Source organism: Macrobrachium nipponense, chromosome 39 (assembly GCF_015104395.2).
Source record: "Macrobrachium nipponense isolate FS-2020 chromosome 39, ASM1510439v2, whole genome shotgun sequence".
In the NCBI taxonomy this organism is placed as follows: Eukaryota; Metazoa; Arthropoda; class Malacostraca; order Decapoda; family Palaemonidae; genus Macrobrachium; species Macrobrachium nipponense.
The window spans coordinates 36143555-36208220 of record NC_061099.1 but is presented as its reverse complement, the minus strand read 5'-3'; the positions used below and the strand labels follow the sequence as shown (position 1 = coordinate 36208220).

The window sequence follows — 64666 nt, the reverse complement described above, 5'->3', positions numbered from 1 at the left end:
CCTAGGCCTATGTCTGACATCGGAACACCATGACTGACACTGACATAATCTCTTTGTCTTCAGCCCTCGAAATTTAAGCCGAGGCCACAATTTATATAATGTATATCATATGGTTTTGATACTAAAAGGCAAGATTCTTCTGACCTTCGTCTAGGCCTACATCTTGAGCAGGACATTCATCTTATGACTCATTAACTTAGTCTAGGGTTCTATGTCCGTTGATGATTTAATCTGAAGCCGCAATATATTTGATGTTTTAATAGAGACTAAACACTGTTCTGCATGATGAAGTCTCCAGGTTATATAGATAACTACTTACTGAAGAGCAAGCAGCATTGAAGTCTCCAGAAACTATGGTCAACTACTTAACCCTTATTAGGACAGGTAACTATCAATATTGCAGCTAATCAAGCTGGGTAAACTTTCAGGTGGGCCAGTTTACAAAACAATGCATCAATGGAAAGAGGAAGATATGCAGGAATATGGATACCTACTTACTGGGGAGTAGCATCTTAGTCTCCATAAATATAGATAACCATGTAGTATATGTATTCCTAATAATATCAATACTAGACTAGGTGTAATGTCCTAATATAGATATATACATATTGTTAAAATAGATACTTTCATCATGATTGCTCATGTAAGGAAAAGCTATAGTAGATTCACATCAACCGTGCATTTGATATCTAGGGCCGTCCCTTACGACACTCCTGATTGGCTGTTGATGAGCCAGTCACAGGGCTGAAAACTCACTCTCTCGAGAGTTCACATGGCAGGATGTATGTTCCATCTCTCCTGAGGCCCCCTCATTTTGGGACCACCTTGACGTGGTGAGGGGGCTCTCGAACCTCAGGAATCTCTTCCCAGGTTCGAACCCAAGAGTCCCATATGACATTATATATTTTCGAGTAAACTTATGTGGACCTTTCCATTTTTTGCCAAAATTTTTGAAAAGCAAATAAATGAGAAAACATATCATGGCTTAACGTGGAGTTAAATCCGAAGCTAAATAGTGAGAACTGTGGTAGATCCATCATCTACCCGACAATGTTCGGACCTGTTTTTCAGGCGGAACTATTCTGTGGAGCTGGACCACGGATTCCAGGGGGGGGGGCCTGGTTCTAGGAATAGAACTCTCGGCATTCTATCCAGTTTGCCCATAATGTGATTAGGATGGGGATAATTGTATTAACATAATACTCTTAGTCCTAGCAAGCTGGTTCTGCTTACACTTGGGCCATACTAATCATGTTATGCCATCCCTTTTGGGGTAGGGTAGGGATGCGGACATTTGGGAGTCCTTTCTCACTTGTGCCTTTGGCAGAAAATTTAACTTCGCGAAGGGCCAATGATATCTTTTCAAGAATTTTTTTTTTTTTTTTTTTTTTTGTGTGTGTATGTGTGTGTAAAAACTCAAAAATTTATGAACTGTGAAATAATGATTTGAGTACCCTGGGCCCCATGATGGAAAAAAACTACGGCACAGTTGATGACCATTGGCACGTCACTCCCGAATTTCCTAGGTACTGCACAAGTAGTGAAAGTACTATAAAAGATACAAAGGAAACACCCTGTTCCAAGTAAAGCAGCAGAGCCAGCCAGAAAACCAAATAGAGTGCATAAATACAAAAGAAACAAACAAAAATAAATTGGTAAACTCCAATATCGTAACAATGGAACCATATATGATGAACAATAATTCTGAATTAGAGACAAATAATCCTCTCAGCAATACAGAAAAATATAAAAAAATCATAATAGACAAGCAACATACATAAAACAAGGACCAAAAAGAAACAAAAATTACCGACTTAATCCCACATTGGTACATTTTGATGACTCTTTGGACCAGATAATTGGTCAAGATTTCTAGTCCTCCAAAGCTGACAACAAAATCTCAGCAGCGATGCTAGAAAACAAATTACTTAACATATATCCAACACAAGACATGGAATGCAGACACATCAAGGACAAATGAATGGCTTATCCAAGTAACCAATAAAAAGCAGTCCACTGCCTTTTTAAGTATAACAGAAATAAATAATATAAAGGTTAATAATTACAAGCCATGAAACATTGAATTATGTACAGGGTACAGTCATCCTACCCAATAGCGAGCAGGAGCTTCCTTCAAAACAACTATTGCTAGACTCCCTAAAATTGAGATATAACATATCCACGATTTAGAAATATACTCTATTTCAAGTAGGAAAGACAAAAAGTAAAAATAAAAAATCAACATTGCCAAAATAAAATTTACAGGCCAAGACTTACCATTTAAAATAAAAATTCTTGGACAAAATAGAGAAGTTCGTCCTTTGTTCCTAAACCATTACAATGTACAGTGCTCAAGGTATGGACACACATACAAAAGATGCCGTAATAAAGCTATATGTGCAGTCTGTGCATCAGATGACCATACCACTAATTGGAACTGTAAACAATTAAAATGTATTAATTGTGGACTAGCCCATCACGCAAAATCTAAGGAGTGTTCATTTTACCAATATAACACAGAACTTCAGTTGTTAATAAATAGGACAGGAATGTCAGTCCATGGAAGCCAGACTTGAGCTAAAAGTAAGAGGCGTTAACAATCCATCCAAAACCCCACCTTTTCAAATGTGACTAAAAATCAGACATCAAACAGCACAATGACAAACAAGATAGTATAAACATGGAAACTGGATTTCATACCAATAATACTGAAACCCAAAATAAAAGTGATATTACAACAAACCAATACCACCACCAACATAGATGATTCAGTTATCCATGGAAAAGAACTTCCAATAGAAGAAGAATTAAATAATGATGATAATCGAACTGGCATAAAGAAAAAGAATTCTAGAAAGAACCCCCCACCTAAGGGAAAAAAAAGTAAATATTGAAAATTACAATCAATCCAGAGAGACTCCAACTACACCAGGAAGAGAACATTTTTAAAAAAGATATTAAACTAACCTCATCACAAGTGGAAATACACAATTACCCTCAATCTCAATCAAACAGCCAACATCTGGACAGTAAAGATCACTCTTTAAACAATTTCCAATGCAAATAATACTAATGAAAATCATACCATTAAACCAAACCAAAATATAACTATCACCCCCCAACCATCCACAAGACCGAAATATCCCATTAACAACAACAAAACAAATAACCCCTCAAACCAACAGTCCTTATCACTACAGAAAAGGAACAATAGAATTACAAAACCAGACATTTCTAAAGCTAGACCAAAAAACTTCTGAACCCAATAATTAACATTACCAAACATGCCTCATCTTGTTGGTTGTAATGGAATGCTTTGTAAGTACATATAACCACTAACTAACTACCAAGACAGAGGACACAGTACGAAATTTGTATTGACAATTTTACCAAATTAAGGAGGTGCCCTTTAACACACCAACATGAGAACGAATTATGTTCTGAATCCTTAAAATACAAAAAGGAAATTATAAAATCAAAAATAGACTTATTAATATTCAACTATGAAAAACAAACAACTGCAGAATCTAATAACCAACATACAAATACAACGATTAAAAAACCACCACAAATAAATTCAAATGCATATAAACTACGAGATAAGTAAAATCAGCAATCAATTTACAGAATTTAACACCAATTCCTCCCAATAATGGAATATAAAATCATTCAATGGAATATAAATGGTCTCTTCCCACCCGACTACGTCTGGGTGAATTACAAAGAATCATACGAGACCACAACCCAATGTGCATAGTCTACAACATATAGGAAGTAACCCTACAAATATCCAACACTATAAATTGCCTGTTATTCACCAACTGACGGTGGAAAATTAGGCACAGCCACCATACGTTCAAATAATAGCATTACATATGAACCTGTTGACATACCATCTATGCCATATCAAATAACATCAATTAAACTGTATATGCCTGATAAAGTAAAATTACTATTTGTAATTTATATAACCAACCAAATTTCAATGCAAATTTCAGTGATTTTTCTCGAACTTATTAGCAAAAGTATACAGGAACCACTACTTATAGTAGGAGATTTTAATGCACATAATCCATTATGGGATATTAATAACCCCACTGACACATCCGGAATCAACATAGAGAATATATAAATGAAACACAATCTGTATTGTCTCAATGAAAGCGAAGTTCCAACAAAAAATATTTTTCAAATACACACCTAACCTTTTCTTCAATTGACATTTCATTATGTTCAAATGATGTAGCGGAGAAATTTTTGAATGGAACGTCCTAGACGATTCATACACAAGTGACCATTTTCCCAATCATTACTGAACCTACTTAAGTAATGTTCAGAAATATTGCCACCTACAAGATATAATATCCAAAAAGCTAACTGGGATAAATATTTCCTATACACACGAAACATACCACCATTCCCACATAATGAAGATCACAATACTACATGTGAATCCTTCTCAAACTTCATAATAAATGCTGCAGATAAAAGTATTCCAAAAACCAAAAACCAAACACATTCCACAAAATCCCCTGTCCCATGGTGGAATCCAACATTAACAACATTAAGTAAAATAAAACATATATTGAGTCGCAATCTAAACAGACTCAAACTCGCCTTTAAATCACTCAACAAAATGCCCTATAGTATAAACATAATTAAACAAAATAGTTATAACAAACATAACAATTAACCACATTAAACCACTATATAACAAATATACAGCCAAATTTAGAAAAACGGTAATAGCTGAAAAATCGCATCATGGAAGGAATATGTCTCAAACATATCTTCAAACACATCCACAAGGGATCGTCCCTGGCAAAAAGATAAGGAAAATCAAATGGAAAACATATAAGACCTCCAAGAAGTGCAATACATTTAAATGGAAAAATATACCATGATACTTATGAAATATCAAACATAATTGGGAAACATTTTGAAAACATCAGTGCTTACTCCAGCCTAGATACACATTTTCAAAGTATCAGAAAACAAAAAGAAAATATAATACTCAATTTTGAAACTCTTGAAGACCTGGAATATAACTATATTTTTAACATGGATGAACTAGATAATGCCATCAACTCTTGTCATCCCCCTCTGCACCAGGATATGATAAAATATCATTTGAAATGATAGAAAAATTAGCTCCTATAGCTAAATCATATTTATTAAATTTTACAAATAGTATCTGGCTAAAACGTGTCTTTCCTGATAAATGGAAACATGCCTATAATTATTCCAATAAACAAACCAGGAAAGGATGCAAGTATCCATCCATTATAGACCGATATCTCTAACAAGTTGCCTATGCAAAATCTTAGAAAAAATGGTTAATGCACGATTAACGTATGTAATAACCAAAGAATCCATTTTAACACCAACACAATCTGGTTCAATAGCTGGCAGATCAACCCTAGATCCCTTAACACATTTAGAAGATCATATCAAAAAAGGCTTTGAACAAAAGAAATTAACAGTAGCTATATTTTTTGATATAGAAAAAGCATACGATACAACATGGAAACATAACATCATGCAAAAACTCCACTCCAAGGGACTAAGAGGCCACTTACCAATATTTATTAAGAACTTCTTAACAAACAGAACTTTTCAAGTAAGAGTAGAAAATTCCTACTCAGTAACCTATAAACTGGAAGAAGGAATCCCTCAAGGTAGTGTCTTGAGCTGTACATGTTTGCTTTAGCAATCAATGACATTACTATAAAGTTTACCAAGTGGTGTAAAAAAAACAGTTTATATGTTGATGACTTTGTCATTTACTATACGAGTAGTAATCTGAGACATGCTCAGAGAGTTCTCAGTACTGCCATTTCAAATATATAGTTTGGGCAAATTCAGTTGGATTTAATTTTCAACTGATAAAACAAAAGCAATCGTCTTCTACAAAGACAAAAGGTGGGGATGAAGAACCAAACAATCAAACTGCATCTTTATAGCACTGAAATACAATTTTGTACAAAATCAAGTATCTAGGAGTAATATTTGATCAACATTTAAATGGGAAAGAGCACATCAAATACATTAAAGCCAAGGGCATCAAAGCCCTTGCCATATTAAAAAAGTTATCACACACTAATTGGGGGAGCAAAGCGAGACATTTTATTAATGATATATAAGGCAACAGTCTTATCCATAATAGATTACTGCTGTCCAATATATTCATCCGCCTCAGAATCTGCATTAAAATCTCTCGATGCAGTGCACCATGAGGCGTGCGATTGTGCACAGGAGCTTTCCGATCGTTCCCCCACAAACTCAAAAAAAAAAACTTTTGGTGGAGGCAGGTGTTTTGCCCTTAAAACATCACCGTAATTTAATAACATACAGAGGTCTTTCAATGCAAGCAGGATCGTCTCCTGCAACTTACTGCTTCCAAAAACTGTAATCAAGTAACAGCAGTTAATAGTACCTAGCTCTTTCCCAAAAAGAGCTAGATACATAATGAACAGACCTAAATATGTATGTTCATTATCATCAGTATTTACTGCTGAAGTCACAGCCATACAGATGGCTCTAGATATGATATCTGAGGCAAAAGCAAGTGTCTCTGTTATTTTCAGTGACTCACGTAGCGCTTATAGATGCAATAAGACAGTATAAACCAGGAAACCAAATAGTACAGGAAATTCAAATAAAAATTCATCAACTCCTCCAATCAGGAATATCAATGGAAATATGTTGGATCCAGCACACGTAGGAATAAAAGGAAATGAATATGCAGACTCTGCTGCCAAATTAGCCTGCACTATCCCTCCAACAATTTCATGTGCCCCAGTGTCAGATGGGTAAAATCAGTTAAAACATTAATTTTACCAGGATTGAAAGAAGAATGGGCCTCTGTGCCAACAACAAATAAACTTAAAATATAAAAAACTGAAGTCTATGCATGGAGGACATCCTCACAGGAGGAAAGAGCAAAAGAGTGTCCTAGCAAGGCTACGTATAGGACACACAAGATTCTCACATGGTCACTTGATGTCAACACCACATGCTGACCCAGTGAAATGTAAAAGATGTCAAACACCCATGACAGTACAGCATTTGCTTGTAGAGTGCCCAAATTGGACCAGCAAGATCTATTTATCTGCGGAGTTCGGAAATGAAAAATATTCTTGCGGAAAGCAGGGATTTTTCAATTAATAAAATCATAAATTTTTTAAATAAGACGTTTTCTCAAATAAAGTCTAATTTTTTTTTTTTTTTTTCTTCTCAGGAGTTGATCCCATGAGAAACCAGGCCCGAGAAGAGTCTACTTTGAGACTCAGAGGTCTGGAAAAAACTAACACTATTAATAATAATAATAATCTCTCCTGAGGGATATGTTTGAAATTAGTATCCCTCAGGAGAGGTGTTGGAAACATACATCCGGCCTGATGTGAACTCTCAAGAGAGGCTGAGAGTTTCTGCCCCATGACTGGCTATCAACAGCCAATCATGAGCGTTGTAAGGGACGGGCCTAGACATCAGATGCACGGTTGACGTGAATCTACTATAGTATGTTTTTAGTTTACAGTCTATATATTCATCTTTCTGTTGTTATTGCATAGTGGTTGAGGTGCTGGACCATTTGAGAACGTAATTATGATGGGAAAATAATCATTGCTGTAAAAATCATCCCTTGCATTTTATTCAGATCTATCTATCAGGTGGGTAGCTTTTGAATTCACAGCATTTATTTACTCTTTTAAACAAGTTACTAATACTCATTAACATATCAGTTATTCATAACCCAGCATCATCTATTGATAATGAAAATTACAAAAATGCTGTATGTACTTATATATTCTCCATCATTGACCCAACAGGAAAGGCAGGTCGGTGAAGGTTGAGATAACAGCAGTATAATAGATATTGCTTCTCATCAGACAGGATATTCATGAAAAGGAAACTTTCATAATTTTCTCACTGGTTGATGCAGCTATCAATGAGCAGTTAAGAGTCTTGGGGAAACTAACAAATCCCAGGTAAGAATGAAAAAAAAATGTTCTCATTTCTTTATTAAGGAAAGCTTAAGTGATGTACAATCCACATCCAATCAGTAACTAAATTAGCACGGAATTGAAATACGTATCTGAATTAAAAACCATATTACTTTTACCTGTATAAAAAGTTACTTACTATATATATAATTTTTTAGGGGCTTGTGGTTATAAAAATTGACATTGTCTTTATTACTATTAATAATATACTTCATAAAATACGGTCATGTTTATATTTCAATCGAGTAAAATTGAAAATATTAAGAAAACTGACACCACTCAATAGCAGTGTGAAATAAATTTTAAAAAAGTAAACAGGTTATGTAATTGCCAAAGGAATCCTAAAAATTATATGGAAAATAAAACAATTAACTTTCAAGAATAAACAGTGAATGCTAATTTATGATTCCTACAGTAATCCATATATCATCAAGGTTAAAATTCTATAAATAAATGTTAATATTCTTTATTCACAATACAGTACTGTATATGAATAAAAGTTAAAATGGGGAAATATATTGCCAGATCAGATTATACAGACTATCAAACAAAAATAAAAATCAAGAACATGTACACCACATGCATATGATTCACTTGTAAAAAACTACAAAATTACATGATATACACATTTCAAGTGGGAAGGAACTTTTGTCAAGTTTCATCTTTACAAAATCACTTGAATATATACTGTACTCAAGTTTGAAGCATTAACCTGGAGGCAAATTAAGAAATTTTTCCAACAATCACAACTGTTTCAAGTAAAAGAAACTATCCAAGCACATAAATGTAAAACATAACTTATATAAAAAAATATTCTTCTACAATCAACATATGCATCAAAGACCATACCACTAGAAGCATCCCAGCCAAAATTGGCATTGACTATTAAAAACTTCTACACGAATAAAAAAAAATTCGGTTGGCAGTTCATATGATCTGTCCATCATTAACCTTATATAGATTTATCTACAACACTGAAAGGAACGTGGTACAGCCAAAGCAGTCCATGTGGAGAAGGTAGGGTACATAAAATACTGCCACACAAGGTTATCTATGTTTCATACAAATCTGACATACACAATGGTTTCTCTACCACTTATTACCCCACCAGTCTTGAACTCAGTAACTAAAACAAAATATAATGTTCCCATCCCATCCCTTCTGCCTTAGCTCACTATATAAATCAAGGTAGTATTCAGCATTACTGGTAAAATTTTGTCAATGTAAAAGAAAAGAAATAATTTCAAAGTCAAACTTTAAACTGAAAGACACTAAAACTAGGTAATGAATCCATCCAAGATTTAAAAGAATATATTGAACACTACCAAATAATAAAAATGGTGTGTGCCTCATAATAAAAAGTTGTTATATCACGTCACATTCCTTAACATTATCATGTAAAAAGTAAAAATTTTTGAGTAAACCTAATGGAATTTAGCATTTAATGAAAAATATAAAACCCAGATTTATATTTATTACCCATGACACCAAGAGGAATGACAAATGTACAAAGGAATGACTTTAAGAATTTCAAAAATTATTATTGAGGTGCATTTTATGGTGTTATGGAACCGATTCATTTAAACAAATAATATATGAATATAAGTTTTTGATCATTTACAGGGTATATGAAAACATACAGAACTGGAACACTTCTGCGAAGGAATTTCTAGATTGCCAAAGTGGGATAAACATCTGTTAAATGCCCTTTTAAGTCTAAATCTCTTGAATCCCAAACTAATGTGAAAGTCCAGAAATTTTATTAAAGTTTAAAACTGGATAATGAATTTCAAAATGAATTTGTTGTTGTACTTGTATACGTAACTATTCATCCAAATTCTCATTTTTTAAGCCCTCATACAGTACAGTATAAAGTAGTGACATTTATACAACACAGTAAAACAAAATCTAAAAGTATCATACTGCAATGTTTATCACCCATACCCATTACAAAGTGTCTTGGCACTAAGTCTTTATCATAATGTTGTTAGGTATAGTGCAACAATAAGAAAGATTTTGCTATAGTATACTATAGTCACAGAAAATGCGTACCACTTAGATGTGTTTTTTGCTTAACTCACTTGAGAAGGTAATCAATGCTTCCTATAAAAGTAGGAAAGAGCCAACTCCCAAAGTGGGGAAAAATATAAAATAAGGCTGTTCATCTCAAGGCAATTCTATTATAAATACCATAACAATCGTTTACAAATTAGACATTTACACTTTTCAATTTCAATCCACAGCCAACCACAGCCTATATCCCTTTCACAAAATTAATGTTCTATAGTTGTCTGTGTTCCAGTTTAACAGAAATATAAACATTGACAATTTCCTTATGAAGAGTACAAAATTAAACTTAGGAAAATTCCTATTCACTGAATCACAACTGACATAGATTTCTGGAGGGATCAATTTGTGTTGACTAGCAAAACTCGAGTAATTCTAATATGAATTGCTTCAATAAAAAGTTTTCTTTTAAAATGCCCAGACTGATGGCTAATCATTAAAATAATAATAAAAAAAATGTTTCATGCATTTTCAAACTACATTCGTTGAGATAACAATTTAAAATGTCCCAATATAGTCTATATCAATGAATCACACAACAATTTTATATATCTCCATCTTCCAAAAAGATAAAATTTACAGTTAACCATTTTGGAAAATTTACAGTTAATTTTATTAATATGGGAATCTACTTATTTTCAACGTCGCCTATTGTTTGCCCGCTGGTATGGCTTACCACCATGACGTGACCATTCCTTCTCAAACTCTTGGTCAAGAATTTCAGCACCACGTTTCCTAGTAAGTCCAGTCTCTTCTAAACTAAGTTCACACATCTGCATGTCATCACGACCTGTTAAGAGTAATATACAGTGGTTAAAAACCTGTAAAGCATAATCTTAAAAACCATAAAAAATCCCTAAATTTGTATAAAATAATAAAACGCCATCAATTATGTATTTCCATTCCATGTAATATGTGGCTGCATGTGACAACTTAGCTGCCTGGATTTTGAAAATTCCACCTAAACAGGTGGCTTTACAGAAAATGGAAATAAAATTGGTTTTTGAGATTAGTTGCACACTTAACAGGTTAACAAACCTTAGTAAAATTCAAGGGTATCAGTAAGATGAATACCACCCATGTGTTTCTTACTTTTTAATGTTAAAATACAATGTAATGGTTTGTTCTCCAGGGAATTCAACTTAACATCTAATAACTATCCAGCTGGTTGATTTTTACAGGCTGGAAAGTCAGATGGAAGAAAGAAAATATGAATGGAGATACAGTAAAAGAAATGAGAGATTGCAGCTAGGGGCCAAAGGGATGCTGTAAAGATCCTTAAGTAATGCTCATGGGGAGCAAACTTGTGAGAGAGCTGCCTAATAACCCTTAATGAAGAACATTGCTATACCCTTGTCTCTAGAAAGGGGCACTTCTTGATGGGACCTCCAGATGTGTGGTTGCAAAAGAATAGTGGGCCAAACAGGGAGGACTCTTGGGATGTCTACTGCAAGGCAATAGTTCTGTGTACCACTCAGCATGTGGGCTGTGAGGAGCCACTAGTGCCACATGAAGGCCTGGGGTGATAAATACCCTGTTTATATCACCTGGGAGGGGAGACTGAACACAGGAAAGACTTTTAAATATTGTCCATGGATGTTGGAGTATGTCTTCCAGTGTCACCTACACGTCTGGCACCAGGGAGCTTTCAATTTAGCCTGGTGGCGAACAGATAGTCTCAGCTGGTTGAAAATGATGTTCTTGGTACCAGGAATGTACTGGGCTTCAGTTTGATCAAGTGCATGGAGGCTATATCAAGGATCTGGACAGCTGCCTGGTACAGTGAAGAAGCCATTTCCTTTTGTTTATTGATTGAGGGGAACCAGGTGGAGGTGTGGTTTGTTTAGGGTGGACCAATGACCTTTCAATTGCCACTGTAGGGATCTGAAGTGGCTTCTCCTGTTCAGTGCAAATTTCTCAAGGATGCTGAGAGACTCAGGATCACTTGCCATAATTGAACCAGTTGTTCTTCATCTTACAGTACTTGCCTTGCAACTTCCTTGAGGTTTCTATCTAGGAGGAAGTTGTTAGGAAGGCTTTAACTGCTACAGTGTTAGTGTTACCCTCAATTACTTGATCTGCTGCTTAAGAATCAGGTCAGACTTCCACAAATTCACCAACAACCCATCGACTCTGGCAGGGGGACAGGAGTTGTTGCTTGTCCTACGGTAGTTTTCCTTTGAGTAGGTGAGGATGAGTTATTTGTCCAGTCAACACATGACAAATTTTAAATCAATTTGTATTTTTCATAACTAACAAACCTGAGGTCTTAACATTAGGATAATCTTCTAATGCCAGCTGGAATTCCGGTAAAAAATAAAAAAAACATGTAATCCAGGAAACTATTGGCATCTGTACTTCCTTAGTGAACACCTGGGGGACTATTTCTAGCCAAAAGTGAGAGCACTAAACTGGAAGACGTCCCTTATGTGCATGAATTGTAGGAAATCAGAGTACTAAAGAAAAACTGGAATAATGAAAGTACAAGTCTTGAAGGTGATCAAGACCCAGGAAAGTTTCTTCTTTGACAAAATCTCAATACTTAATGCAGTCTCCATAGTGATTAGTGTTTGTCTGATGTATCTGTTCTGTGCTGAGAGCTCAATGACCAGTTTCTAGATTTCTAATGATTTCTCTACAAGGAAGAGATGACTGTAGAAACCCAGATACCAGTCCTGAACTATCTTGATCACCCCTCTACCTGTAAGCATCGTCTGAACTTCTCCCTATGTACAAAGCCCCAAGACTTGGCAGAGTAACAGAGATAAATTGGGAATGGAATCAGGTGTGGGGAGAGAGGGAAGTAATGGTCCCTGAAAGGGAGTTGTGCCTGTCATTCAGTGCTGAGATCGAGACAAGAGGTAGCCCCTCACTCCGAAAGTAGACCAGAGATGGTTCAGTAAAATGTATAGCTATTTACTGTACAATACATAAGTATGTACAGTATTTACTGGTGATCTTAATTCTATCTAGTGGATAGTACAAGCAAAATTGCAGGCCCACACACTAGGATGGACTACATATCATTAGTAATGTTATTATTCAGAACATGAACATAGAACGAGCCCACAGGGGTCACTGACTTGAAATTCGAACTTCCAAAGTGTTCAATGGAAACAGGTAACAGAAGGTAATGGGAAATAGGAAAGAAGAGAGCAAATAACATGAATTAACAAATCAATAACTAGATAGAATATCAATTATAAATGAAAAACGAGTCTAGTAATGGATTGCATCTTTGCTTGTGCTTTGCAAGTTCCAGTTGCATGGCATCTTCAGGGAGGCTGGAAGTCTGGAAGTCCAACAGTGTGAGGAATAAAGGACCTCTGGAACTAAGAAGTTTGACAGAGAGGCATATTAGTGATGCAGTTTAGCTAATTTTGTTGCTCTCCACCGGCATAGAGGATGGACACCAATTATGAATGTGAAAGACCTGTTTCCAAGTCATAACCGCTAATACTAGAAACTGAAACCTACCACCACAAACCGATCAACTTAAAAGATAAATTTCTGGTAGAAGTAAACATTCACACCACAGGACAGTATTCTAACAGAACATAAAATACAAATGACCTGAAATGGGGTATGTGAATTCATCAGTGGCAAATCACACAAAAATTTATTATTTTTCAAGGAAGAAAGCAGAGTTCAATGTCATATTAGTCATGCATAAAGTACGATTCAAAAATTAAAATAAGTCAAAATAACATTTCAAAGTTCACTAAACATTTTCAGTGGCATCATTCAACATCATTAGAATATCAGTGTTAATGAGAAAATGCAAGCAAGCCCACTGAATCAAACACACTGAACCATAAAAATGTCAATAGTGCTACTATTTATTGATGTCCATAACCTATAGACAACAATGGCACATAATTACATTAAAACAGATATAACTATCGCATCTCACCTGCAATAAGGAGTATTGGAGGCTTATCTGGATGGAGCTCCATCTGCCTGGCAATCCAATCCCCATCGAAATGAGCATACCACCTGACAAAATTAATGATTTTCCCACATATTACATTATTGAAGATCAAGACACATTAAAACAAGAAAATCAATTTTTTAAAAAAAAGCTTGCTACTGCTACAGAAAATTTGCAGCAAAACTATCACTTTCTTACAGATTACAGGAACACATTTAGGTCACATTTTGCATGAATCAAGAAAATATTAACATTATGCATTATAAAGCAACACATTATATTTGAAATTAATAATATAATACATAGTAGTTTTTGCTGCAGGTACAAATACTACCCTGGCAGTTTATTATTAACTTGGAAATCAAAATATTTCTGATATAGGTAGTCTATAGCCTAGAATATTTAAACTATTAAATACAGCATACGATTTAACTTTGTGAAACACTGACAACTGGAAACTTTTCACTGTACTAGATCCACAATGTTTAGTGTTCTGTATACTTAGCTTTAATGGGCTGCACACAGCTGCAAAGCATATGCTGAAGCAAATATCGTCTAATAGCATGGTGTGATTCTTTAAGGTATTTGTGAGAATTACACACCTTGCCTCTTTAGAGTTGGTCACTTCAGTACTGTATACATACTTGAAAACTCGACTTAAGAATTTTAATTTTGCTAATTTGTTTTTCAAGATGAAATATACTCCTCAAAATGATGGTAACTTGCATCATCTTTTACTCAGATGATAATTTCCATAATTTTTCAGCTGTGCAAATGTTTTTCTTTTGTTCATTAACTTTTTATATAAAAACTTCAAGAATTTAACAAATTGACATTTTGACATAGTAATTGGCTCTAAAATCTACAATTCCTCTTCAGTTACAATTCCTCTTCAGTTACATGCCAACTGCCCTTTTTTCCTTAAGAATATCATCCTGTCTTGGTCTAAAGAAGCTGGTTATTAGAACCTAAAACTTTAATCCATATCCAGACAAACAATCCTACCAGATTCATCGGCTAGGTGATATATATTATCAAAAGTTATATGTACCTAACTCACAGAGGAATGCTAAATCTTCATATGGAATGTAATAACCACAATACTTGCATTAGTATTGTTGTTATATATCAATAGGAGCACTTTCCTCTATTTCAGGTGCCTTCTTATCTACGTATGCCAATATTCAGATCTTGGTTAGGCAATAAGCTGTACTCTTAGAATATATAAGAATGGAAAAAAAAATGGTCCTATGCTTAACTTCCTCCTTCCCTTGCCTGTGGTTAGGTGCAGAGGCTTCAAATTATAGAAATGTTGGAGATATTAGATATAATTAAATATTTAAGGAGCATCTTTCAATCCATGTAAGAGCAAGTTTACAGCTTTGGTAAATTATTAGTTGGCTGGCTTTTTGTACCAAGTTTTTTCAAGTTAGGCAATGCTTACATCTTATGTTTACATTTTATCATTTTCCTTACTCTCTCTTAAAATTCCTCTTGACTGTGGAACCTAAATGTGCCATTTAAAAAAATTAAAAATCATACCTTATCAAATTATATCGCAAAACTGAATTTTAATCAGAAACCTTGTAACAGCTGAGAAATCACTCTAGTACAGTACAGTACTAGTACTGTATAATGATATTTACCACTGTAAAGACATTTTCAAATTAGCAGGCAAATCTATTGGTTATATTCTAACATTAAAAATTATTTACATCTATACTATATGTGTATGATACACAAATACCCAGAGCAGCAGGATTCATTAAAATTCTAGTGCCTCATTTGACTACTAATGGTGATCCTGAGACTTTTTGTAAATTCAAGATCTGAATGAGTATTTCCAGTTTTTCAAACTCCGATGAACCTTTAACCAGATCTTTGGTAGACATCATAAATAACATTAAGTGCTCTGTAACACCTATTTAAAAATGACAATTTGTCGAAAATTGCATTTTTCCTAACTATACAAACCTGAGGTCCTTTAACAATAGGAAGGTAACTAGCAGCAGCTGGGACGGTCGTAAGCTTCGAACAAGGGGAGGGGAGAACGGTAGTTAACTGCTTGTCCGATCGTGGCGCAAGCGCCGCCGCGCGACCCTGGGCGGTGAAGAATCACTTTTGCTTTAGGCCCATGCAAAAAGTTGCAGAGTGAGGGGTGGTATGAGGTGGGACTATATGTAAAGGACCTCAGGTTTGTATAGTTAGGAAAAATGCAATTTTCGACAAATTGTCATTTGTTCCGATACGTAATACAAAACCCTCGGTCCTTTAACAATAGGAAGACTCACTTCTTGGTGGGTGGAATCTGAGTCTTTTTGGTGAACAGACTGGTGTTCGTCCAACCTTGGAATGCCTCCCTGGTCGTAAGAGCAAGGGAGGGATCCAAACTCTGTCCGATTGATCGGGTGTGCACCAGCAGGATCAATGGTCAGACCTCTGAGCCAAGTACTAAGAGAGAGGCAAGGCGTATCTCTTCGTACCAGCATTGCAAGAACTTGTTCCTGTACAGGAGCCAACATAAAGTTATGGGTTTGTCTCAAGTAGGCATCCACTCCTTCCCCCTTGTGGAGGGAGTGGAGGATATTTGCTTCTATCCCTAACTAAAGGGATAGATTTGGGGCTCGGTCGAGTAGCTTCTTACCTGCATCGTATTCCTTTCCAGCATGGTGACGACCGTGACCCTCTATCCACAGGTAGAGAGAGAGAAAGATGGAGAAGAGAAGCCAGTCGCACTCTCATTCAACCATTCATTCCTACAGTCACACCAGGAATCGATGCTGTTCTGCCTGCTCGGGTGCTGGGTAAGCTTACACAACGTGTTGAGCAGCCACCACCGGTCCCAAGGAAAAAAGTATCCAAGGACTTGTGGGCAATATCCCGAAGGTAGAAGGACGTGAAGGTAGTCTGGTGCCCAGACACCTGCCTTCAGGACCTGCGCCACGGAGAAGTTCTTACGGAACGCCAAAGAGGGTCCAAATACCTCTGACTTCGTGGGCTCTCGGTCGGAGCGTACGGATGTCGTCACTACCATCAGCTCGTACGCTCTCCTGATCACCTCACGCAGCCAGAAAGAAAGCGTGTTCTTGGATACTTCTTTCTTGGTCACCCAGTGCTAACGAAGAGGCGTCGACATCAGGCCTGAGGTGTCGAGTTTTCTTCAGATAGCGCCGTAGCGCCCTCACAGGACAAGCAGCATCTCATCCGTATTGTTGTCGGTGAAATCCATTAGGGAGGGGATCGTGAAAGACTCGAACCCTGTCGTCAGGGATCGACGGATTCTGAGTCTTAGCTACGAAATTCGGGACGAAATCGAGCGTCACAGATCCCAGCCCCTGGAATGTTTAACATTGAAGGACAGACCATGAAGTTCCCCTACTCTCTTCGCCGATGCCAGGGCCAGCAAGAAGAGGGTCTTGAGGGTCAGATCCCTGTCTGACGACTCTCGGAGTGGCTCGAATGGTCTTCGAGTCAAACTCCTAAGGACGAGAGTCACATCCCACTCAGGGGGCCTGAGTTCCCTGGGTGGGCAAGACCTTTCGAAGCTCCTCATTAGCAAGGAGATCTCGAACGAGTTCGAGATGTCCAGTCCCCTCAGTTTTAGGACGAGCGCCAGGGCGGCTCTATATCCTTTAACTGTGGGTACTGAGAGGAGCTTCTCTCGGCGAAGAAAACACGAGGAAATCCGCTACCTGCTGAGAGTGGCTCTGAGGAGAACTAGAACCCCGTCTACGACACCAACACAGAAGACGGCCCACTTCCCCTGGTACACAGCTGCAGAGGACTGTCTGACGTGTCCAGCCATCTCTGTTGCTGCGCTGCGAGAAAAGCCTCTCGTTCGCAAGAGATGGTGGATAACAGCCAGCCGTGAAGTTGTAGGGACTGGACTGCTCGGTGGTACCGCTCTACGTGTGGCTGGGCTAGAAGGTTGTGCCAGTGGGGCATCTCTCTCGGTTCTTCCGCAAGAAGAGCCAGCAGGTCCGGATACCAAACGGCTTGAGGTCGTTTGGGAGCCACCAGGATCATCCTGAGATTGGGAGTGGACCAGCGCTCGGATGATCACTTTCCGAATCAGACAAAAGGAGGAAAGGCGTAGACGAAGAGGTTGTTCCAGGGGTGTTGAAGAGCGTCCTCTGCAGCTGCCCATGGGTCCGGCACGGCTGAGCAAAAAACTTGAAGTTTTTTTGTTGTGCCGGGTGGCGAACAGGTCTATGACCGGACGCCCCCACAGGTTGAAGAGCCTTTCCGCCACTTCTGGGTGTAGGGACCACTCGGTCCCTATTACCTGGATCCCGACGGCTGAGCTTGTCTGCTACTACATTCCTCTTGCCTGGAATGTAGCGTGCTGACAGATCTATTGAGTGGGAGCCGATGGCCCACATCGTGCACCTGCACAGTCAACTGGTGTAGCGGGAGAGACACTAGGACCCCCCTGCTTGTTGACGTATGCCACTACTGTGGTGTTGTCGCACATCAACACCACCGAGTGTCCCATCAAGCGTCTTGGAACTCTTGGAGAGCGTAAAACGCCGCCTTGAGTTCTAGGACATTGATGTGAAGGTGCTTGTTCGTGATGGGTCACCCACACACCTGCAGTCAGCAACTCCTCCAGGTGTGCGCCCCATCCCACCCGGACTCGATGGAGTCTAGAGAACAGCAGCATCTCCGGGGGGGGAGTGCGTAGAGGCACCCTCTTAAGAGGTTCCTGTCGTCGAGCCACCAGGTGGGCTAGGTCGCCTGCCTCACCTTCTCCGTGATGGACACGGGGTAAGTAAGGTGGATCCTTACCTGTGACCAACTCTCCCTTAGTCTCACTGGAGAGACCGCAGTGAAGACGTCCGTGAGGAACTAACTTCTCGAGTGACGACAGGTGGCCGATCACGACTTGCCATTGCTGAGCTGCCTGTCCTGCTGAGACAGGAACCGGCCGGCTGCCTCCCTGAATTTGCTGATCCTCAAGTCTGCGGGGCGGACTTGAGCTGCTACCGTATCGATCAGCATACCCAGGTACTTCATCTTCTGCTTGGGTTCGAGATCGGACTTCTCGTAGTTTATCACGATCCCCAGATCGCGACAAAACTTTAGAAGTCGATCCCTGTCCTGCAGCAACTGCGAGCGGGAGCTCGCCAGGACCAGCCAATCGTCGAGATACCTCAGAAGACGTATCCCGTGCGAATGGGCCCAAGCAGACACCAGCGTGAACACTCTCGTGAACACTGTGGGGCGGTTGAGAGACCGAAGCAAAGTGCCCTGAATTGGTACACCGTCCCGTCGAAGATGAAGCGGAGGTACTTTCTGGAGGACTGATGGATGGGTATTTGAAAATACGCATCCTTCAGGTCCACTGAAAGCATGAAGTCGTTCTCCCTGATGGAGTCCAGCACGGAACGTGCTGTCTCCATCTTGAACCGAGTCTGAGCGAACAAATCGGTTCAGGGAGAGAGATCTATCACCGGGCGCCAGCCCCCGATGCCTTTTCCACTAAGAAAAGGCGGCTGTAAAAGCCCGGTGACCGATCCACTACGACTTCTACAGCTCGTTTGGTCAGCATGGTCTTGATCTCCTGCCGAAGAGCGTCGTCCTTTGAGGATCCCAGAACATATGTCTGCAGATGGACCGGGTGGGTGGAGGTGAGGGGTGGCCGAGATTCGAAGGGTAGTAGATATCCCTCCCGAAGGACGTCTACTATTCCAGGTCTCGGCACCGTAGCGCTGCCAAGTTGCCCAATGGCTCGCCAGGCACCCCCACCCCCCCCACTTCCGGCAGCTGGTGAGGGGGAACGCGTCCCTAGGCGTTTCCCACCTCGCTTCGACTTCTTCCCCCCAGCACCTCCTCGGGGAAAGGAGGGCTGGGAGGAGGGCTGGTTACGGCCGCCTTTACCAGAAGTTGAAGCAGGAAGAGTCTTTCCTCGGGGCTTCGATTGGGAGCAGCCGCTTTTAGCAGCCGAGGAAGCGCTAGCTAAACTCTTAGGCTTAGCCGCAGTTGTACGAGGTTGCCCAGAAACCTTCGTAACTGCCTGGTGGACCAGACGGTCACTGTCATCAGTGCGCCGTCTTTCCACCGCAGCGTCCACCACTCTCCGGGAAAGAGAGCGGAGGAACCTCTTCATTGGTCCGTTACGGAGTCCATTTACCGCCTCACGCCGGGCCCCTTGGCTACTCGTGTAAGGACAGCGTCCCTACGACGGAGATAACCAAGTTGGCCCACAGGTTGCCGTCTGATGGCGAGGTAGGAGATGGCCCTACCTCCAGACTGGCACAGTCTCCTGGAAGTCGGGGTCGTCTTCGAGGGCAGCGCCCCCGGAGTCGGCCGCGACCTTGGATACTGTGAGGGACCACAGATCCAACCAAGAGACTGCCTGGAAAAGCCGCCATAGCGGTAGCTTCCAGGCCCAGTGCCTCCTGCTGCGAGAACCACAAGTTCTCCGACAGGAGCTGCTGCAGGGACACACCTGGAGTTAGCCTAGCTAGCTCCGGGTTAACCTGTTTGGGCGGTATTGGATCACTGATGGCACGTAGAACTTCCGCTGTCGCTGCAGAGGAGGAGGAAGTAGCTTGGAAGACCGTCCTGACTTTAAGTGAGTCTCTCGTCCTGAGACGAAATTCTCCACCTGGTCAAGGACTGAGTCTGCAAGCTCAGATCGCGGCAGTCCCACCGTCAGTTTGGGTTCCCTCTTCGGGCCCCAAAATGACCTCGAGCCGGGACGTGGGCTACCCAGATGGTGGTAGCGGCGATCCTTCCCCCAGGTCGTTGTGCTGACGAATCAGCGCAATAACCTGGGCAAAGTTCCTCTGGATCTCAGGAGTCACAGCGTCCTGAGGAGTAGGACCGTCCAGTCCCTCCAACAGGAGCAGCTCTCGAGACCCTCCTCCTTCAGAAGGAGGAACAGCAACAGACCCCTGACGGTCGCCTCCAAACCAACTTGCGCGTACGACCTGGCTGGTCCCTAAGACCATGCCTGGTGCGTGCGGCATCGTGACGGGATCGTGAGCGGCGCACCTCTCACGATCACTCCTAGGTACCTCGCTCTTCCGGTGTAGCCCGAGGAAGTGAAGTATAGGAGAGACAGACCTGACGCTCCCCCCCCGCTCGCTGGCAGGACCAGCGTACGTGGGGGACTGCAGCCGATCCACCAACCCGCGGTGGGGATCGATCTGCAGGCCTGGCCGTGCCGCTCACCTCCTGTGGCGAGCGGCTCGACTGAGCACGTCGACCCCGGTCCCGTGCGTCAGACGAGCTGCTGCTGGCCACCGTCTCCGTCCGGTCCCTGTGGGAGCGGCGGTCAGGTGATCTACAGAGCTCGCTTTCGCGGTGAGACCGGTGAGCGTCCTCACGGCACGTCAAACCGCTGGTACCAGCCGAAGCTGGTGCCGTTGGTCGAGGGGACCTCTTCCCAGCCTCAACCCAGTGGGGCCGTTCAGAGACCGTCACGTCAACCCGACCGTACCGGCTGGTCGCTACGAGAGCGGCCGCTGGCCTGGCGAGAGTCACTTGCGCGACTCTCGACAGTCTTCTGCTCCGTGCCTCTGTCATGACGGTGAGCAAGCTCAGGCGTCTTGACTTTAGCTGCACGGTCGCCCGAAGGAGACCGTACACTCGGACCTTCTCGCGAACGAGAAGTAGAGCCGGTACCTGGATTAGCAGCAGTGCTACCAAGACCAGCTCGGATGTACCAGCAGTAGCCAGCACATCCTTGGTCCCCGTCTTCTTCTTCTTCTCAGAAGAGGAGACGGGCCCTGTTCCCGAGGGAACAGGAGGACCAGCAGAAGCACCCCCCGTCACGCCAGAGCGAGACGGGCCCTTCGAAGGTCCCGCAGGAGCCTTCTTAGGGGGGGTGGGGGGGAGGAGGCAGCCTTCTTCTTCTTCGGCTTGGAAGCCTTAGAAGTCGAAGGGGGAGAGGCGGCAACAGACGACGAAGAAGACGATGAAGACGACGACGACACATTCCTCTTCTTCTTCCTCTTCTTCGTCAGCTCTCTCAGGACGGACGTCAGGTCTTCCATCCACGGAAAAGTCGGGCCAATTTGCCGAAGCAACACGCCCCGACTGATCCTGTCCGGAAAGACCTGAGACCCGGTTGCAGCACCTCCATGACGAGACGCGACGTGGGCAGGGGCAGGCACGGCAGGAGCGGCAGGGACATCAACAGCAGGACCAGCACCATCAGGACCAGCACCAGCAGGACCAGCACCAGCAGGACCAGCACCAGCAGGACCAGCACCAACAGGACCAGCACCAGCAGGACAGCACCAGCAGCAACACATTCGGCATGAGCGGTCCCGCACCGCGCGCTTCGTAGGAGGCCCAGCGGCTGCGAGCGGCTGGGCCAGCAACACTCGCTGCAGTACGGCAGGTACGGCAGCATAGTCCGGCGTCACAGACCTCTCCAATTCAGCCAAAACTCATCATTGGGGGGGACGGGACGGGCGGTAGATCCAGGGGCGAACTTTTGGACAGCGAAAGTCGGGAGTCGGCAGCACATAGAAACCAGGTGGCGGCGGCACGCACCTCTTAGGTACGGCAGCAAGCGGCTTTTTGGATTGATGCCGTTGGAGTCACCGACGCAATGTGTTGCGTGTAAACCACATGAGGAGGGGCGGCGTACGCTGGTGCGGACACAGTATTAGTCGTTGTTGTGACTACACCATGAGTTACAACTGCCGACCCCGCTAGCCGCTGAATCAAGCCCTGGATACTGGGGGCGCCCTGCATCCCAAACCCAAGCGACGCCCACACCTGTCCAAGGTCGTCACTCACAGAAGGGACACCTGAGGGAGGAACAGTCGGGTCAGTTAGAGGGGCACCCTCACGCTTGGGGGAGGACGAACCCCACCCAGAGCGGACGGAAGACCCCGAGTACAATTGAACATCCGGGTATCGGGCACCCTCCTCCACACTCGACGGATCGAGTGAGGAGAAGGACTCCGAAAACCCCCCCGCAGGGGAAGGCGCAAATCGTGGGGGCTGAGCTGGAGGCAGGAAGGATGACGAGGTATCCGTAACCAAAGGAGTCGCTGGAGAGCTTTCCGACGACTCCTTGGTCGACCTACCGCCTCTTCCTACCCTCGTACAGCACCCACTGCGCCTCGGACCAATTTACACACACATTACATGGTTCGGCTCGGGAGCATTCTTCGCCCCCCGACACCGATAACATAATTCATTGTGGATCAATGTCAGGATAAGAGCGGAATCCGCCGCATTTACGCCCCTCCAGCCCGGGACACACTCTACGGGCAGCTGGTGGGCGCGGCGAAAGCTCTTCTTGATCCATAATAAATTCAATTCACTTCACAATGAAAAATGAAAAAACAAAAAAGAGTACTTACAATTTCATTCAAGACCACAAACAAACCAGTCAGAAGAAATTGTAAACATCCAAAGCACACGACGAAATAGCGGGCAGAGCGATGACGAACACGTCCTGTCACACCACGGCCGAAAGCAAAAGTGATTCTTCACCGCCCGGGCCGCGCGGGCGGCAGCGCACGATCGGAACAAGCAGTTAAACTACCGTTCTCCCCTTGTTCGAAGCTTACGACCGTCCCAGCTGCCGCTAGTTACCTTCCTATTGTTAAAGGACCGAGGGTTTGTATTACGTATCGGAACAAATAAAAATTTGGTCAATTGCTACGATCTTTAATTGTGGTGGGTAATGTAAAGATCACTACTAATTATGTTTACATTAGTATTATAGCATGACTTAATATAACTAGACCAACCGAGTACCATTTCTACTCTCATACAACTTGCCAAACGATTTGTTCTTAAATGATAATGAATACAAGATGAAAACTGGAGCATGGAAAAGTTGAAATACCTGAACAGCTATAGCCTTGGCAAACTAGTCTGTTTTCTTATGAACTGACAGCCTACTGTTAAGAAATCAGATTGCATCGCTCAATGGGTAGTTTGCTATGAAACCTTAAGACTTGTTAGCAGTTGGCTATAGTTGAGACCAGAGGAACAGATGAAAAGTAAAAGGCCCAAAGCAATGCAGCTGGGACCAAAGATATCCTACAAATAACCTTTAATATCATGTACAGTGTGCCACACAAGGCGCACTGTCGGTGGTACCTTCCTTTGGGGGACTTGAAGCTCAATGCAATGTGTTGTAAAATTTAATCAATTGCAAATACTATGTTAAAATATTTTTCAAGTTTTACAAAACCTAATTTTTTATATCTGACCTTCTACACAAAGCATTTATTAAAGAAACACGCAACATCTTTCTAAGTATACTAAAGTACTAATCTAATTATGATAGAATACACTGACATTCAGTATGAGTTCCGATTTCCTTACTTGGGTACTCTAGTTACACCAAAGACAAACAATAGTGTAACCTATAACCCTGATATTTTCTGGCAATTTGTCATCCCTAATTTCAAAATTTCAGGTAGCTTTGTAAATGTAAATACATATATAAAATAACTGCCATGTAGATTTACTCTGGAAATTTCATTTATATGATTGTGGTAACAACATAAATGTCAGATTAGATTAAAAAATATTTTCAGTCTGGTCATCTGAGCATGATAAAATACACTTTAATACGGAACTTGAATGTTCAGACGAAGTAATTTTAAAAATGCCTCATAGAAATCCTCTTTCTTGAAACAATTCATACTGAAGCAACAGTCTGTTATTCATGAAATTGCAGCAACAAATTATGTTCTTAAATATGTATGATGTCTAGATATACTTAATATATTTGTAAAGTCAGTTTTGAGGCAGACTTCAAGTTTGATATACATAAGCAGTTTGTAATGACTATTTGTACCTTAACACTTTTCTGTAACTGATCAACCTGACCAAAATATGAATAAAGGTGGTTGCTAAAACTGTATTACCGAGTCTTCAATGCATTCAAAATGAGTGTGAACGCCTAACTTTCATAAATTTAAAATAAAATACTGAGCAACATAATTTTCATAAGTTAATGAGCATAATACTTACTGCACTTGTGCTCCAACCTAACATTTTTATCTAGTATGACAATGCTCAAAATAAAGGAAACCTAATCCTTTAGTACTTTGTTTTACTCCTGCACAACACACTTATTGTTCTTTAGCCCGGGCATAAAGGAAAAACTAATCAAGGAAGTGACAGGAATGTCCACAATAGGGGACAGAAATAAAAATAAAGGAAAAGAAAGAATTTACTTAGGTGTTTGATGGCTTTAAACTTTACAGTGACTAACTACTGGTGGTTAAATGTTTTTAAATTTACTACAATCAGAAATTTTATTCCCATGTCTAAAATTTTAAGTTCTAATGGTAGTACTAGAGCTTGAGTCTTGACAAATACACTGCAACTACAATCGTTTTCACAAATACACTGCAACTAAAATTGCTCTCACGAACACACTGCAACTACATGTCTCTCACATCTCACTCATCAGGTGTGAAATATTCTTAAATCATACTTTTTCCTTAATAAATCATATTAGTATATACAGTTATACAAAAAAATACTAACAACCAACAAACACTAAACAATAATCACAATACGTAGATTAATCACTCTATGAAGCTCAGCACCTTTGGAAAGACCTTACAAAAGTAAAAAAATCATGGCAGTCCAGAGCATTTACAAGAACTAAACTTCATAACCTGTACGTAAAATCATCATCCTGACTGGAAATACAAAAATATAATTGCCATATGATTGTTTTCTCTCATTTATGAAGTCACTGCTTTAACAGTTTCTCTTAGAGGAAAAAAAAATAATTTCAGACGTAAAAAAAAAAATGAAACTAATGTTTTTATCAAACAGAATAATTTTTGAGAGAATCAAGTTTTGTCAAATTAATTACAACACTTAGCAAAAACAAATTAATTACAACACTTGGCAAAAACAATGTTAGACGGGCTGATATAAAAATTCAAACAATGGTGGGTTATAAAAATCTCAGCTTTTTAGATGAAATCAGATAACTGTATGAAAGTAAGAAAATAGTTCAATTCAAAGTTGCTGGAATATAAACTATTTATAAAAAGTAATTTTGCAGGGAAGAAAGTGCATAACTTACAAAATTATTATTATTCAAAAATAGTAACTAAAGTAACTTCTATAACTTATTATTAGTAGTATTTTTGTTATTGAAACTTCTCTACTAAACATATGAAACAGTTTGTATATGTTATCACCAATCAAGCCATCTTTCCTCATCATACACTATGCAAACAACTGATTTTGAAAATATCTCGTTTTGTGTCTTTCATTCACATTCATACTTCACTTATATAAAAGGCAGCTGGCTTATTAATAAATACATACATTGCATCTTTTCCTTTGAAAGACTACGCTAGCTAAAATTGTCAGATTAATGATCAGCACCTGTATCTCTCATTTCTTTGACTTTTTGCGACACTAAAAACATTCAACAGCTACTAGAGTATTAATACACCACCTTGTTTTAAACCTACATAATTTGTATTGAATCAATCAATCTCTGGTATATAGATTTAAATACTTTACATAGCAGTAGTATCACAGGGTTTTTTAGGTCCATATGCAACTTTTCCTCTTTACTCTTAAACAAAAACTTGCACAACACTGTATCTAAAAATCCTTCCCTTTATCCGATACTATATTGCTCTTCATGTTACGTACTGGTCTCACTTTCTCAACCACGACCCTATTGTTTTACCCCTATGCTTCTTCTCACAGTACTCTTCCCCTTCTCCCTTTCTACACACGAACAATTTCTCCTCTCACCCATTCGTTTGGAACTTTTCCTTTAAAACACTTGCACATCCTGCTCAGGAACTCAATTATGCTTTCAACAATGGAGAGAATTGCCCAAATTAGAATCCCGTTAAATCTACAAGAATTTGCATTTTCCAACATTTTAATGATGCAATCCCTTTCATTTTTAGCCTTCTTTTAAATTTAGGCACTCTCAGATTCACATCAAACTCTTTCAGTCTTGCACCTTAAGACTTCCTTTCTTCTATCCTCCATATTCAACAACTCTTGAAAATATTCACTCCATCAAGAAATTGGTGCACTTTTTAAGGCTTGTCTCTACTTCCATCCTGTTTATTCTAAAAGCCATTGCTCTATATCACTTCCCTGTTTAAGCTTTATACACTACGTACCTGTATTCCTACAGTAAATAAACCATGCTGATTGTCTTGCCCTTAAAGCTAACAATCTTTACCTATTCTCTTACCAACCCCTTCAAAATTTCTCCCCCTCTTAGATCTTTGTTGTCCTTTTAATCATCAACTGTTTTCCTCTTAACCCTCACGCCGAAGCCCTAAAAATCAAAAACCTTCTCCGTATGCCGGACCCAGTTTGGAGTGAGCACGGAAGCGGAAAAAATACTTTTTTCAAAAACTAACAGCGCGCTTAGTTTTGAAGATTAAGAGTTCATTTTTGGCTTATTTTTTTGTCATTGCCTGAAGTTTAGTATGCAACCATCAGAAATGAAAAATAATATCGTTATCATATGTAAATAATGCGATATATCGGTAGTAAAAAAAAGAATCATACATAATTGTATTCAAATCACGCTGTACAAAAAAAAAAAACGGTCAAAGCTAACGAGTTACTTTTTTCTTCGTTGTATTGTACACTAAATTGCAATCATTTTGATATATAATACATTGTAAAACAAATAAAAGCAACATCGGAAAAATATTATCACAAAATGATGTACGAATTCGTAACGCGCTGAGGACGTAAAAAAATGTTATTTTCAAAAATTCACCGTAAATCTAAATATTGTTCTAGAGACTTCCAATTTGTTTCAAAATGAAGACAAATGATTGAATATTACAATACTGTAACGTTTTTTAGATTAGAATTGCAGATTTCGACCATTTCGGACGAGTTAAATTTGACCGAATGTCGAAATTTTTATATATATATTTTTTATATGCACATATTTCGGAGATGGGAAAAGCTACCACCTTCAATTATATTTTATTGTTATTCTTCATGAATTTGCGCACATTTTGTATATGAAACTTTATAACAAAACGGCTATTATGAAAAGGAGCAAATATAGGATAATGCGATGTACGCATTTCGGAGACTTGCGGCACGAATCGGCGCACGGAGGGAAGTTAAATATATTTTTCAAAAATTCACCATAAATCACAATATTGTTCGGTAGAGTTAAATTTGACCGAACGTGATTTTTTTTCTATTTATCGTGATTTATATGCAAATATTTCAAAAAGAGAAAAGCTACAACCTTCAATCATTTTTAGTTTGTATTCTACATGAAATTGCGCACATTTTCATATATAAGAAAACTTGATGTAACAGCTAATTTTAAATGGTGCAAACATTTCGACAATCGCAACAAAAAAATTCTGATCTTCTCGGAAGAGTTACCACGCGGACTAAAGGAAAATGTTTTTTTTTTTTTTCATAATTCACCATAAATCGAAATATTGTGCTAGAGACTTCCAAGTCGTTGCAAAATGAATGTAAATGATTGAATATTACTAGAATATAAGAGTTTTAGCTTACAATTGCGTTTTTTCGACCATTTTGGTAGAGTCAAAGTTGACCGAAAGTTGAAATTGTTTTTGCACAACGTTATTTATATGAAAATATTTTCAAAACTGATAAAAAGCTACAACCATGTTGTTTTTAGTTGTATTGTGCATGAAATTGTGCATTTCCATGCCTATATAAAACTTTATGTAAAGGCAAATTTATATGGTGCAAACATTAGGACAATCGCACGAAAAAATTTATCGGAAGAGTTACCCTGCCGCGAATGTAAGGAAAAGTTTTTCATAAATTCACCATAAATCGAAATATTGTGTTAGAGACGTCCAATTTGTTGCAAAATGAAGGCAAATGATTGAATATTACTATAATATAAGAGTTTTAGCTTACAATTGCGTTTCTCGACCATTTTGGTAGAGTCAAAGTTGACCTATAAGGTTGAAATTTTTGCACTTAACGTTATTTAAATGAAAATATTTCAAAATTGATAAAAGCTACAGTCATGAGTATTTTTTTGTTGTATTTTAAATGAAATTGCGCACATTTTCATATATAATACTTCATGTAAAGGATAATTTAAAATGGTGCAAAAATTATGTCAAAGTGACGAAATAATTTTTGAGATGTGTCACTGATACTTTTTTAGTGCGATAAAAAGAACTTCGCGCTTCGCGCGCGCCTGCGTATCGATTGTAAACAAAAACAACGCCTTGATCCGTGAACTCCCAGCATCCCCCAAGGCGCGTGATTCAAAAGTTTTCGGCTGGTAGCCTATTAGTATTTTTCCGCAAATTTAAAAAAAACTTTTTTGAGTCGACGTATGATATGTCCATTTGGCATACGGGAGACATTTTGACTTGACGTTTAATACGTCCATTTGAGAGTTCCTGTGAACTAACTTACGAGCCCTTGTCCGTGATTTTCCAAAGAGGATTGTTGTTTTGGTAAATAAGAGCTTTCAGTCAAACTCTCTTATTCTCATTTTCCTTATCAAAACTTATTTGCCCTAATTACACTGATAACATTTATATATACAAATATTTTTCACCAGATAGTTATCAGATATACTTCTAGCCAATACTTTTCCCATCATTTCAATCTTGAAAATTTATTTGCTATTTTCTCTTTCCAGGTACATGTGCACAGAAATCTTTTAAAAATCTCATGGAAGTGCACCTACTCAACAATCGAGTTCCTATCAACACAAATTTCCACAAGACTCTCCCCTCTTTCAAACATTCTACGAACAATCCTACGCCATATCTTTCTCTACCTCCTACCTTTGAATTCTAGTCTTCAAGTACCACAATTTCTTCTTGTTCTCCAAACCAAATTTTAATATTCTACACTAAACTAAATTTTGATACATAGTTTTTCTACAATATCTCGAGATCAATACTTCACATCTTTTAATTTTTTCTTATAGATGACAAGGATATTTTGTTCTTACATAATAAGGAACATTACAGTGGATGAAGAGGGACAAGACAAAACAAATGGGACAACAAGTGAATGCAGATGGGGCTGAAAGGATGCAGCAACAAGCCTAAACACAGAATTCATTCAAAGAATACTGTTTTAAGTTATGTATGTCGAAATTGAGGCTAGAGACAACTGAAAATGATACTTACCATCTACAAACAAGGAAGTTGGGTATATGTATACCCTAGTTTAAAAGTCAGTTTTGAGCGCAACTAATGTGATTCTTACTTACCAGCCCTTCTGTTGCTGATCACCTCGGTGCTGGTCACTTGGTCTTACGAAAGGAATTCTAAAGAAGCGCTGAGCATCATTATTTGCTGGACCTGCAGGTTTCGGAGTTACTCGAGGTGGCATGGACTTTGCTGTGTAAGAGAATATAGAGATATTATATGTACTCACACAACTTAAGAAGTCTGTATGTAATAATTATTCCAATAGAATTTTGTAGAAATAGTTTACTGTCAATTATAACGAGTTACAGTAATTTCCATTATTGTCCTTCAATGGAAAGAAATACTACTGTATTTTTAAAAAATCTAACTTATAACATTAAATTCAAAAAATGGTTACTAAATGAAAAAGCAACTTGAAAGATTCTAATTTTCAAACGTTTATTAAATATCCAGAATTGTCAATACTATAAAGTAATAAAAATTTGTCTTTTAGTTTTCACTCCTCAAGTGCTGTACATACTATGTACTACTGTACATACTTTTTCTGATTTTTGTAAGTTAACCAAAATTAGATAACTTAATTTTTTACAGTTTCTGCATTGAACACAACTTTCCAGAAGCTATTTCATTTAATACTGCATCACAAATTACAACAAGCAGTAAAATGTGTAGCAATGGTTATCAGTGCAAAAAGTCTGACATAGCAAGCTCAGTTTAAGAACAATTAAAAAAAACTGAATTTTATGTCCAGAAAATTTACTATTAAATATTTTGCTTCAGCAGCTCATATTGTTCACAATTAAAAATGTTGTTCATTAATTTCATTTTTAAGGTATGGATAAGTTAGCCCAAACTATCACAAAAACAATGATTCATCCTGGAAACGATTTCCACCTAAATTTTCATCTATGCCTATACGTATTTACATACATAATAGGCATTAGACATCATTCTGGTATAACATAATATCCTTGATACCAAAATGATACCAGTGCCCTTGACTATATTATTTACATTCCTACATACAAGTTGAAAATGTCCTGTGGAATTCATTCACAAGGTCATGGAAACATTCTGTAGGGAGCACGATATTCTTCCCATAACAAATGGGAAATGAAACACTGAAATTAATTCTGTAACCAATATGCAATTTAAAAGTTTATACTAGCAGGTTATGCTGATAAAAATCACCATTCATCCTCTGGTAAAAAGTGACGTCTCCAAACTCTTAGTCACATGCAGTCTTCAAACTCAAAAGACGGAAAATAACACTAACCACTCAATATGTTATGACTTTGATTTTAAGCTAATGCAGTCGACCCCTGCCTATTTGCAGTTCCAAAGTCGAGGACCCACCATTTTGCAGATAATTTCTATGGGAACATAGTATAGTACACAGTACTCGCAGAAAATTCGCCTATTCGTGGTATTTTTGACTACATATTTCATGCACTTTTTTGAGATAAAACTATCAAAATACTCTGGTATCAGCATTTTTTTTACAGTTTTTTTATAATTTTTTTTAATGTTTTTTTGTGTCTGAACTATCTAAATGGGCAGTCCTAAGCCTTTTTAAAGGGGTTTTAAGTATTTGCAGATTATAACTATTTGCGGGAGGTTGTTGCCACACACCCCTTGCAATTACACGGGTCGACTGTATGGGCCTGAAAATATCCAGATTTAATACCATATCTCACGAATGCTGTAACATACTGTAATAACTTTGGCATTTGTTTTTATGCAATGCTGTTAAAAGTACAGAAAAATTTCCAACAAAGTTACCGATGCCTGATTATTCATAGCAATGAAACTTTTAAAAGTTCCTCTGAAGTTGTTATAATCAATACCAATATTGAGTAAGTAGCCTCTCAAAAGACTAAGTCACCATATCAGATCTACCCCAAGGCAATAAAATTACAGCCGTAGTACTAATATTTGGAAAAGTGTGCGACTTAATATTCTAGCCTTGCAAGAAGTGTTTTAAAAGAACCAGTTTACAAGAGATCTTTCTGAAGTAATTGTTTTTACATACAGCATTTGTCCCTCTAAAAACTACATGAGATGCAGTACATAACTCAAGTGCAAACATAATTTCTCCCCAATACAAGCTTTTTTTTTCAGCTAGTAGAGTGCATCCTGCAAGTAATTTTATAAAATTCTAATACAGCTGATATAATATGATGCATTAAAATCCCTTTTACCTCATAAGCAAATAATCTATTCTTATTACTGTATCAGAGCCAAGCAGCAACTCCAATTGAGAAATCCCTTAAATGAGAACGTAAGAAGAACAGCTACAGATACATTTAATTAAACATAAGCCCCACTACATCAACAGCACTTCAGAACCAGGTAACATTTGTGGTGATAAGAGTGCATTCATTCCTAATTGTTCACCTAGTTTCCCAAACAAAGTGAAATTCCTACCAAGTCTGTTGATATTTTTCTTCCAGCTCTACCCTTGCCATGCGTAACATACATTACTGATTTTTTTTTAGCCAAAGCATATTTGCATGCACATTTCAAAACGATCGCTGTTTGAAAAAATTTATGCCGATATCTGATTCTTTTTAATAAAGATCAGGATTTGAGTTCTATGCTGCTACAGGGAATATAATGTTTAAATTTTTAGAAAAATTATGAGCCAATTTCAAAACATCTTGAATGTATTTCAAGTTGGATTCATAAGAAACCACTGGAGTATCTTTGCACCAACAAAATTTTGTTGCAATAAAACTTTTTGACAATTTAATGTAACAGCATCTGCATTCACTGCAATAAATGCCATGCATAATACTAAAAGAAAAATCCTAAAAGTATAGGATATCATCTTACCAACGGTGGGTATGTTTGTTTCAAAATCTAAAAGAAAAGAAAGTTGCCTTTTTGTAAACATCTTTCCTGAAACCCTTCAAGTGCACAGACTTCAACCAAAACATATGCATAACAATATATTCAAGATTAAACACAGTTATTCTGCCTATGAATAAATACAAAAGATACTCATCACTGAATGCATGCCAAAATACAGCACACCTATAGTTTGTCAAATCAGTACCCTATATAGTTTGTCAAGATCTTTCCAGTAGTGTATAAAAAGGTGATCATTCATGATTTATTTCCAAATTGTTTAAGGACTGAGAAATAAAAAAAGGGCTTTAAATCTCTTCCAAAATAAAAATAACTCAATAGCATTAGTATAAATGATTTTCGCTTTTATATGAATATAATGATTATGCAGATAACAGCTCCATAAACACCTTATGAAGTTCTTATAGTTTCTGTTTTGTCTTGACTTCAAGTCTAAGAATCGTCCATTAAACCTGCCACTGCCTAAACAGATGAATGAAAAAGAAAGTAACCAAGACTGTGATGACAGCAATGAGCTAAAGGTTTACACCAGTCATTTTGTCTATCAAACTTGTAAGTATACCTGATAGGTCTTGAATACTTTAAGTTTTTCTGCTTGTGTTTTGCTTCTTTGCATTCTCTTTTGGAATTTGTATAACTTCTGTTATTCATGCTGTTATTATTCACACTGGTGGCTTTACATTCTTAAATATTTCCTTGAAGTAACCCTACCTACAGGGAAATAAAAAATTTTGACATACAGTATACTAATCCTTGGGGAACCCACCCAGCAATTCTATGATCCAGCCAGCAATTCTATGATCCAGCCAGCAATTCTATGATGTAACCATATAATACCAGGTGATACCGCTTTCATCTGTCTATGCACCATGGGTCTTAAAACTCATGGTGACCCTTAGCAAACCATTCTGGCTCGACTTTTCTATAAAATCAGGTTAACAAGGGAAGGTATGTACTGAAATGGTGGATTAAAACCATTTGTAATACAAACTATCTTGGGAAAAAATGAACACATAAGGCCAAGGAAAAATTTTATATCCCAAAATCTTTTTTCCAAAAAGGGAAAGTATGGGAACCTTGTTTAGCTACATCTGTAGCTGCAAAGTTTAAATCAATCCAGAAAGGAAAAATACCTTTTGACATGGCTAAAGGATTCAAGGAAATAGGAATTTGAGTAAAAGAACTATGTATTCACAGACACTGCATTTGAGGCATTAAACTTGTACAAATTTCAGTCAAGATCAGTGCTGGATAGGAAAAATGCAAATTCTTCACTGACTAAGAAAAAGGAGAAGGAAAAGGACAGTTGAATAGTAAAGGAGTATGAAGTGACGAAGACCTTAAAAGGAAAAACAGAGAGGAGATCACTAGCAAGATGTTAAAATTGAGGTAAGTAGGTAAAGTAGGAATAACTGCAAGAACTTTACACCAACGCCAATTCACATGGATGTTCAAAGAAATACACAGTTCAACAACTGAAGACACCTTAGGGAAACATTGACCATATACTGAAAGTTCCATAAGTTCCATATCTTTCACTGATGCTGCCTCCTAGCAAAATTTTCAGGCGATGAAGAGTTATCCTTGCAAATCTAGTAAAGTTTACCCTTAAATTCTTTTAAAAATGTGGAAAAAAATAACAAAAAACAGATGCTATTACAGATTTTGTCGACTGCAAGATTGTGAACTCACATGTACTTATCGCAGAAACAATTAGGTACAATGACCAATTTAATTACTACAGAATACATATCTATTAAAATCAATACCTTTTCATTAATTCATTCCTTATTAACCTAAAACTTATCACTGTCTGTTTCTAAAGTCCTATCATTTACCTACATTCAAGAGGCATGAACAGATAATGCATACATGTGGACAACATAGCTCGTTAAAACGCTGTTATCACTATAAAGTTTGATCCCAGCCTGACCCACTAGTCAATCTGGCTGTGAATGGGTATTAGCTACAGCAGGAGGCAAAGGGCATAAGGCTAGTACCTTCATTCCAAAATAACCTGGCTACCCATAACGATAGATTGTAAATACATTATACCACTACATAATCACCAACAAAATTCTCAGCTTAGGTCAACTGAGACCACATGCCTGTTTTTAAGACCAAAATCTGTGGAGACTCAGTCTGAAAAACACACACACACACAGAATGGTGATTGTACAAACATGATGCAAAAAGAAAAAAAAATATGACAACTATTAAAAACAGAAATGGCAATGCAAGATTGTTCCTTGCCATACGCAAATTTTAATACCATACTGTATCCTATTCATAGGAATGACTGAAAACTAGGCAAGTACTACATAAACAATCTAAAAATTATGAGTACTCAAGTCTCAAATTTAGTCCTCTCATGCATGTTACTCCTTGAGTTGATGATGGCAGTGGCAAAACACAACCAAATGGAAGCCTTTTCATTATTTAAACACTGATTTTACAACATACATAATACTACACAGTACTGATTAACATTTATTTTGGTAGAGGATTTCTTACTTTTATTTTTTCTCTTCATTTAACATTTTGGAAAATAATACATTAAATAATAATCATTTCAGGCACTGAGCAACAAAATTCCAGTAAGATAAAGCCTAAAAAATTTACTATACAAAAACAAACTGAGATATTTGTCCAATGTTTTGTATACTGTTTAATGAGCATGCCCATTTAAAAACAAAAACCAAACACAAAACTAAGCAAAAAATGAAGATACTCTCCAGTATTTTAATGGCAAAGATACCAAAACAGTACATCGACGAATCTCCAGTTCTGCAGACTCTAGCATGGGATACAGGGCAATTATGTATATGTACTTGAAAGTATTCTTAAAATTCACTGATATAGAGGATAAAACCAGTAAACTAAAAGTATTAATCTCTAATCTAATTTAAACATACAATATATTTTAAATAAAAGTAATGTTGGAAAAGTAGAAAAAGCTAGGACAAGCATAAAAAGAATGTAATGGCTATATTTAAAAAAAAATTCAAACTGAAAAAAAACCACACGTTCAACCAAAATATAGCTACACTCTGCCTACAGCTTAATTTATCAGGTGAGACATGTTAAAGCCAAAGAATTGGGGACAAACATTTGCAAATGAAGCATTAAAAGGAAACTCATCAGTACTACCTTTTGGTATATAACCAACAACTCGACAGACTTGGCCAGACTCTGTCACGTAGGTCATACTGTATGCTTTGTGAGAGAAAAATAATCTTAAATTATAAAAAAACGAAAAAATTTCTATGCTAAGCTTCCAATGCTTAGACATTAAGCAATACCCACCTTCATCAGGAATTAAAAAATCTGTGCAAAAAAATATTAGCTCAATAAAAAATAATTTTGATACTTTTCATGGGAAAAAAACCCTCCCAGATCTACCACGATTCTTTAACAATCTCTCTGGCTTTTTAAAAGTAATTATTAGCTGCAGCTTCTTTGCTTCATTTTATTCTTCATTTCTAAAGCCAAGAAATCTGTTAAAGATATTTGATAAATAATGACAGCAACAATATAAAATTTCAAGTCAAACAGAAGAGCTTGTAAAAAAATAATAGTTCAAGCAAAATCATTTAAGAAGGGTAAACAATACATTCTGAGTTTTCTGGGGGATGATACTGAAGTTAAAAAAAAGGAAAGTAAAAGTTTCAATATGATGAAAACAAGGTTTGCAACAAAAAATAGCATGAGTGATTAGATGCTAATATGTATTTGAAAATGTGATATAAACAAAAATAGATATCAACATGATGAAAATAATTACAGGGTATGTGATACATAATTAAAATCGGATCACACTGACTATCAATGCAATGTCTTCAAAACAATAATTTGGTTTCCCAATCTAAAGATACATGTACAAGACTTTTAGTAGTTTCATATTCTACAATTTTCATACAGTATTTAAAAAAAAATGCACTTTATCCTGCATAAGTACTGATTTTCCAGTAACATCAATTAAAATAAGGTAGTCAATATTCTTTTTTACATTTAATGCCACTGAAATAAGAAATTCACCCCAATGTAAGACTTCAATGACTTTCATCCTCAGATTCTATACTTATTTCTTGAAAGCAATGTACTTCCTTGTTATATGCTATGAATTATAGATTCAATTTGATTCTTATATATGCCTCCAATTCCCTTTTATCATATTCGGATATTAAGTCTGGAAGCTTGCTATGGAATGGGTAGAAAAGATTAGACAATGGATGGAGCCAGATACAGAGAGAACAAAGATCCCCTCCATGAAAGCCTACAACACAAGAAATTAAGGGAAAAGAAAACAAGTGAGGTCAATGAAATAATGGGCAATAATACACACCACCAGTACACAGAAACAAATAACTTGGTATATGCAGGAGCAAGATTAGTAGCAGAACTGATGGGGATTCGAACACCAACACCACCAGCACAACCAACCCAACAGAAACCAAAACAGCAACCTCCTTGGAAAAGGCGCCTGGAAAAGCAAATAATGGTAATGAGATCTGACTTGAGTAAACTGAAAGAGATGGCAGAAAAAAACTAAGAAGCAAGAAAACAAGGGAGGGAACTCAACGAGAAATACAAAGTACAAGAGAGGGGACTAAACAACACAATAGAAGATGTAAAACAGAGGCTTAGGGAGGCCAAAGCACATAAGATCCAACGGTACATGAACAGGAATAAGGGATACCAACAGAACAAACTATTCGGAACCAACCAGAAAAGACTATACAGCCAACTAAGAGGGGAAGACAACCACCCAGAAATTCCTGAAGCCGAACCAAGTAAGAGACTCTGGGAAAACATGGAGCAATCCGGTATCACACAACAAACATGCAACATGGCTCCAGGAAGTCAAGGAAGAAGAAACAGGGAGAATAAAACAAAGATTCACAGAGATCACGACAGACACAATCAGACACCAACTAAAGAAAATGCCAAACTGGAAAGCCCCAGGTCCCGATGAAGTCCATGGATACTGGCTCAAAAACTTCAGGCCCTACACCCCACGAATAGCAGAACAACTCCAGCATTGTATCTCAAATCACCATGCGCCCAAATGGATGGACCACAGGAAGAAAAACCATCCTTAGTACAAAAAGACAAAGACTAAGGGAAATATAGCCAGTAACTTCAGGCCTATCACCTGCCTACCAATAATGTGGAAGTTACTAACAGGTATCATCAGTGAAAGGCTATACAACTACCTAGAGGAGACAAACACCCATCCCCCACCAACAGAAAGGCTGCCAGAAGGAAGTGTAGGGGCACAAAAGACCAGCTCCTGATAGACAAAATGGTAATGAAGAACAGTAGGAGAAGGAAAACCAACCTAAGCATGGCATGGATAGACTATAAGAAAGCCTTCGACATGATACCACACACATGGCTAATAGAATGCCTGAAAATATATGGGGCAGAGGAAAACACCATCAGCTTCCTCAAAAATACAATGCGCAACTGGAATACAATACTTGCAAGCTCTGGAATAAGACTAGCAGAGGTTAATATCAGGAGAGGGATCTTCCAGGTGACTCACTGTCCCCACTACTCTTCTAGTAGTCCATGACCTTCCCATGACAAAAGTACTACAGAAGATGGATGCCGGGTACCACTCAAGAAAAGAGGCAACAGAATCAACCATCTGATGTTCATGGACGACATCAAGCTGTATGGTAAGAGCATCAAGGAAATAGATACCCTAATCCAGACTGTAAGGATTGTATCTGGGGACATCAGGATGGAGTTTGGAATAGAAAAATGCGCCTTAGTTCAACATACAATAAGGCAAAGTGACGAGAACTGAGGGGATAAAGCTACCAGATGGGAGCAACATCAAACACATAGATGAGACAGGATACAAATACCTAGAATAATGGAAGGAGGAGATATAAAACACAAGAGATGAAGGACACGATCAGGAAAGAATATATGCAGAGACTCAAGGCGATACTCAAGTCAAAACTCAACGCCGGAAATATGATAAAAGCATAAACTACATGGGCAGTGCCAGTAATCAGATACAGCGCAGGAATAGTGAATGGACGAAGGCAGAACTCCACAGCATAGATCAGAAAACAGGAAACAAAAATATGACAATACACAAAGCACTACACCCAAGAGCAAATACGGACAGACTAATACATAACACGAAAGGAAGGGGGAGAGGACTACTAAGTATAGAGGACTGCGTCAACATCGAAAACAGAGCACTGGGGCAAATATCTGAAAACCAGTGAAGACGAGTGGCTAAAGAGTGCATGGGAAGAAGGACTAATAAAAGTAGACGAAGACCCAGAAATCATACAGACAGGAGAATGACAGACAGAGAGGACTGGCACAACAAACCAATGCACGGACAATACATGAGACAGACTAAAGAACTAGCCAGCAATGACACATGGCAATGGCTACAGAGGGAGAGCTACAGAGGGAAACTAAAGGAATGATAACAGCAGGCACAAGATCAGGCCCTAAGAACCAGATATGTTCAAAGAACGACAGATGGAAATAACATCTCTCCCATATGTAGGAAGTGCAATACGAAAATGAAACCATAAACCACATAGCAAGCGAATGCCTGGCACTTGCACAGAACCAGTACAAAAAGAGGCATGATTCAGTGGCAAAAGCCCTCCACTTGAGCCTGTGCAAGAAACATCAGCTACCTTGCAGTAATAAGTGGTACGAGACCAACCTGAAGGAGTGATAGAAAACGATCACGCAAAGATCCTCTGGGACTATGGTATCAGAACGGATAGGGTGATACGTGCAAACAGACCAGACGTGAACGCTGATTGACAAAGTCAAGAAGAAAGTATCATCATTGATGTCGCAATACATGGGACAACCAGAGTTGAAGAGAAAGAGAGGAAAAATGGATAAGTATCATGATCTGAAAATAGAAATAAGAAGGATATGGGATATGCCAGTGGAAATCGTACCCATAATCATAGGAGCACTAGGCACGATCCCAAGATCCCTGAAAAGGAATCTAGAAAAACTAGAGGCTGAAGTAGCACCAGGACTCATGCAGAAGTGTGTGATCCTAGAAACGGCAACACATAGTAAGAAAAGTGATGGACTCCTAAGGAGGCAGGATGCAACCCGGAACCCCACACTATAAATACCACCCAGTCGAATTGGAGGACGTGATAGAGCAAAAAAAAAAAAAAAACAAAAAATAATAATAATAATAATAATAATGACAGAGACCTTGTCTCAGGCCAGATGTATGAATATAGCAGCCATTTCTATGGTATTTAATTTGTATAAGTAGTCTTCTCTATGCATCTTGTAGCCTTTTCAAGAAAAGAAGTTATGTTGTAGAAGTTTATTTCCTCTGATGTTTTTGAATCATGTTCTGTAACCATCCCCGAGTTACAAAAAGTAAAGAATTAAGATAAATATGTTCCACAGTGCACCTAACTAAAAACCACTTGCCTACTATATATACCTGTGTAAAATGTACCTTAATTCATTCATTTTTGTAACTCAGTGGATGGCCACCAGGGCAAGTGTCAAAATGTCAAAGGAAATAAAACTAATCAAACATAAGACTCTACACAAGTTAATTGCAACAGAAACAGCTATTATATGCAATAGCAATAATATAATAATAAATAATAATAATAATAATAATAATAATAATAATAATAATAATAAATAGATTCAATTGAGAAAATGGGTTTTTACCATTTATAAGAAGTATATTTTTTAAAGGACTGCAGTGACCTAGGAAAAGGTTTGTTTATTCAAATTTTAAGTAAAGCATAGTATCAGTCAAATCAGAACAGTAGAAATAGTGAAAAACAAGTGATACTGTACAGCTACGAATCAGTAAAATGGTCAGCATAGGTGAAAAGTTGAATTAATGTTTCTTTGTACAGGGTGACCATAAAGTAATTCCCTGATTAATAAAATTAATAACTTTAAAATTATTGTGGATATGACCGTACAACTTTCACATTCTGTTGAGCAATTACTAAAGTTTCTTTTGTTTGCCAACAGATGCTACGCTGGTCACTATCTGCCAATGGAGTCAAGACTAGCAGTAATGGTGTCACTGCAGGGTTATTGGACCTTTTATCTTTGCTGAACCAACCATATCAGCAATTGTTTATCTGGACATGCTGGAGCATTATGCTGCACCTCAATTAGAAGAGTTTCTGGATGCAACCTTCCCCAACCACTGGATTGGGAGAGATGGCCCAACAGAATGGCCACCACGTTCAACAGACATTACCCCTCTTGATTTTTTCTTATGGGATTATATCAAGGATAAAGTGTATGGTACACCATTACCTAATGCTGAGACCTTAAAAGCAACGATAACAGCAGCTCTAGCAATGGTAACTATGGAGATGTTGGATAATACCTGGTGTGAGATAGAATTTCACTTAGACCTCCTCCGGGCAATATAGGGGGCATATTTTGAAATTTATTAGTAATTTAAAATAACTAGTCATTGTTGTTGAAATTGAAGAAAACTTTATACCTCTACCTAACATGGTTTGTGTGTAATAAAGGTCTGACTTTATGGACATCCTGTACTTTAGTCATGTGGACATAATGAGGAATGATAGCAAAGTGGAAAAAATTGTGTACAATCTGAGGTCTTAGAAGGACAAAGAGGGAACCCAAGCAAGTACATGTTAGAGGAGTAAAGATGAGGTGGATGTTTCTTTGCATGTGGGATGATCAACATGACAGCAATTGTTTAGTAGTTAGGTGATAACTAAAAAACTTATAAATGGGGGAAAAAAATATGCAAGTGCTGCCCAACAGTGGAGTATCACTAACTTATGAAACCCCTTTACTAACAATATCACAGATGCTATTGGTATGTCAATACAAAAAAATTATCTGAGGAGGTGGAAGGAAGGTACTCCCAGGTGAACAAAAGTGGTTTCATAACAAGCCCATTCCACTTATTCCATTCTTGCATAAGAATGGTTTTAGTTGCTTTACTTTGTCTTGCAAGAATATCGTAGTCAGCCAGTAGTACTGTACATTTATGGGCAGATCCTGTGGTCTCAGGCAGCCAGAAATCATTCTTCTTGTTTTCCATAACATAAAACAGTGAAAACTGAGTTGCCCTTGGTTTCTCTATGAAGATAAGTTAACAAGAGCCATCTAACTACCATGTGGCAAAACTGGTTGTCATCATGAATCTTGATAAATAGTCCCTTTAAGATTAGTTAGAAATTATAGACCATGATCTTGATAAATAGTCCTTACTAAGATAAGTTAGAAATCATAGGGAACTTGACCAATATAACTGGCCCACATCTGCTGCGACAACTAAAATGTAATTGTTGGCAGTATCATGAACAGTATGCATCAGCATACTCAAGTGTGTTACAGACCAAGGGATAAAAAGAGAGTGAGAAACAGAAAGGCATATGGAATAAAATAGTGTTAAACATATGAAGATCATGCTTTTTGTTATGCCTTTTCTATGTCTCTCCTCCTACCATGGACTTCAGCAAGGATATTGTGGATATTCAAGGGAAGGGCTCTCTCATGATGCACAGCAACTGTGGGAGCCTCGTCAAACTACTTGACATTTTTAAATGCTATATTGAACAGATCCTTTTAATAAGTGTTAAGATTAGGTTCAAATGAGCAAAGCTTTGACAAATGTGCCAAAGGTGTGAGGAGTTCCATGGATGCCTCAGGGGAATTTCCCACTAGTATAGTCTTTCATATACCTGTTTGATATACTCAACAACAAGGAGGGGGTGACTTCTCATTAATTCAAACCAGACCAAGTATGAGAGAGGGGAAAATAGCATTTTATTACCGTATGACTTCAAGAATTCTACGATACAGAGATTTTCAGAACTTAGAATTCTATGCTGGTAGATGACAGGAGCCTGCCAATCATAGTAAATACAAGGATCTGTCAAGGGTGCCAAATGACAACAGCTCATGGAGAACAACAAATATTTTTAAAGCAAGGATACTTCCCACAAATAGCCTACAGTAATTTAATTCAAGAACAAACTTTCTAATCCTAACTACTATGCACAATTCGAGAGTTTAAATCTGATTTTTGGGGGTGAAAAAATGGCTCCTCTCAAATCCTTGATGAATTGTCCAAATTGGAGTGTCAAACTCTGTATGAAGTGCATGACACATTTAGTGTCATATGGCACTATTCCATGGACATCATCTCATCAATTTACAATAGACATTAATGGTTAGCATATAGCCAAAGACTTACAAAATGCAAAGACCTGAATTATGCACTATACAGAGCAAGCAAAGGAAAAGTTCAATGACAAAGCAAAAACATACTGGAATACTTAAGGGATGCTGGCAAGGCATCACCTGTTAATAACTTTATAATTATTGCATTTTTCTAATAAGAAATAGAGAATAAAGAATAGGATAATTTAGTAGACTCTGAACCAATAATGCTTTCAGTTCTGAGACATGCTAAACATTGAGGATAATTCTCACTAACCTATCCTACTCTGCTTCATCATTCTTCAAAACATCAGAATATCTAGGGTCATTCAGACCACAAATTACAGTGCTATATAACTGATGGGTTTGGTTTAAACAACTATACTTTGCAATAATAGATATTTACCATAAGAACATAAGATATAAAAACATTATTTGCACCATGCAAAACTAGAAGAGATTGCATATAAAAAACATTATTTGCATCTTGCAAAAACTAGAAAAGAGATTGCATTTTAAAAGTCGTATTAGTGTAATTTGGTTCAATGCTATTTGTCCCTTCTACTATGCATTAAGATGTGTGGGAAGATAAGAGTATATTTATGACTTTCAAAAACTTGAGTTATAATCCTTTGGCTGGTCTGTGTCAAGCTGGTTTTCATGCAAGGATACTCATTTTTGTGTAATTTTGAAGCTAGGTAATTGTAATTTGTCAGAGAATGCTGAAAATAAAAATATCTGTATCTTGCTCTTAGTGTGTTTATGGCAAATATTTGCCATAAACACACTAGGATGCTCTTGCTTATCCTACCACTTAGCCTACAGTAACCTATCCTAGAACATAAGGCCAACCTTGCATTTTGCTTTGACTACCCAATGCACACAATCATTTATAAAAAAAAAATTAACAATGAAAATGCAGTGCACTTCATTTATCTTAAACTAGTGAATGTCTGTGTGAAAAGTTCATACACCCTCAGTTATCCTTAATGGGATAAAAGCAGTTGCAGAAATAATTAGAAATAAATATGTGAATAATTTAAAAAAAGCTACAACTACAGTAATAGGCTATATTAAGTAAAAAGCAACGAAAATATACTATAGAAAGCAATTCTGAGTATTTCATAAAGAGCATAATGATGAATTTCTAGGGAAATGCAACTTGATCAGAAACATGAGTTGAATACAAAGTAAATCAGAATTCTTGTTCCTTTTCCTATTATGGAAAGCAAACCGAACTTATAATCTGAAGGAAATGTGACAGCCTACTTCTGTTCTTAACTGTCATCATTCACGGACAATCTGATTAAATGCACACAACAAGCAAAACCATTCATTTTGTGTACCTCTCAAGTTGATATAGGCCCCGAGACCTACATAATGGCTCCAGTGTGAAGTGTGAAGTTTGTCTGGGCATGCTGTCTGGGCATGCATGTGTGATTGAACTGTTTCCCATGAAACAATTTTCGATGATGATGAAGACAGAGATAGACCCAACATATTTCCTAACAACAAACTTTACTTAACTACCTCTCTTAATATCCAAAGTATACCAGTGAATATTGACCATGTACTTTTTATAATCAAGAGAATATTCATTAGTTACCTAAATATCCCTTCATATTTTTACAATGTTTTTACTTGTTTGTTGATGCATCCCTGTTTCCTATCCTTCCTATCTAATTAGCAAGTAGGGAGTTTTGTTTACTTTTGTAATAAAGTGTTATGTATACATGCCCAAAAGGCTTGCCAAATATTCTTAATTGTATTTTTGTCATTTCTTACCCTCCACAGTTAACATAAGGGAGGAAGAAACTAGAAGTGATAATTATCAAGACCTAGTAGATTTAGGAGATGAAAATAACAGCAAATAATCATCTTCAAAATCTGAGGAAAGTTCAAAAGTTACAGTAATAACAGGGCAGGTAAAAAAGACAACTCACTATTGTCTACATTCATAATGCACACACAGTGAAAATTGACAAAACACAAAATATCGTAAAGAAAACCCAAACATTTCTCTCTCGCTCTTTATCTTATTGTATAAACAAGATAATATTGTTGTATCTTATAATACTGCCCAATTCAAAAACCAAATTAACCCAAATCACAATGGTTTCATTTTCATATTTTTCTGACTCCTGAGCTGGCATGGGATTGTATAAATGCCATATTTCAAGTCTAACACAGTAAACTCCAAAGTAATAATAACTTTTCCAACATAAACTATGCTCTGTATATTGCCCTACACAGAACACCTATAAAAAATAAATATCTGCTTATTATTTTATATATACAAATATTGAAGGGAAGGGGCTCAATGTTTATGCCCTCTAATAAGTAATTACAAAATCAGATTAAAAAAAAAAAAGTATGAAAATGATGAAGTTTTAAGTTCTAAAATAAAGCACACAGACTTCACAAAGCACATAAACTTTAAATGAAACAGACAGAGTGAAATGCTTACCAGCATCTAGTACAGATTTTGGAGCACGCTGATTCTCCTCCATGGTAGTGCGCTTCTTGTTCTTTGCTTTCCATGCGTGGTAAACCTTCAATCGTCGATGGAATTCTTCTTCACGACATGCCTGCAGAGAACAATGTTTTTCATAGCTTCGTTGAAAGTGGCAATCATTCTGACATTACCTAAGTGTTTAACTTTAGCTAAAAATATAACATTTAAATTTGACAAAATACAAATTCCAAGGCTTTTAAAAGGACCTTCTGTATGAATCTACTTTAAATGTAACAATTCATCTATAGTATACACAGAAATTTCTATAACAAAGCAGTCCTAAAATGCTGATCAGTAATAAACTGACCATGACATTTTAGCTAGAAAATTTCACATTTTCAATATGAAAGCTATTTTACCTCTAATAATTCAAGATCACAGGATGTATTAATTGTATCTCTGAGTTCTGCATATTTCCACTTGCTGAGATCGTGTTTCTTGTTGGCTGCAGCCTGCCGTTGCTTCTCTACCATGGTAGATCTGGGAGTAAATATTCAATGAGTACCAAATCTACTGGATAAGTTTACATAAAACTACTTTGTTCACATAAATGTGTCCATTAAGAACACTGCAAGCCGAATCTTTTCCTTATGAATATAATTTATCTAGTAAATGGGATACCATATCATAAAAAGAATATAACTGAGCTTCAAATCCAACCATGTTTCTGGAAAATATTCTGGAAAAGTCTCCAGCCAATTTCATAGCTGTACATCTAGCTTTGAATAAGAATTACCAATGTTGAAATATATGTACTATTCCACTAATACGTCGACTTGCACCAGTCAAAATTAAGTACCATTGGCAATAAAGTGTTTCACAGCAAAGCCATTATATTCAAGCTCACATTTGTGGTATTCTCTGATTCAAGACACTTCATTTTCTGTTTAAAAGAAGAAAATCATCTACTGGCTAGATAGCCACAGGCACATGTGCCCCCATAGATCTGGATTCTTGGAAAGTAAGAGCCTCACTTGTGTGTAGCATTACTTCTTGCCAACATACTGTATTTCTAGATTAGGTAATTTTGTTGTTTCATTACTCAGATATTTTCCTCCTTAATCATGCAATAAATGTTCCTGTTTTATATCATTCTATTCCATATGTGTATTTAGCAAAATAATGATCCATATGAAAATCATCTATTTTCACAGTTTTCACCTGGTCTCCAACTTGTGGGGTTTACACTACCTTGCTATGGCATGATGGATAGTATTTCACAAAGCAAGGGTATCATAACTAAAGACTATATTTAATTTCACAGGAAAATTCTGCATAATTTCCAGTGTTCCAATTTATTGCTGGTCCATGGTAAGTAACGATTATAGCACTTAGTGTTAGACTTACTGATCCTTTTCATATTAGTATTTCTCTTCAATTCTCTAACTTTAACCTGTTGCTTTATCTGTACTTTTGATACTTTTGTGCCTTTTTTATGACAAAGCTCATTAAGAGGAGGAGGGAACTTTCCTTTTGTAAATCATAATTCCACATGTACGTATTTATTTTTAAATTTTCAACTTGATAAGCTTGAGAAGGATTCTTTTAGACTCGGCAGAATTCAGAAGTGTGTATGAATGGGACCTTTCAGAACAGGGTCCCATATTCACTCCACAACCAAGATTATTCATTTTTCTCATTTCAATCCATATGCATCAGTTGGCTCTGCTGATATACCAAATTTGTAACTAATTTGTATTTTTCATAACTAACAAACCTGAGGTCTTAACATTAGGATTTACTAGCGCCAAGCTGGAAACCGGTAGAATTAAAATTACACTTGTGAGATCCAGGACTAATGGCATCTATACCAGGTCACGGGGCATGTATACCCAGAATGCCCACGGCTACCTGTGACCCATCAGTCAACTTATTGTGTATTATAGACTAATGAAAATGAAGGGTTTATTGCCACACTGTAGTTTAGAGTTGACTACTTTTTTAATACATATCTACAAATTCCCGTCAAATGTCTTTCTTCTCCTTTCCCCCGTGATTTCTTACAGCTATAATCACACAAGAACCTCGGGTACATGGGGGAATGTGTATGGTGCAGCTCTTCCAGCCAGCAGATGAATTATATATTCTTTATTTCAAACTGGGAATGAAATGTCTAGAATTTGTGAAGACTACAAATGTGGCCTAGAGTAAATGATGGGTCTGCAATGAAAAACTAAATTCTCCAAAATACTACAAAAATTGTCTAAAGTAGATTCATCACTAAATAATATATCACAAATCAACATGTAAAGCATTGACAAAAAAATCAGAAGAAATACTTCTGACATGAAACAGAAAGGTAATATGGTTGCATAGGTCAACTTCTGTAGCTTTATGTAAAATTTATAAACACTGCAATCACATCAAATACTAAGTCTCTTAATCTAACTCAGGGGAAATTATTAATTCTAATGACACAAACAAGTGACATTATAAATATTGTTGATAAGTACACAGATATCACTGTATTACTAAGGAAAATGCATGCTTTGTTAGCAAACTAAATAATGCTAAAAATAGCACTTATCATGTGAGACATTATGGTATTATGTTACAACATGCTACTCTAAAACTATGAATTCTCCAGGTATTACATCAATAATTCTTGCCACATCAACATCATTAGAAGTGATTATGTTTCACACATAAAGGAGTGCATTATATAATACATAGTCTTATCCCAAGTATTACTTGAATTCAATAAATTTACTGCATGTGTAAATCTATACTTAAAAGCTAAAACGATGTCTTATACATTAGCTTTAAGATAACTGTAGCTGCAGACATTAAATATTTTTAAGGCTTATGCAAAATTTACACTGTCTTTTTACAATCACTTCATGTACAAGTGTTTTCATCAGTATTATTAAATTTAAAATTTTACAAAATTAGTAATGTCACAAATAGGAATAAAAAATTACAGACAAAGTACTCATACAAATCATCAGGCTACAATACTGCAGTAAACTCACAGTCACAAAAGATATTTTAAAACCTGTTTCATCTATATGAGGAAAACCTTACCCAAGTCAGATCAACTAATTATGCACACAAGTCTACCAATGAAGTGAATTGGAGATAGGAGAGAATCCCTCACGGTTAATATACCAAAAATTTTTATTAACAGAATTATTTAGCCAAAGTTACATAATATTAGTCTTGAATGTTAAAACAGATTATACCATACAGTACTCTAAATATATGTTTCACCAGCATCATACACTGTAACCAAATTTGAATTTCTTTGGAAGAAAGCAATCCTCCTATAGATGAAACCAGATACAGTAATTTACATAATACAGAATGTACTGTGAAAAAATTCATATCTGTCAAAACTTAACCATAAGAACTTAAATGAAGAGGTTTCAGAAAAATCATTAAAAAATAAGCCTCTTACCAAAATGGTCTCTCCTCACAAATTACTAAAAATATAAATCAATTAACTAAATCATCAGTAAATATTTTCAAAATAAGATTCCAGCAATTTTAATAGAATTCAGACCAAACTAAACATAATACACAGGTATGTCTCTCACTGCAACCAAGTATTTTTTGCTAAAATTCATTTTATCATGTGCATAAAAATGTTCACCATAGTTTGAATATAATTATCGAAACTGAAAGGATAAAGAAGGTTATTACATAAAATTGCAACTGTAAATTTTTCCAAGAAAAAAATTATGATCTAAAAGTTTGTTCATTATATTATACATCATTTAGTAAGATCCCCAGTCCTCTGACAACGTAATGATTAATAAAAATTTATATATTACATTAGTTATATATCACCAAGTCACTAAAAACCTACATAAAATACAAGCCAAATGTCCTGGTGGAGGTGAAAAAATCTGGTATTAACAGACTACTTCCCCCATCACTGATTGGTAGCCAGTAGGCTGACTTGCAGTTTTTTTTTTTTTTTTTCTTTTTTTTTTTTTTTAATTCCTAGTGGTTTCATTGTGATTTTGACACCTAGTAAAATTCTAACCTGGTAATTTGACACATTGTAAAATTATCATATTTCCAGCATAGAACATTCTGGAACATGCCCTTGAAAATGCACCAAAATTTTGATTAGGAAATTTTGTAAAATAATGAAAATAAAGTTGCACCACTTCCATGAGTTGATGGTTTTGTTTTGGTCGGTACACTATGTGCATTTGGTATCCATACTCCTTTTGCCATAAGGCTTAATGATGATTAGTAGGCCAAAGAGTATTAACTTTGCTGAAAAAATGTAATATCAGATATCTTATATGCTAGGAATAACTAGCTGGCAAAAAGTTTTTTTAAATACCTCTAATTCTAATATAACTTTTGCTCAAGTGAGGATTGACATTAATTATGCAAATCACATTAACGAGTGTTTTATTTTTTAGCTAGATGGCAGGACTCAGTAGAGTGAACATAGCTCATTCTTTTCTCATTAACCCTCTTACGCCGATTGGACGTATTAAACGTCGTGTCAAAATGTCTCCCGTATGCCGATTGGACGTATCATACGTCGGCTCAAAAAAGTTTTTTTTAAAATTCGCGGAAAAATACTTATAGGCCTACCCAGCCGAAAACTTTTGTATCATGCGCCTTGGGGATGCTGGGAGTTTCACGGATCAAGGCGTTGTTTTGTTTACAATCGATACGCAGGCGCGCAAGCGCGAATTTCTTTCTTTCTTATCGCACTAAAAGTATCAGTGACACATCTCGGAAATTATTTCGTGACTTTGACATAGTTTTTGCACCATTTTAAATTATCCTTTACATGAAGTATTATATATGAAAATGTGCGCAATTTCATGTAAAATACAACAAAAAAATACTCATGATTGTAGCTTTTATCAGTTTTGAAATATTTTCATATAAATAACGATAAGTGCAAAAAAATTTCAACCTTCGGTCAACTTTGACTCTACAGAAATGGTCGAGAAACGCAATTGTAAGCTAAAATTCTTATATTATAATAATATTCAATCCTTTGCCTTCATTTTGAAACAATTGGACGTCTCTAGCACAATATTTCGATTTATGGTTAATTTTATGAAAAACGTTTTCCTCACGTTCGTGCGATAACTCTTCCGATAAATTTTTTTCGTGCGATTGTCCTAATTTTGCACCCTTTTAAATTTGCCGTTACATAAAGTTTTATATATGGAAATGTGCGCAATTTCATGCACAATACAACAAAAAACAACCCATGGTTATAGCTTTTTATCAGTTTCGAATATTTTCATATAAATAATGTTAAGTGCAAAAATTTCAAACTTTCGGTCAACTTTGACTCTACCGAAATGGTCCGAAAAACGCAATTGTAAGCTAAAACTCTTATATTCTAGTAATATTCATCATTTACCTTCATTTTGCAACGACTTGGAAGTCTCTAGCACAATATTTCTATTTATGGTGAATTTATGAAAAAAAAAAAAAAAATTTTCCTTACGTTCGCGCGGTAACTCTTCCGAAAAAATCAGAATTTTGTTGTGCGATTGTCGAAATGTTTGCACCATTTAAAATTAGCTGTTACATAAAGTTTTATATATGAAAATGTGCGCAATTTCATGTAGAATACAACTAAAAATGATTGAAGGTTGTAGCTTTTCTCTTTTTTCGAAATATTTGCATATAAATCACGATAAATAGAAAAAAAAACCACGTTCGGTCAAATTTGACTCTACCGAAATAGTTGAAAAACAAAAACGCAATTGTAAGCTAAACTCTTTACGGCCTAGTAATATTCTGTCCTTTTTCTTCATTTTGAAACAAATTTATTTTGAAACAAATTTTAAGTCTCTAAAACAATATTGTTGATTTATGGTGAATTTTTGAAAAATATATTTACCTTCACTCCGCGCGCCGATTCGCGGCCGTAAGTCTCCGAAATACGTACATCGCATTATCCTAATATATTTGCTCCTTTTCATATTAGCCTTTTTATTTTAGAGTTTCATATATCAAAATGTGCGCAAATTTATGAAGAACACAATAAAAAAAAAAATAATTGAAGGTTGTAGCTTTTTCCATCTCCGAAAATATTGGCATATAAAAAAATTATATAAAAATTTCGACATTTGGTCAAATTTAACTCGTCCGAAATGGTCGAAATCTGCAATTCTAATCTAAAACTCTTACAGTATCGTAATATTCAATCATTTGTCTTAATTTTGAAACAAATTGGAAGTCTCTAGAACAAAATTTCGAATTACGGTGAATTTTTGAAAATAACATTTTTTTACGTCCGCGCATTACGAATTCGTACATCATTTTGTTGTGATATTTTATTTTTCCAGTGTTGCTTTTATTGTTTTACTATGTATTATATATCAAAAGGATTGAAATTTAGTGTACAATACAACGAAAAAAAAAATTAACTCGTTAGCTTTGACCGTTTTTTTTGCACAGCGTGATTTGAATACAATTATCTATGAATTTTTTTTTTTTTTTTTTTTTCGCTACCATATATCGCATTATTTACATATGATAATGATATTATTTTTCATTTCTGATGATTGCATACTAAACTGCAAGCAATTACAAAAAAATGAGCCAAAAATGAACTCTTAATCTTCAAAACTAAGCGCGCTGTGATTTTTTGAAAAAATTATTTTTTCCGCTTCCGCGCTCACTCCAAACCGGCGCCGGCATACAGGAGAGGTTTTGATTTTTAGGGCTTCGGCGTAAGAGGGTTAACAGCCAGTTTATCATTAAAATGATAAATTTTTAATCAATTTGTATTTTTCATAACTAACAAACCTGAGGTCTTAACAGTAGGATATATACGAGTGCCAGCTGGAAAACTAGTAGAATTAATAAAATAAATTTGTGATTCAGGGACTATTGGCATCTGTACCTGGTCATGGGAATTGGTTAATTCCCCCAATGCCCTGGGTATCCCACCCATTAAAACTTGCTTCATTTATACGATTAAGAATTTTTAATATTAAAAGTAAAATCTCATAAAATATATAAAACTACATGCATGTATTCAGAATTTAATTTTCTACATCAATTAATCTATAAAAAACCTTACTAGATAAACTTTATACATCAAATATCTTTTATTTACAGAACATCCATTTTCTTGAAGCTCATGAAGAAAGTTATTCTCCCGTTATTCCAGGTTATTAAAAATCTCACCAAGTTTTAAAGTCACATACAAAAATGTAGGTGAATTTCACTGAATACTGTACCCACTTTCATTTCCACACACATATTTCTAACATAAAAGTTCACATCACCTATAAATTCTAGCTAAGAATCTAAGATCTTTCTAGCTAAGAATCTAAGATCTATCTCTATTATTATTTTAACCTGATCATTTAATATATTTTGGCTCCAAAGTATGGCTCACCGACTCATAGGGCATGAAAATTTAAAAGAGCATTACTAAATCAAAGAACTTTAAATACTGTATATAAGTGAAAAAGACCAAACCAAAACAGACAAAAAGAAAAAGATTAAAAGAATGGCCATTGTAGGAATAATGGCTACTGACTGAACCTTAGTACCACCTACAGGGTACAACATTAAGCATACTGTTGGATGAACGTCCTCATGGTTGGCCTGATCCCTGGCCACCAAAACTTTTTTCATGGCACATTTTGTCTGGAATATCTCTACATTTGAGAACCCAGAGAAGCAACTACAATACACCTGACACCAGTAAGCCACAATGAAACTGTACTACAATAATAAACAACTGTAAATCTTAGGCCACAACACCTTTCATCCAAAAATGCACAGCAAGACTTCTCAATACTTTAAAGAACAAAATAATCTTAAAACTAAAACTTAAATTCACAACATGCAAATATAATGTGACTGCTGTGATATTAAGCCTAAAAAATTGCAAGTGACTGTGCAAAAAAGTATTCTTTACAAAAAGATTAAATGAAGTATGTATGTAATAGCATAATACAGTGCAATTCACTGAGGCACAGTGCACTAAGCAATTTCACAGAGAAATTCAAAGAGGAAGAAATCTTGAAAAAAGCTAATAAAAAAAATTAATATATTTTCTGAGTGAAACCACAAAAAAAAAAAAAAATCCAAGATCCAAAATCGTTCATCGGGGAAAAAAAAATTAGCTGCTCCCACAAGTTAAGAGTATGCACATTGAACCCCTAGTCTCCAATGGCTAGCTGTAACTTTCCTATTGGGAGCAACCGATCATATTTTTCCTCTGTTATGGATGAGGTGTCTGGAATTTTGAGTGACACACAACTACATAAAAAGGCTTGTTTAAATTAATGGGTTTGTGTGGAACAGATTTCAAATCAGTAATCATAGCATCAAGTTATTTTCAACAAAAGTCATACTCTGAACCGCACTCACAATTACAAAGCAAAAACAAGGAAATCTAAATGTTACAAAGAACTAACACATTTCAGTGATAATCTCTTTCCTCTTTGGATTTCCTGTGAGTTCATTAACATTACTGTACAAATGCATAATACTTGGGACAAGAAACACAATAATGTAATGGTGCTACATGGTTATTGGGTAACATCAAGCGCAAGGAAAAAATCCACGGCACAACTAGTCAAGCCATGACACACACACGAGCAATACCTTTTCAACTTCAATAATTCGCTGCTATCTCCATTAACAGGGCTGCGGGAAGAGGACATGTTGGGTGATGCATCCTACAATTAGGAGTAGTACATGCTTCTCATAAAAGAACTTGGGTGTTTCTACCATAGTGAGTAGTTTGTGACACTGCTAAGCAAATAGAATCACGTACCAAATTTACACAAGCTAATTCAAGTGTTAAAACTCATCTTTGGAAACAAGTTAACCTGGCTGCTAGCAAAAAGTCATACAAATGTAAACTGATTAGCAGCAAAATAAGCTCTGTTCTCATGGAATTGGTTGGCGAGTGAAGAGACATTTAGGCTTCTTTAGTTCTAATCTAATTTTGGAAAGTCAAATGTTCAACAAGTAAATTTCAAATCATTTGTTGACTCATGGAAGAAAAACTGGTTTTGCTCACAGAAAGAAGGCATGACAATTCGAAAAGCAGAAGCTGTTCAATACACGGCTAACATGATGTTAGATCAAGGTAGAAATCAGATACAATTCACAGACATCGCAACTTGGACCCCTCTATTATGTTAATATGGCAAAATAATAAAAAATCGTCTATTTATAATTTAAGAGTGAGAATTTTTTTTTTAGCTCTACCTAGTTCACTTCAAAACAACTCTCAATGAATGAAAATTTTCATAATAAATTTAAAAAGACAAATGAATGATACAAAGTAAATCCACTACACACCTTCCTTGTTTATCTAAGAGTTAAAAGTACTGCAACTAGGAAATATTTTTGTTGAAAAATCAGGAGACAAACCATACTGAATGACTACAGTTGAGATTATTTTCTAAAAAAGCATAAAACCTTGAAAAATGAGCATTACTTATACATTACACTATAAATGATAAGTGATTTTTCATCTTTATCATTTTCATATTACCATTACAGCTCTTTAGCACTACTTAGTAATAATGACAATAATTCTGGCAACTGGTAATACAAAGTATCAAACTCCTCTGATAAATTTAATATCTACATGTCTCTTTATGAAAACAACCTGAAATTTTGTACCTATCACCATAGTTTCATTTTTAATACTAACCTTTTAAGAGAAGGAGTGATGTCATCCACAGCAGAATTTGTTTCATTTGCTAGACGAAGTGCAAGTTCATGATCCCTCCTCTCTTGCTCTTCTAACTGGGCAAGATGCTCAGTCTCTCTTGCTTCCTTCTCCAGTTGAACCTACAGACAATTACAAAGCAGTCTTTAACGAAATCCATATGTGACAGACTACCTATTCAAAAAGCCACTCTTGTTCCCCATTGAAAATGTATCAAATTTCACTGAATAAACCAATAAAACTAATTATAGAAGGGCAGGTCTTAGAAGAGGTAGCACATTTGTCACTTTTGGGACACACTAGATTGTGAAGGAGTTGAGAGGGCATTAAGAAAGAGGAAGTGCAGCATGGAATGAAACTGAGAGAGATAGCTATACTTATGATAAATAAAAATCTGCCCATTAGTAGAGAGGGCAAAGACTTAGTGGTTATATAAGGCATGTATTGTACTACTCAATTCATACAAGATTCCATAAGCAAGTTAGTATTTATCCCCAGAAGCATAGGTAGTGTTACACTGTGAATAAATCCTCATTACTATGCGGAGTAATGAGGCATTGGTAGAGATGTGGTATCATGAGGCTGGAAAAAAGGTCAGATCTCAAAGACTGGGACAGATTGGACATGTGAAGGGACGAATGAGGATAAATTTGTCTGAAAGACAGTAGATGTGGAAGTAGCAGGCTGAAAGGTATACATGAAGATTTTGACTTGACAAAAGCTCAAGCAAAAAACATAGTACAAAGAAGAGTTTTGTCTTACCCCATATATAAGCTGATATGACTAGTTCACTGATGATGATAAATACTTACTATTCTAAATTTACTCATATCCTTTGAAAGGATTAACAGACATTTTATAAAATGAATGTAATACTATAAACCGAATGAGAACAATCTAGTCTTGTACCTGCAACATTTCAGCGGCCTTACGATCCTCCTCCTCTTGTTTACGCCGAATTTCCTCCTCTTGTTTCCTGCGCAGCTCCATTTCTGATTTCCTAAAACACAAGTTATTAAAATATTAATGTTCTTATATAAACAAGTCAAATCTATCTTAGTTTAACCAGACCACTGAGCTGATGAACAGCTCTCCCAGGGCTGGCCTGAAGGATTAGATATTTTTACGTGGCTTAGAACCAATTGGTTACTCAGCAACGGGGCCTACAGCTTATACTAATTTCAATGTAAAAATGAAAATACCTGTACAGTACTTCCAAACCTTTACATAAAAGTTACATGTTTATCACCTGAATAATCAAAATACAGTAACAAAAATGATGTTATGTAGAGGAAGGATTTAACAGCATGACGTTATCCAACAATGAAAAATACAAATTGATTAAAAATTTTTCATTTGTCCTCAATCTATGCTTGGTTCCTGATCATAAATAAAACCGTAAAAGTGTTTCACTTACTTCTTTCTGATCTCCTCATCCTCTCTTCTCCTCCTTTCTTCCTCTTCCTTCTTCTGCCGTTCTCTCTCCATCTCTTCCTGAATTTTTCGTAACCTCTCCTGCTCCTCTGCATTCTTCTGTTGTGTGAGTTTCTTGTGCAAGATAGCCAGCTCACTATTCATCGAATTTACCAAAGTATTATACTCGTGATCTATTTGCTGTCTTGTCATGGATGTGGTCTGGCAGGAAATATTTATAGGTCAGGAAAAATACAAAACATTCCTCCCATGGAGGATCTTGATGCTTTAGTCTTCATTTTACTGAGATGAACCTAAAGTTTTTAAAACTTTAGGTTCATCTCAAAATATATTCTAAAAAATTTCTAGTCACACTTATTTTACACACTTGATACTGATCCTCATTTTACATACTTGAATATTGATGAACACAAATGTAAACTAAATTTTATTTCACATATTATCAAAGTTATATTTTCAAAACCATCAACAGGAAAAATTGGGAAAGCAGTAGAACCTTATACAATCAAATCTATATAGTTTACCCAGATAATTTAGTTTTGTTCTTAATTCTAGGGCAGATCCTTGGGCTTTCTTCTATTCATAAACATTATGCATCGGTTGTGAGTTGATGTTTCATAATGTCTAACAATATGTGTCTGAACATGCAATTACTATGTAGCATGTTCAAAACTGTAGCTCTTACATAGATCATATGCAAGTTCATGATCAAAGAATTATGTACGCTGATTATTATGAGTCATATTCAGAACTGAATATCTTTTAACATACCCTGATTTTCTTTATTACTGAATCCATGGATGCTTGAATTTTGTTGACAGAAGCTAATGAGGACTCTCTTTCCTTCTTCAGCTGATTCACTATGCCCAACATCTGTGTAAGCTGACCCTGTAAAACAGCAGAAATAACAATTTAAATAATAATTTAAAAAAACTTTCTCAGCACACTAAGCACAACTTAAGTACTGTTATAAATGCCAGAGAAAGAACCTATCACAATAAGGAAAGCCTTTATTATTTCCCTTCCATGATTATGACAATTTCTCCTAAGTTTTAATGACTGATATTTCACAAAATAAATAAAAACAGATCACACAAATCAGCTTTAGCATGCTTACCTGCAAGCCCTTGATCTTAAGCACTCCCATATAACGAGGGCGATATCTTTTCTTTGCATTGTACATTCTTACATTCTTCTGGATGATGATGAGCTGGTCACGACGATACAGAATCTTGTTCTTCACTGTTAAACATAAATGATTGTATTAGTCAGAACTGTTCAGAATGCGCTTTGAAAAGGAAGCCTTATACACAAAGGATAAAATGTGACTCTGTGGTCTAGTTATTAATTCAATAATAATAATGCTTCATACTTTTACATCAATGAGTTAAATCTGGAAGACTGAAATAAGTAGGAATATTTTATGAGTATGAATGAGTATTCTCGTGCTTGTAAGAATACGTAAATGGTAGTTAATCACAAGAATACTCAAGATAATCAGGGAAGGAGTTAAAGAAACAGGTTTTTCTTCCTCTGGTCTTCTGTTCTTTGCAAAAATTCTTGTTAGCATAAAAGGCGTGCAGAGCGAAATTTGAACTTACAGGTGGCAAAGGGGAGCATTCCAAACACAATCTTAACTTGTGACCCTGTCTGTTTGTATCTCTGAATGTTCATAAGTAGGGTGGTGACTAGATCTGTGTATCTCCAAACTTAGTCCAAGGAAATCATTAAAGAACTGGGATACAGTATAAAAGGTAATAATTTCATCTCTACCTGCAATTCATAATTAAACATAAGCAATAATAATTGCTTCTTCTTACATTTAATAACGGACAGAGCACACCACTGGGCCTTCTTCCATCTGCTCTGCATCAACCATGTCTTGACTTTGGACACCAGCATCCTTAGATTTTCTGGATCACTCTTCATCAACTGATCAAATTCAGCAAATTTACCCGGTCGGAAGAAGACTTTAGTCATACCAAACTTGAAGTCCCGATCATCTAAACCAAGGGCCTTAAAAAGTGACTGGAAAAGGGGTGAAAAGCATTAACTTCCAAAGAAATCATTATCTCGAAATATTTGTGAAGTGGAACAGGAAGTTTATAAAGAAAGAACTGGGTGATATCAGTGAAAAATTAATCATCAGAATCAACAATTACTTTCACTGTCCTTCGTAGACTATTAGGATTTAAACAATACAGTAATTATTGTAATGTAGTAATACACTTGGAAATTTCCTTCAAAAATCTCTATGTACATAAACATGACTATAAGGGAATTTCATGAATAAAAATACAGATACAGCCCCAGTAAAATTCTTGCTGTATATAAATAAGTTAAAACCTGGATACAAATTTAGTCCCCCTTTACTTTCAAGAAAATCATACAGCTGATGAAATATGCACACCCAACTGGATTATTGCCAAGTACCACATACCGTCAACAATTCACTGCACACTAGTACAATAAATAAAACGTATCCCCCACTTACTTTGCAGAAAAGACGTGGATCTAGGCGTGCAAGTTCTGCTGGAAGATACTTCTTATACTATTATACAGGTCATGGAATGGTGCACGAGATGGAAAACCTTGCTGCATGAGCTCAAGAACTGAAGTCATTCCCGAGCACTGTAGTTGTACAGAATAGCACCGCCTTCAAACTCATGGTCTACCATCTTCACATTTGGCTTGATACACCTAATGAAGTTTGTACCCTGTAAAAAAAAATGCAAGCGCAATAAAAATATTTTGTTCTCACAAAAATCTAATACTACCAGTTTCCACATTTAGATTTATCATTTTGGTAATTTTCCATAACTCTACACATATTCAATAAACGACTTCTATTAGTGTGTTTTGTTGCCTAGCAAAGCTAATGCAATTTCCTCTTTCAGGACGTCATAATTCACGCAGCCCAGTGTCCATGGTCTTTCATTAATTCTTACTACTATAAATTAACATAGTATCTGGTGTTATTTGTAAGTGTTATAGAGAGGTTTCTGAACTTGTAATATTACTTTAAAAGTGCAATACAACCATTACCTTACCTCATATTGTGCATGTATTGCTTTCTTCATAAATTAATCTAATTGCAGGTTTATTTTTTTGTCAACATGTACTGATGGCAAACTTTCAGTAATAATACTAATAATAATAATAAATATATGTAAAAGTAAACTATTTAAAAGCTTTACATATTATATGACTGTAGCTTTACATATTAATATAACAACCATGTCTTACATTACACATGTAAAAAGGAAAACAACCTCATATCAAAATTAGCCACATCCCATAACACGTTAAAATATTGGTGTTGAGATTGACAAAAATAAAATTAAATTTAAAGAGTAACTTTACCGTTTACTTGCTAGCTTATTTCATGAGTTCTTGTAATTGTAACTTTGAATTTGGAAGCAACTGATATGAAGGAAGGAAGTTTCCCCCTAGCTGAATGAGATTTCCGCCCTGAAGATTGCAAAGAGGCCCTGGATAAATTTGGTTTTGTTGCCTCCTTGCACCTCTGCCAAAGACCAAAGGCTTCAAGGGATGCATGGAGAGCTGTCGTTGTTCTTCTTTCTCTAGAAACCTGAGCCTGAGGGTTAAAAAATAAAAAAAATGTTTTCAAGCAAACTTTTCAATGTGTTCATATTACGTATCATTTGAAAACATCTACCAATTTTTTAAACCCTTAAAAACACTATTTAAGTCCTATTTAAGTTCAAAATACTCTATAAAACGTACTACACTATGACTTCACGTTATTTTAGTTTTATGTTGCCAAAATATTCATAAAACGTTTTATTTTAGCTAACAATTCATGAAGTTGCTTTTAGTTTCAGGATGCACTCATTTTATTACCATTTTCAACTAGAAGCCTCAAAGTCGCATTTCTTGACAGTTCATACCATAAAGTCATCAGCGACCACAAAAAGATTGAAAACCAAACATGAACGCTTAGCAAGAGACATTAATTTTCTTTAACCCAACCGTACTGATAACAAACACAGCACCAGCGAAATGTCTAACAAAGGGAAAACCTTCATTCATCCTATTTGATTTCCCTGTTGGTCCCCGTAGTATTTGCTCTTGCGAGGTAGTGGGCTAAGCGCAAAGTGATTATTGTGATTGTTGTGGACTGCTGTGCCGTAAAATGAGTGTGAGTGAGGAAGGGCTTAAGGGAAGCTTGCTTTCCTTCATCTAGGAAGACTAAGTTATAACCACAGCCTTTTGCCTTTTCGCCCTCGATCAATCTGAAAAGTGAAGTTTATAACAGCTTAATTAATCCCCATGGTTCAAAAAGGGTTTAATTTTTGGACAACTTAATTAATGAGGACACTTTGATTTGTAAAAACATTTCAAGAACCCAATTATGAAATGAGAAAAGCGTTCATGGATGGGAAACAAGCAGGACAAGGCACCTATTTGAAAATCACCAAACACTAATGAGGGATTTATGGTGGAAAGGTTAGGGTCTTCAAGGGAGGTCTGCTAAAACTATTTTCAAATTCCTTTTACTCTTGTTAATTAATTTTCAAAACAAAATAAAAAACATAATACTGCTATAATATTCAAATTCCATTTTAACTTGTTAATTTAATATCAATCAGCGTTTTAAATCTTTTTTTCTGAATCAGTTACAAAACATCTTCAGCTTATTACTTGACCACCTATTATATAACAAATATTATTTTGGAACACAACAAAACCTTTACATATAGAAACCTGTAATAGTTGTGCATGATCCAATGTACCGATATAAGAACCCGATATCAAAACGACATTAAGTACTACGATCACCCTGTATTACTTCACCCCAATAACAGTCCTTGGTTGTCAACATAGGGGAGGTCTTTCCTAACGCGCCCAGACCTTCCTTCCTTTCATAAAGAAAGAGCTTTGCTCTTCTTTCAATAAATATACGTTCGGTTTTTGAAAACAAAAAACATCTGAAGTTTTCCTCATTACGGTAGTTGATATGACAAAATTGTTCAACAAAGCTAGTTCACAAGGGAAATAGTTCTGGAGAAAAAGGGTAAAATTATGGTAATGAGGTTAGCAAATTTTAGCAAAAATGTTAAGGTCTTATATCTGAACCTAAACTACAGTATAATTTATCAACAAAATATAGTTCTTCTTCTTCATTCAAATGAACAATGTAGCAAAGAACTCATATAAACTTCAAATCTTAAACCAGAAAAAAAACTGAGTCTTAGGGGTCTAATATTAGATAGCATCCATAGTTTCCAATTCTGGTAGTCTATATAGATTTCCCCTGAAGTAAGCAAAACTCTCCTCAAACTCTTCCCCAACCAAAAACTTCCCCAAACCATGAGGACATATAACTAAACTTACATAATAAATTCTCTTCTCTCACTTCTCCTAACTTCATGTTACTATACCATTAAGTCAGAGAAGAGAACTCCATATGAAAAACGAGGCTAAACTTACCAAACCCCCAGAATATCCAGAATTCCAATAGACCAATAAATTTGAATGATGATGAGAATGAGGAAATACTCTGATTGATATTCTATGAACAATGTAGTCCAAAAAGTTTGCTATACCAATGTCTTTTGCCAAAGCGTCACGAGCATCCCGTAGCTTCAATAAGTTTTTGAGGGGAACCCTGTTTTCAAAAACCAAAAATACCAAATTAGTCATATTTCAATACAGGATTAAAAATAACTAATTTTTGGATTCAATTTCCATTTTCCTTAGGTTTTGGTTTTGTTGTCTGCACTTAGTCCCATCAGGCATCTCGTATTAGTAATAATGCTCCCTTTTCACATATGCCATATTTTACCAAAGTATATGTGAAATTACCAAAAATACAAAATACTAGCATCCAATCTAACTTTACATAATAACTGGTCCCTTTTAAACGCCGCCTTTGATGGTCTGGGCATAACACGGAAGGAAACAAACGCCTTGGTTGCAGTTCCATAGGAATCTATCGACCCATCAAACTTAGCTGCCATTTTCAAGTGGAGTTTCTCACACCCTGGAGACACCATACACCCTCCTACAGAAATTTACAATTAAGAGGTAAATAGTAAACCATATTACTACCATAATTCTGTATTCAAGAAAATTTTAGTATTTTAAGATTATTGGTTCTTAAAGCTTCAAGATCTGACATTCAAACTTTTCAACCTACTGCTATCAAGAGAAGGCAAAAGTGGTAAAAGGCAGTTAGTTTATAAGCAGAAGCTGACACAGGTAATGCACAAAGCTACCTCATTTCTGGGGCCTATGCTGCTCCAAACAGATAGAAATTATAGAAGGTAACCGAGGGAGCAAAAACTATCGCATTCTTGAAGACTGTTGAGAAAGAATACAAAATTAAGAAATATAATGCAAATTTTTGAGGTGGGTTTCCATCTGAATTTTTCCCCAGTTCAGATAACGTTATTTTGTTAAATTCGCCATATCAGCAAGCCACTGGTTTTAATTAAATGTTAATGTGGGTTAAAACACCATTCGCATGAATCACTGCCTTGAATTCAAATCTTTGGCTCCTGACCAAAGCATCCCGATAATCTGGTTTTTCATTTGCTTGGGGATAGAAAGGTTTAGAAAATATGAAATAATCCTACAGACTAGCACAATCCAATATGGCAATTGCAATTAAAAATGTATACTACTACTACTACGTTTGATGAAAAATTACTGTATAAGTTAAATAAAATTTAAGCATAATACCTTTTCCTAAACAGTACGTAGTTTTTTAATATTGGTAACAAACTATGACCGCTTACCTTTGGGTAATCATCTGGATTTTCCTTTTCCCCCAAATTTGATATTTTCCTAATGTTTAGGAACCATGCTGCCACAGTTGTATAAGATTAGAGCAAGCCTTTCCCCATTGTTAAGGCCTAAGTTAAGTTTACCAAAGGGCTTTGTATACCATTGTTAAACGTATCCTGACACTCATCAAGGATAGGATCCTTTAAAGGAACCTTTCCTTTTCTTCTGATGTGCTGCACTTTTACCTGGCTTGCCGAGAAGTGGATTCTATCTGTCGCCCTTGTTCGAGGGAAATACTGTGTACAACCTCCTTTTTTCAACAAATACTGGAAAAGAAAGAATTACAAAGAAATTCATTTCATTGACGCAACACCACTATAAATTGAACATGTTTATATTACAATATAAATTTGCACGGTCATATAGGTAGTTCTTCCTGTTAATAGATTTGAACATTACCTATGAATGCATCACTGCTTAGGCAAGCAAAAAAGAAAAAAAAAAAAAAAAAAATCTTAAAAGACAGCAAAATATGACTCTTGATTTGCCTCAAGTTTAACTCATTAGTCGCACCAATTTAGAAACAACATTAAAAAGCAAATACAATCTTGCACAAACCTTTGACCAGCCGTGAATACCCCAATAATGATATGCATATTTTTCAATTTTCAGTTATTGTGAAGAAAATGTTTACTCGCCACCTCACTACTCATCTACATTTCTATTTAAAACAATTTAATTACTCCAGCAGAACAAAACGAAATTTGAACAATGTCTTGATCTTCCTTAGGTAGTAACCCTCAAACGAACCGAAGACATGCACTGAGAAAATTTTTCAACAACTATACCTCCCTAGTCCCCTTTAAAAGGTTCATTCTACCATCAAAACATTTTATTGCCTAAATTCCTTTATTTAACTTTGACTGTATGGGCAATGAGTTGGCTTTACTGTAGCGTACTATTCCAAAGACCTAAAATCTCATGCAGTACTTACATTGAAGCTGATCAGGATTGGCCAAGCTGCCAATCTTGCTGCTTCAGGCTGTTTCATGAGGATCCAGCACAAAGCTGATAGAATATATGATAGTTTGACGTTCCTTGGGGGCCCTGCAA

The 64666-nt window shown here is 36.7% G+C and overlaps 1 protein-coding gene across 1 annotated transcript; it reads right to left on the bottom strand.

Annotated features, from left to right (window-relative positions):
• Positions 1 to 10329: 10329 nt before the first annotated feature.
• Positions 10330 to 59437, bottom strand: LOC135210297 (unconventional myosin-VI-like). The gene is given in 15 exon segments (XM_064243180.1): positions 10330 to 10863; positions 13987 to 14069; positions 30194 to 30323; positions 36156 to 36221; positions 45676 to 45796; positions 46083 to 46203; positions 54286 to 54327; positions 55349 to 55488; positions 56276 to 56366; positions 56784 to 57001; positions 57572 to 57688; positions 57918 to 58042; positions 58621 to 58828; positions 59295 to 59353; positions 59356 to 59437. Coding segments are annotated over 15 exon segments (1740 nt in total). The 5' UTR covers positions 59423 to 59437; the 3' UTR covers positions 10330 to 10711.
• Between the last annotated feature and the right edge of the window lie 5229 nt (positions 59438 to 64666).